Genomic DNA, 70,092 nt, shown 5'->3' on the forward strand with positions numbered 1-70,092 from the left:
TTCATTTTTCTTTTTCTTCTCACTTTGAAAGTTAATCCAAACACACAACTTATTTAGAGTAAAAAATAAATTATATATATAAAAAAAAGGACAAATATGTATATGAACTAAGCCTCTAGGGCTTTACAAATTTGCAGTGAAATTCAAAGAGAAAGAAGATGATCTCAAAACACAGCAATGAAAAAGTCAGAAATTAAAAGCACACAAACACAAACACAAACACATACATATTATATATATAACCATAAAAAAAACATGAACTTATGAATGCACTAAATACTATATTAACTTTAATAGTACTGTAAAATTATGATGAAAATATCTTTAGGGCAACCATTTCAAAAGAAATTAAACATAGTAAACGAAGAAAAAAAAAGAAAGAAAAAAGGAATGTAAATGTATTCATGAGAAAGGTAAGGAGAGAGACCTGAGGAAGGGTTCGAGTTTTGGAATATTCATCAAGTTTTTCAGCACCAGACACTATTGAATAACTTGAACATTCTCCATTTTCTGATGTAAAATACAGTCTTTTCCCACTGTCTTCTTTTTTCTTTTCCATTTTTCTATTTTTTTTTCTTTCTTCTCCTCAATTAAATCCCAATGTTTTTCTCTCAACAAACCCCTTCCCTTTTATAGACATTCCTGGTTGGCCTTTTTTTTCCCTTCATATTTTACAAAGACTATTTATTTATTTGTGTCATTGACATGTGTAAAAGAAAAGCCAAAGATTCAAATTTCTAACGGCTTTTATGTCTTAATCACTTAAGCTATTTTTCTTTTTTCATGTTTGTGATATATACATGGGTTATATTACTCTTAAGTTAATTACTAGTTTAATTGAAAACACTTGCTATATGCTATGCATGTGAACTTAAAACATTTATGATTTAATTTTTTATCTTTAAATTTTATTTTTAAGTAAAACCCTCATTTTCTAATTAACTCATTATTCAAATCTAGGAGATATTTGTTTAATTACTGTTGGATAAAATTACATTAGAAACACATGAAAATGCATAAATATAAATATTACTGTTATAGTGTATGTGTGTATACCCTACTGATCATCCATCTTTTGATTTGTATTATGTTAAAAAGAGTTATATGAATTAAGAGAGGAACTATGAGGCATATAATATTAAGAAATAAACAAAGAAGTCATATTCCAATTGTAAAAAAATTCAAATAACAAAATAAAAGTTAAAATACCATTTTCGCCTTCGTACTTAAATGCTTATTCAATTTTAGTCTCTATACTTTCAATTATTCAACTTTAGTTCTTGTACTTTCAATAGATTTTAAATTTGGTTCCTTCATTGAATAAATAGTAAGGCAATTATGTTCTAATCGATGAAAATGTCGAAAATATTAACAAATATAGCAAAATGACATGAGACATTGTATACATTTATCTTTGTGTATTCGGTGTCTATAAGTAATAAATGATGTAATAGTTTATTAATGTCTATAACGGATAGACAATGACTATAAAGATATATATTTTGGTTCATCTTCAAATGTTGAAAACATCCTTAAAACAAACAATTTTCATGCCAAAAAACAAAATATATGAATATGTTTTGAATAGAGTCTCAAATTTTAGTATGTTTTATAAATATTTTTATTTATTTTGTTATATTTAAAAATACTCATATTTGTAACTTCTTGTCTAAGCAGCAGAATCAAACCTCAAACAACACACTTCAACACTCCTATTCCCAAAAATAATGTTTGATTATTGTTGTGTTTGTTGTTGTTGTTTTTATTAATAATAATAATAATAATAATAATAATAATAATAATAATAATAATAATAATAATAATAATAATAATAATAATAATTATTATTATTATTATTATTATTATTATTATTATTTTCTTGTTGAGGTTGATCAAATTCAATTCAATTTTATTAAAGTTTATGGATTTTCATGGCTCTATTTCGTATGATTTGTATGATTGATTCATTGTGTTCCATTACCCAAAAAGTAGAATCTGTTTTTTTTTTTTTTCAATTTTCTTTCAAAAACTTAATTACTTTTATATATAAAACAAATCATCTCAATGATCACATTTTTAAAATGAAGTTTTGGGGCAAAGAAAAATAAGATTATCTGTATTTTATTTATCGAAAAAATATCCTGTATAATTTCTAAAGAAATATTATATCAGATGAAAAAAAAATTAGAAAAAAACACCATATATAGTACCTCTTTTTTACATATTGCAAATATGATTAGTAATTAGATATACTAAACGACTATCAGAGAAGGGTTATCAGAGAGCTATTCGCTTTTAAACTTGCTACTTTTGTAATTTAGAAAATGTATGACGTGAGTCATATTTTCATAAATTATTTTTTACTAGTTTTGCAAATGTCCTTAACGTTGGTATATTGGTATTATATATCATTCATTTTAAATATATCGCTGAAAAGACCACAAAACTAGCTTAATATTATAGTGTGTGTTGGAGATGAACTTTAAATAAGCTACCAAATAAACTAATAATATACACTCAATTCTTCATTTAATGAAGTATTTAAAGATACTTCGAAGAAAAGCATTCGTGTGCGGTTTCTTCGAAGAATGTTCTACATGTTTTTATACGTTTAAGAACACCGTAGGTATTTCTCGATATTTTTGGGCTTGGGCTTGGGCTTGGACCTGAACAGATCTTTTTACTACGTCGACAAAGAAGAAAAGTAAACGAATAAATAAATACACGCTTTAAGTTGTAAGAGAATTTTGGACAATTTGCTTCGATATATTTATGGGTTGGGCTTGAAGTTTTGCCATTTTTGAAACCGAGAAGAAAATGTAAGGTAAAGATTTAATTATCTTAACTTATTTGGTCCCAAATAGCATAATAAGATTAGTGATGTTGGAACCAACACCAACCACAATCAATTCAAGGATTTATGCTCCTATTGATATTGATATTGATATTGATGATGTTTACTAAATTAAATGTTTAATTTCATTCCGCTCGTAAACCTTCATTAATGTCGATTATTTTCATTTTTTCTTATTTTGTGGGCTGGCCCCAATCACTCTTTCCCTAAAATCACTTTACATTCTTACCTTTTCTCTCGCATAAAAAATATTTGATTATTTTACAATTTTGTTCTATTATTGCACTTAATCCTTTGATCTATTTTTTAATTTGATATTAAATCACCAAAATTTTAATTGGGAAGGAGAAGACCTCCTTGAACCACCTGCTCAGATTAAACTACCAATTTACCCAAAAGTTTAAGCTGCTGGTTGAAGGTAAATTTAATTATGTATCACCAATATTAACAAACCTATTTTCTTACTGATTTTATTTTTATAGTCTTCCCACCACTTTCCCGACCCTTTGATCCTACCTTTATCTTTGGCTCTTGCTTTATGCTTGTCTAAGATTTAAGTAATTCAATGAGATTAAAATCCCATTTATCGACTGAGATCATGTAAGTCGACAACTATCTCCTATGGGTATGATATATGTTAGAGTACTAAAACTAAAAGAAAAATAATGAGAGTTTATGTCCAAAATAAACAATATTTTATCATTATGGATATACATGGAGGGTTGTTGTTCCTAACAAGTGGTACTAAAGCCATGCTTGATTGAATCTTTGGGTCCAAACAGAAATTATTGTGGAAACCTACAAAATTGTCTTGGAGTGATTCGTAGATGAACCATTTTGAATAGGTGAACGTGCGCACTCTCTAGTAAAGGGGAGTTCACCTAAATAAGACCCCTTAAATGAACTTTATTTGAGGGGAAGCTCCACGAACCTTATTGGAGGGAAGGATTAGAGTGATGCATAATTATAGTTTAACTCTATCGTCACAAATAGGTCGATCTTTCACAAGTTCATAATTACAGTTTGGTCATGTCATTGTCCATTTTACCCATATAATTCACTTAGTATCACTGATCTTCTAATAAAAAATATATATTTATGGTTCAATCATGAACCAAGTTCTCTTGAGCTAGTTGTAGGTATCTATTGTTTAAGTTCTAAAATCAACACATAAAAAGAACTTTTACTTAAATGGAAATAAGTGAATTTCATCTTATGACATTATATTCTCAAGTTTATATGGTTTAAGTCTTTAAAATGGTAGGGTTATTGAATCAGTTACATGAGTCATGCTCACTTATGTAAGTCAAAGAACAAGCTCTCACAGGCAAAAATACATAACTCATTCAAAATTGAACGCGAATTTGTGAAGGATACTCTATTCACATATCTTCATATGGACAACTTGTATATTAAATTATTTGTACAACTACAAAGTGAGTCGTATTCAATAGTGCTACTACCTACTAAGATAGTGCAAATGATGAAAACAATTATTCATTAGAAAGAAAATTTAACATTACATATAGTAAGAGACACTAATAGAGTTAGAGAGTTTGTAAAGCACACTTCACTAAACTCCATAACCAAAATCATAAATAATAAAACTCTCGTAGGTCATTTTCGAAACGTTAGATAACAGGTTTAAGGCATGCACTTTAACACTCTTCAAAAACGTCTTTTTTTCTCTAAAAAATATAAAATTACAAAAATGTAGTTGAGTGTTCACTCATCCCAAGTCAAGTTCTCCCTCATTTTTCATGTGACAACACAAACTCTTTTGTACTGAGTTACCAAATTTACTCTCTTCACATGCCTTCATATACTCACTTTTAATTAATCATCTCTCAACTGAAACCATCCTTTTTTTTTTTTTTTTTACTTCATCATCTTCATCATCTTCCCTTTTCATCCACCCATGATTCCCTCTCTTTCCTTGCTGTTTACTTGTCTTTTTCTTCTTAATCCAAACAACTTCCCCTTGATAGCATCTCAAAATCCCAAAATCACATTCTTTCCCACACCTACTCTCTTAATTTGCTTTTTCATGTGAATACTCAATATATCAATAATCACAATGCATTTTATTCAAATAAAGCTAATTAGAATTCTTGATTCATTGATTGGGTTACCAAATCTTGTCTTTCTCTTTCTCCCAAATTTAGGGCTTTTTTTTTTTTTCTTTTCTTTGTAACAATTCAAATATTGTATTAATTCCTTTTTATCTTTGTTGCCAACTCAAAAACCTCACATGCTCACTCACACGTGGTCATCATGCTAACATAGTCTTGCATACCTTTTCATTAAGATATGGGTTCAGTTCAACTTCATTCCTTTGTAACCCCTTTCCTCTCCCTCGAGCGTTACTCGGACGTTACTACAATTAGTTTGTTAGCCGCATTCTCTCAAATATAAACCACAATATATTTATATTTCAAACTATCATACTTTAATTTACACCCATAGATTTCCATCAAATCAATGTCTATATCAATATACTGATAAAAGTCTATCGAAGAGATTTTTCTCAAAAAAAAAAAAAAACGTGTAACTAAGTTGGAAGATATTTTTAATCCTAACAAAATTGAGCAAAATTTTACTTTCTATGTGTGATATATCGTGATAGACTCAGATAAGTATCTATCATTTTAGTAATAGACATCTATCAATGATAGAAAGTAAAATTTTGCTATATTTATATATATTTTCCAGCAGTTTTGTATCATTTCATCATATTAATGTTTTTAAAATAAAACACCAAATTGTGAGCGTATTCAAATAGCTTTTGCATTAGACTAGACTATGTCTTTATTTGATTTTTCTAGAAAAATATGTATGGAATAAGAATGACCATATGTACTGTCTCGATCTCTTGAATAACATGATCAATATATATATATATATATATTATGAAGAGATATATAGGTCATGTTCTTTGAATTATAGAAGTGAAAAGGTTATCAATTTTTGGACTCACCTAAATGGAAAGTTATGTGAGTATTGTATCATCACATATATATAATAATAACCTCAACAATTTTTCTTTTATAAATAGCTTACCATACACAACATTTTCCTTTTTTTTTTTTTTTTTTTTTGGTTGGATTAATTTAATATGGTTTCTAAAATAGCCCCAATTTGTTTCTGTAATTAATTTCTCAAGAGAGATGAGCATTGAACATATCTTTTTCTCCACCATTCATTTTGAAATTACCTTGCCAGCCAATTTGCTATGGAAGATTGTTTATTTTTAGCCCTTACAACTACTCTTTTTTTACATTATATATACATCAAAATTCACCTTCCCTTCCTCCCAAACCCAATTAGCAGCTCTCTTCATAATAACAACTTTTCTTTTCTTCTTTTACTTAGTTGAAACGTAGAAGAAAAAAAGTTAAAAAAAAAAAAAAAAAAGAAGGCAGAGATGGTGAATAGAATAATACAAAGTCGAGTTGAGATGGCACCAATAATGATCGTACCACGTAAAAGGTGTTCAAGTTCTCCAAAATTAGAGACCATTGTTGAAGAAAACCCTAAGGGTTTTGAGGTTTTCCCAAACAAGATTATTTTAGTTTTTCTACCTATTTTTTTCTCTTTTGTAACATGTCTTCTTTTGTATAGACATTATTGATATTTTTTTTGAAAAAGGAAACGGTGGGTTAGTAGGTGCACCCGGGCATCTTCACTAGGTGGACACCCCCTTAGCACCCTCATCACTCCCGATTCATTAAATAATCGACAAGAACAGTACACAGAAGCAGGAAAAAAAATGCAAAGCAAAACAAAAAACACCAAATTACTCTCATTTTTATTAGTTTATGTTTAAAAAGATATATAATTCATTTTTATTATCAAATTACTCTCATTTCTCAATTCACTTTTCTATTTTATTTTATTTTATTTTATGTTTGATTTCTTCTCTGTTAGAGAAAAACAAAAAATAGTAACAATTGATCTAAACCATGACTTTAATGGTTAAATTATTAAAAGAATGCCCCAATATATCTAGCTAGAAGTTTAGAATATTAAAGTTAAAATGTTACAAGATTGACTTTTAAAAAGTTAAAAAATAAAAAGACGTGTGTTTGGCAACCATGGTTATAAGTAATGTTGATGTCAAATTTTCTTGGCTTCCGATACATTTTTTTTATTATTAATGAAGTGGAAGTGACAAAAGTGCTATTGGATATTCAATTAGTGGAGATATCTGGGTGCACCCAACTGATCCCTCGTATCTTTTTCAAAAAAAAAAAAACTATAAACTGAGAGAAAATAATACACATTATGTTTATGTCAACTAACAACAATAAATTTGTAATTTAAGGAAGCAAGTGACATCTATAGAATGACACGGTTTGCACTTAGGTGTGAAACTAGCTAAAGTTCTGTAAATTAAATAAAAAAACAGAGAGAGAGAAGAAAAGGAAAATGCATGGAAGTTATACGAAGGTATGATTAATTTGTGAGGGAAAAATAGTCATTATCGAAAACTTTAAGAGCCAAAAAAATTAAAAGTTCTCTTACTACCTTTTTTAGTACAATAATTATGTAAGATTAAACCTTCAATCTTTAGAAATGGAGGTTGCATCAATATCATTAAGTCAAGTTCACTTTAATTCTTCATATAGTCTCTTTTTATATGGTAGAGATATAAAATTTTGAATTCAATGTTACTTGATTTCTAAATATGAATTACTTAGACATTGTTATAGGCACGTAACAACATAATATAAAATCCTTGAAAACATTTGGTGGTGTTGTGAAAGTGAGGTACAACCGAAATACGCAAATTGAGAAAATATAATATATATAAATAAATAAATAAGAAAGTAAAGAAAGTAAGAAAATTAGAAAATGAGGTCTTGAAAATTTGAAGTTAAAATTGCTACCAAACCAATTAAGTTTTAGGGTTAAAAAAATATTTTGAAAATTTTGAAATCAATTTTTATTTACTACGTCTTTAATATATTATATATAATATTGAGTTTTTCAGGTATTGAAACTCTAAATTTTCAATTTAATATCTTAATTTTAATTATTAGAAGTAATTTAATTACTTTTTTTTCTTTTTATAAAAAACAAACAAACAAAAGGAAGCAGAAAAAGAAAAAGAAGTTAAAAACAATCTATAAAAAGTTGCAAAATGCAATGAGAGGAATAAGCAAAGTTCCAACTTCAAACCAATTTCTATATAATAATTTGCTACAAAAACAACAAACCCAACTAAATTAGTAAAATTAAGGGCAAATTTCAAATTGGTACGGTCTTAAAATTGGACTCTTAAAATTTTTTACCATTGAGTTCTTTTTAATATTTTGCAATGACTTATTTGCCAATCAATTATTTTTAGGACAACTTATTTTTAAATATTAAACATTTGAAAATTTAAACCAAACACACTTTAAATTTAATTAACGTTTTTGTACTTTATCATTTAGGGTTCAAATTCTACGATTATGTTAAGTTAAGGGTCAAATTTTAATATTTATATCAATTCAAAGACTCAATTCTTTTATTAAAAGTTTGACGGTATAATTGCAACTGTCGTAATATTTTTTAGGTGATTTTACGATTTCTATCTAGAAAAAAATAAAAACTAAAGAACCAAAAACAAGTTAATTAAGTTCTTTGGAGTTCTAAAAATGGATTCTCTCAACAACAAAGCTCAAATAATAAAAAGCCTCAAACACAAATTCTAATTCCCCACATTATCATCAATCAAACAGACAACGAGGAAGATCATGGAAGCGGCGCAACGATGGTCGGGAGCGACAAGCGGACAGAGGCCGAGGAGGATGGGGACATTGGAAACGATTAAAGAAGTAAGATCTCGGAGAGAAAGAGTGGTTGAAACAACAAAAATGTGGAAGGAATCAGTGAAGAAATGGTGGAATAATAGAGAGATGAATAAGAGGAAAGGTGGGAGAGTTGCAAAATACAAATTTTATTGTTTGAATTCTTCAAAACTCAAGGTTTCCATTAACAATGGCTTCAAATGGATGAAGATCAACAAAAGTGACAATTCAGTCTCTTCATTTTAAATATCGAACAACCAAAGATTTCTTTTTGATTAATTCGTGTCCACAATTAATTACTTATTTTGTAGATTTATGTAATTAAAACAAAATCAACTAAATGTATATTTTTGTATGTTATATTCTTTACTACTAATTACCATATCAGTACACTCACTTCCATGTGTATCATTCATACATTATTACAATGTTAATATACTCCATAATTTCTTTATAACACCAACAAATGAGAATACACAATAATTGATAAAATGGTTTATTAGCCATAAATCAACAATTTTTTTTTTTTTAAATTACCATATTTGCAAGTGAATTATTTGTGTGCTGTATTGACAAATCTGATAACTCATTTCAAATTAATATCATTCGTATACTATTTTTTTGTTTTATTAATATGATATACCAAGGATAGATTTAATAACGATTGAACATGCAAATGATCAAACATAAAATAAATATCATTGGTATAATATTTCTATATTTATATTCAACCCATCTTTTTAGTACAATAATTTGGGAGATAGGAGATCGAATTTTCTCACCTTTAAGATGGCGAATCAAGCTGAGGTAAGCTCACTTTTGCTATTAATCCTAAAAATTAATCATGCTAGAAATATGACACGAACAATATCAACTTTAAGGTCCGAGGTTGATCCCTCTCCCCTATATATTATTGGAAAAAAAAAAAGAAAAAAAACAAACAACAAGCAAACGTACAAACAATAAAAATAGATAATTACAGGAGTTGTATTATATTGTGTTGGATTTGATATTATATTTGTTCCAAGTTTTGTGAAATAATTTATCCCTTAGCTTAATAATGATCTAATGTCAAGTTTACATATTTTGGAATCAATCATATTAGGTTCAATTGTAATTGAAGCCTCAAACTCAAAAGAAATATATTGATTACCTGTTCCAATACTGATATTGATACTTATTATGGTCTACTGATATGAGTTATTGATACAATACTAGTACCGTTAACCTCCATCCTTAGACGTCAAAGGTTCAATTCCCGAAAAAAAAAAACAAATCAATAATTTTTTTAAAAAGCTGATCTTTTTATCCTATACCTTCCAAATCCACAATTAGTCTCCAAGATCAAAGATTAATAGTAGAAAACTGTTAGTCACTCTCTAAATTAAACTCCTTAAACCCTATATTAAATTTTTTTAAAAAAAAATTGTTGATTTTCATCCCCGTAATCAAGAGAACAAATAAATCCAATCTACTTTGTAATTCCTAGTCTTTACTCCTCATTCTTCCTGTGCCAAAGGCAATGATAAAAGTATGAGAGTATTTAGACAGAAGGTTTCGTGCATATTCCATATTAACATAAGCATGATTTATAATGTACACATTTACTATTTTCATGGAAATCACTGAAGTGCAGTGAAGATCAACATACAATTTTGATTTGAATGAATATGTACAGAAAAGGCACAAGTGTACCCTAAACATCCTAAAATCATTCACATTACAACTTGGTTACAACTTCTGCTTTCTTTTTGCTCCTCTCTTTTTTCTTCTTCAGTTTTGACGAGTTATCCATGTGGGAGACCTACATTATTATGCAAGGAGTTAGAAAGAACGAGCGACAGAAGACAATAGCTAGTCAATTGCTTCAATTCAATTAGGATTCAAAATTTTCATATTTTGTCAACTGGTGTAAGAACAGAGGACTTAGACTTACAATGAAGGATTTCCACTCTAGTCGTGTTTCCCCTTCTGTTGTCGTAGATGGCTGTGATTGATCTCGAACATGCTGGAAAATATGGACGAGTACCACAGCATCCAGCGCGGCATATTCTAGCTGCTCAACAGTCAACAACACTACTGTAGTTTAATAAATGTTTTAACTTTTCTAGTATTTTTGGAAGAGGAATTGAAAGAAAATTTATAATCTACAAGCAAAGACACATAAGAGAAACCCATTTAGTAAGTGGTAAATAACAGGGAGCAAGAAATAATTTCACCTCTACAAAATTCATAGGCATATCTTTACTACAACGTAGAAAGGAAAAAATATGAAAAAAGAAAAAGAGAACAAAAAAAGGAGCATCTTCCATAGTCGGTTCTTTTTTGTATAGAACTAGGAAAATCCTCAATAAATATCCATTTATCAGTGACGTATCTACTAAGTTCAAACTTAAAACAAACTGCAGAATGTTGATTCAAATCTGCTTACCCCATTCTCACCTTTTGTCAATAGCAATGAGTAATGACAAATATCCAAACCACAAAATATTATCCAACTCGAATAAAATGGTCAGTTACGTGCAATATTCAAATGCTTTCTGTTGCTTTTTTTGCTCCCCCCATCTATAGAGAAGTCAAACTGATATAAAAGATTGAGGAAGAAAAACATTGACCTGATTCACCGTTAAGGGCCGCTGTTCCCAGTCACTATTTCGTCGTGTCTTGTTCAATCCAGCTCCCAATACTTTCTAAAACAATTACAACATTAAGGAAAAAATAAGCCAATAAAGCTTCGATTGATAAAGGAGTTATGCAAGGAGTAGGCAATAGTATGGGAAAAAAATCAATTGATTTCAATATCAAATTCAAGGAAGAAGAGAGTTCTGAGTATTGCAGTTATGTTACCTGTGCAAGCCCAGATAGACCTCCACTATGGTCAAATACATTTTGAATGTCTAGTAACATCTCATAATGTTTGAAACACTTCAATGATTCATACGAATGGGACAGTTGCTTCACATTGCATAAAAAATTGTAGCCTACAAAGGCAAGAACATATTTACTCAAAATTAGCAATCCCAGAAAAGAAAAGGGAGTTAGTACATGAACATAGAAAGGTAGCAGTAAACAGGCACGTTTCCAGACATCAAGAAGATACTATCTGGATCGGGCAGCTTTAAATTATGTTTCAGGTTCACATTAAAAATTAAAATAATTTAAAGGACATATCAATCCAATCACTACAAACTAAACTTCGGGATATGAATGGAAAATTCAAGACGTCAAGTGATTTACACGAAGTTGAAACATTCAGATACTACTAACCGAGCTTCAAAATACTAGAAGACTGCAAGATGCGGGTCAGGCAATTGTCTAGAATGTCAGGGACATCATCATATAACTTGATCAAGTCAAAGATGAAAGCCATTTCCTCCAAACCAATTTGCATAATAGATACCTGAACATGAATGTGACGAAACCAAGACAGGTAAAACATTAGAAATAACAGGAAAGGGCTACAGAAATAACATGATCCAATTTTATTTTATTATTATTGTTGTTACTTTTTGTTTTTGAAATCCCTATTGTTCCTTTCAATCCAAAGAACCAAAATAACAGGTCCATTTGCTACTTCAACATTCTTATAAGATTAAAAAATAAAATAAAATACAACCAGCTCAGATACGATATACGAAAGGAATTGGAGGAGAAAAGCACAAACAGAGAGCACAAATAATTTATCGGTGATTACCTTGTTCGGTTTCTTGCCCTTTATATAGTTAGGTTTCCACTCACAATCAATACCAACAACTTTACACTCCTCAATATGGCGTGTTGCATGATGTAAAGCATCAGCATTGTCAACCCATAATATATCTCCAGCAATTAGTTGATTAAGATTCAGATAGTGGTTCGTTAACTTCTGTCCATAACATCCCTCACGTTCTACAGAAAACCAATATGCTGATTAGGTTAACCAATATGAATCAGAACAAGTAAAATTTTCTGCAATGCAAATAAAATTTAACTGCAGTGATTCAAAGCATGCTAATTTTTCATGTAGAAAAAGTTCAAGAACACTGAAGTCATATAATGTGCAGAAACCAAGATTTGTTCCTAATAGTGGAAACCATCCTAGGTTACTCAAAGATAATTTACAACTGAATTGATGACTGCCCAGAAGATTAGGCAGGTCAAAGATAATTTGTGTTCCTAAGTTTTTAATACAATAATGTGTCCATAAGCTAAAAATATACTAAATTAGTTTATGGCTAAATGATATTAATTTTACACTTACACTAATTTTCTCTTTGTCGAGACAGAGGTAAAATTGAGTAGCTCACTAAGGGTGACAAGTACTCTACCTTCCTTCATTGGGTGATCAACGGAGAAGGGAAAGGCCCTTCTTAATGTCCATGGTAAAATTGAGTAGCTCACTAGGTTACATTTTACCTCTTTTGGTCAGCAAGTACCTTCTTTTCCTTATTCTGAACGCAGTTTAACTTTTCTACGAGATGCCTATCCATTCTTATCCAATTAAAAAACAAATAAAGTGGACAAACTTGGGGCAATAAAGTACAAAAGGTAAAAGGGAATGACCAAGGGTAATAGGGAATGGACAAAGGCCAACAAGATAGTTCGTAGAAACACTTCTGAATAATAATAGTCTAACATGAGATATTGATCTTGTTAAAGCTGGAAAAACGGCCCGACATATGCAATGAAGCTTCTAAGTGCAAGAGACTATGGTACAGACGGCATACCTTTGATATTCAGAAAACCCGTAAGGGAGTACCTATTGCAAAGTTCATCAACTTTTTCAAAATAACCAGCTTCCAATGCCAAGTAAACCTTAAAACACATAAAGGTTACGTAAAGATACGAAGACTTGGAGCTTTAAAAACTATTTGTCAAAAACCCAGAACTCAGGTTCAACAGGTAAGACATTTTGCTTGTAATGAAGTATATGTATTGCTTAAAAATCTTCAAAATATGAGTAATGAATGTATGGAGTATACTAACCAGATATTCAAGAAATTGCCTATTGCTGTTTGTTTTTGCCTCAGCAACATCCCAGCATCCTTTTTCGGCTAAATTCTTCAAGGAGCTGAGTAAGAATCATAATTATTCATAGGCTTTTAAGCCAATGGAGACATAGAAAAATATCAAGAGCACATGAAAATTTGAGTTCAAAGAAGAAAAATACAGCATAGGGGTCATCAAAGTACCTCTCTTTACACTTCTGATAGACATCGGGAAATTCCTTCTGCAAATCATTTTTCTTTATAACGCCATATGCACTTTTTAGCTTGTTTCTATTTATCAACTCCTGGACAAGCAGATGTAACATTGGCTTTCCCATAAAAGTGGCCCATTTCTCAGCTGCTTTAAATTCATTGTTCTGCAACATGCTATAGAGAAGAGATTGCCCAGATTGGTGAATAGAGAAATGCTCTAATACATCAACAGCTGTCGTGTAACCCTGAGTTTCTATTAACTCAGAAACATATTGTTCGACAAAGTCTTTGGCTGAGTCAGAGGAACACCTATTTCTTGCCTTAGATTCAAACATAACTTTCTCAACGTCGGTCAACTGAACATCAAATATCTGTATAATCTTCACGACTATCCTGTCATCATGCGCAATGAATCCTCCAACAATATCGATAAATAACTGAGCAGCTAGGTCCTTCGCCTCATCAAGGTCTGCTGGAGTTGTCACAACTTTCAGAAAACGTTGGAGAGCTGAGGTAATCAAGTGGCTGAATCCTTCACTATATAGTCCAAATATAGGCAAAACGTATAGGCAATGAATAACAAAGGTAGCTGGTCCAGGTTGGGGACCATTATGAAGTACTAAATGAACTTGTTGCTGAAGGAATCGAAACTTCTTAGTTGCTTTCACTGTGCCTACATTTGCACTCGGGGACATTAAAAATGTAGAATATAAATAAATAGAATGAAAATGAACCAAAGCAACTCTAATATGGTATGACAAAAAAATGTGTTCATGATAAACTCCGCATTGAAATAACTTCCTTATTATGAAAGGTTCAACAAAAAAAAAACATCGGGTGAATATTTAGGCAAAATCATTTTTTTTTTTATTTGGAAAGGAAACAAAACTTTTCATTGATAAAATGAAAAGAGATTAATGCTCAAAGAAAAGACAAAATCATTTAAAAGCAAGAAAGAGAGCACCAGAATCCATTACTTCAAAGTAAATCTCAATATTATCACCACTAACTCTAAAATACTTGTTCAGCACAAATAAGAAAATTAATGCTAAATCACAATTGACCTAAAAACTTAAACTAATGGGTGAAGTAAATTTAATGTTGTATCATCTCACACCCCCTCACTTGTGAGCTTGAAATATGCAGTGGACTGAGCAAATAGAAATAAATATTAATTGGAGAGAAAATAACATTATAAAGGTTTGGTCACAAGACCACCTGCTTTGCCATGTTAAATCACCGGTTTACCCAAAATCTTAAGTTGATGCTTGATGGGTGAAGTAAAAATGAAATATTATATTATCTAACAATTAATTTTAGATCATGAAGAGCAAGGTTAGACAAATTATATCAATTTCACTTTCAAATCAATTAGAAGACTTCTCTTCCTCGTTTTTACGTTACATTAATCCTTGATTCATTGGAAAAAAAAGGTTCACATATGAATCAAAACAATAAAAGCAAGACAAAGCTTTGCCCTTCACATATGCACTGAGAAAAAGTTCAAATATATACAAAGACACATATGACCAAATAAGTAGTACAGCAAAACAACAGAACTTCTACATATATGATACATCATAAGAAACAGGGGAGACATACCACGAATATAACATTCTTTAAGAAGGTATAAGAATACAACAGGAGATATATAAGAAAGATCAGAAAGGGAGTGCACAGAAATTTTCCATGCTAGATGAGTTTGATCTATAGGGTCGAGTGGTTCAGCAACAGTTTGATCGAATCCCATGCCAATGAGAAAATGATGGTCCTAAAAGGAAAAATAACAGAAAAGAAAAGAAACTTGAATAAATAAAGAAGATGACAACGTTTAAACAATGATAATAATATTATATGCGGTGGTTTCACTTAAACAACCCAACTCTTGAACGAAGACAAGGTAACTGATTGGTGCAATTTAAAAGTCAACTTTAAAATGCTACAAGATAGTCTCGGAAAGCTGTAGCTATCATACAATATTTTAGAAAAGTAACAGAGACAAGGAGATAAGTAAGTCCTAGACATGGTGCAGACTACAGTTATTTAAAACTGAAAATTGTAAGCAAGGCTTACGATAAAGGGCTCGTAAGCAAAATATGTGCCAAATTTGGAATCAAATAAGAATTGTGATTCATGGTCTAATCAATCTAAGTTCTTGTAGTCTAAAACTATCAAAATCGTGAGAATAGTAAGAAAGTGGATCTAGTAATATCATTAAATTCAATGTTAATTACAATCATGGATTGATTCTAAAATTTTCATGAGTGAGGGATGCCTCCAAGGTTTGACTCGATCAGGGACTTCTTCCTCCATCCAATGGCACAAATTGAGTAATCAAATCAGATTTTTTTCTTTTTTTATGTCCTGGTAATCTTTCATTTAGTTTGAATGAAAGTCGTTTCTATCCAAAAAAATAAAAATAAAAATAAAAGAAAAGAAAAGAAAAGCAAATCCTAACACCCACAAATAGAATATTATATGAGTTTTTCAGTCACAAACGAACAATGGTGAATGATGAATGAACTTTTTCTTTATCAGGCAAATATAAGATCTGTCCCTTGCTTTTATCCCTCAAGTCAAGTCAAAAAGGGGACCCCAGTTGACATTTTAATACTGTGAAGGGTATATGAAGATGTACTAAATCGTTTACACTAAGAAAAGCTAAAATGTAATAAAGCTAACAAGAAACAACATTCTAAATTCTAATAATAAGATAACATACATACTCAAGGTTAATACCCATAAATAAACGAAGAACAGTAGAAAATTGCACGTTTAAGAGAAATATATGAAAGCTCCCAAACAATTAAACAAAAGCAGAAGCAAATAGAACGAACCCAGAAACCATCAAGTGAGATTAACAATAACTCAGAGCCAAACAGCCCATAATCGACATTAAACAATCATATTGCCATTGTTACCGAAATGCTCCACCTGACGGTCGAAAAAGTTGGAATTTTTCGTGGCGAAAAAACTTAGAAAGGGAAATCAACATAAAGGAGGAAATAAATTCTTACCGAGATATAGAAGGAATCCGTGCTGGTTTGAGGAAGAAAAGTTATTGTGTGATTACGTGCGATGCGAGTGCGTCAAAAAGTGGGAATTCAAATTTATAATATACTTATACATTTCCATTTTTATCTAGGGCAAATTGCAAAGGATGGTACTCCTAATTTCAAACTTAAAAATTGAGATAATTGAATTTATACGATTCTTACCCTTTGTTGTTCAATTTTTAAAAAGGAAAGTTTAAGAGTATGATTTAGTATTCATTTTTGTTCTTTTTTAATGTTCATCAAAATTAACTTCATGCTTGTATTGATTTAAAGTTTTAATCTTTGTTTCTTATATACTTTCTTTCTTTTTTAAAACAAAAAAAAAAAAAAAAAAAAAAGAGTTCTATAGGTTTGTTGTGGCTTGTTCTCAAAGCTATAGTTTTTGGTGTTTGAAAGTCATTTTGATGAGTTTTAAAGTGTTGGTGGTCTTCAAGAGGGGGGCTTATACTCTTTTGTTTTCTAAATTTTTGGAGCTTTATAGCTTTAATGCTTTGGGTCTTCAAAACTTTCAGAGCTTCAAAACTTCAAACCTTCCATCTTTGGAATCCTTTAGAGCTTGAGAGCTTCATAACTTTGGTGTTGCTTTGGTCTTCTTTCAGTTCTTAGATATCCGAAATGAAACCCCTTCTTATCTATTATATAGAGTTTTAATGAATCTTAAGTTGGGCTTGTGCCTAATTAGTTTTTGGGCCCAACAGTGGGCTTGATCTTAGGACCACCATGAGCTTAAATTTTCTTTTTCTAATTTTATCTTCGCTTTCAAGTGGTCGATTTTTCGTTCCATTCTCGCCTCCAACGACCAATCGTCGTCCTGCGTTCAACAATTTTTAGCCTTCAAAGATTTTCGACGAGTAGCAATTTTCTACAATTTTCCGTTTGCGTCTACTTCGGTAGGTCAATGTTATGGTTTTGATATTAATTTTTTAGTATGTAATCAAATTTTCTTTTAAAATGTGAGATTTGTTTCCCAGTTTTTTCATCCAATTTATGTTCATCATCTCAGTTTGATATTTGTTTTCAGATGTGATTCTTCCCTAAATTTTTCATTCGACGTCATCCAATTTTTACAATTTGATTTAGTTTCATCTTTGTAGGTTGATTTGGTTCAATTCAATTTGATGATTTACTAGTATTTTTATATAAAAAATGTGTTTATTTACTTGTATTGGATTTCATCAGTTTGAGGCTTTGTAGAATTGAACATATTATGAATTTTTCTATCAATTTTACGTTTTAGGTTAAAAGAATACAAGTTATTGATGAATACAAGTTATCACTGTTAGTTAGACTAGGTAGTATGAGCATGGTGATATTAGTCTATCAGCGATAGATTTGTATCCTACATCAATATTAGTCTATCAGTGATAAACTTGTATCCTACATCTAATATTAAACTATCAGTGATAGACTTGTATCCTACATTACTGATATTAATTCTAAGTTATCATTGATACTAGTCTATCAATGATAAACTTGTATCCTAGTCCATCACTGATATTAGTCAGTCAGTGACAGACTTTATCTTTTATTAATGCAATGAGTGTTACACACTAGGATGATAATGGTATATTTTTGTTTTTTGTTTTTTTTTTTTTTTTTGCAAGAATTCAGAATTATGATTATTCAATGTTATGAGTGTAACACTACCTCTAGTTTGCAAGGGTCAAGCAAAAGGACCACGAAAACAAAAAAAAAAAAAAGATTGATTGATGAAAAGAAAAGTCACTCAAAATGTAGTTATTGTTGTCGTGCTGGTCACAACTGTAGAACGTGCACACTTCAATTATTTTTACAATTATGTGACATTATGTTGTTGCGTTTTTTTTTTCTTTTGTTAGAAGGAAATACTTTCTATTTGTTTAACTCAAACCTTTCGATAATAAGCCACTTTTTTTATCAATACATTTCAAGTCTATACATGTTACTTTATTATAAAGTAGTAATGTCATAATGGAGTTTAATTTATAGTTGATAGTTCTATTGCATGTAGACTTTACTATGAAGTTTATCGTTGATAGCTTCTATCAATGATAGACTTCAACATGTATATTAACAAAACTTTTCCTCAATAAAATGCACTCATTAATAATAATTTGCAATTATTCAACATGTATAATTCTAATTTCTCAACGGGAACACAAAGGCACATAACTTACAATGATTATTCCACCTGTGATCCAACATTTTTCTATATTAATATGTAAAATTAATTCTTTCACCGTTATGGTTTATCTGTCTATCATTAATAGATTTTAACATCAATTAAAAAGTCACAACTATTTAAGAATATAAAGGGCATAACTTGCAATGTTCAACTTGTGGTCCAACCTTTTCTATATCAATATAACAAAATCAAATAAAATGTGAAGTCTATCGTTGATCTTTTCTATCATGAAATATTCACAAAACTAATATACAACAATATCCATTTACTCGATGAGAGAGTTGCAATCAAACTAGGGACAAATCAATAGGTCTCTTGCAATTTTCTAGTCTTCTGCAATCACCAACATTCTCTTTGATCGGTTAAGTTGTATCTTCGGCCTAACATTTTTAACATTCTTCGCTATTTCCATAGTTTTCATCTTTTTTTCTTTTCTTGAACAACCTGAAATGATAATATTGAATTAAAGTTTATAAATATATATATCATAATGCAAGCAATCTAAATATCTTCCAAGTCTACTAGTGATAGAAACCTATCACCAATAGACCCTAAGCAACAACACATAAAAAATACATATTAAACTAAAGTATCTACTAGCATCCCGTTGCAAGCAAGCTAAACATCCTCTAAGTCTAAGTGATAGAAATCAATCACCGAAAGACCTTTAAGCAACATCACATAAAAAATGCACATTAAACAAAAGTATCTACTAAACATCCCTAAACATATTCCAAATCTATCAATGATAGAACATATCATTGATAGTTTTTAAGAAACATCGCAGAAATAAATGCACATAAACTATAAAACATTTACTAACACACCTTAGCGCAAACAAACTAAACATCCTCAAAATCTATCAGAAATCTATCAGTAATAGAAACATATCACTGATAGATTCTAAGTAATAACATATAGAAAAATGCACATTTAACTAAAGCATCTACTAACATCCTAATGTAAACATGTTAAACATCTTCCAAATCTATCGGTGATAGAAACATATGAAAACATATGATCGATAGAACCTAAGCAACCTCACATAAAAAATGCACATTAAACTAAAGCCTCTACCAACATCCAAAATCAACAAGTTAAGCATCCTTAAAGTCTATCAAGATAGAAACAAGTTAAACATTCCAGCACAAACAAGTTAAACATCCTCCAAATCTATCATAGAAACATATCACTCATAGACTTTAAGCAACATCACAAAAAAAAAAAAAAGCACATTAAACTAGACTTCTACTAACTTCCCAAGTCAAACAAGCTAAACATCTTCTAAGTCTATCAAGGATTGAAACATATCATTGAACCATATCATTGATAGACCATATCACTAATAGAACATATCATCGATAGACTATATTACTGATAGACCATAAGCAATAACGGATAATAAATGCAGATTAAGCTAAAACATCTAATACCAAACCAACACAAACAAGTTAAACATCCTTTTCAAGTTGATAGAAACATATCACTGATAGAACCTAAACGACAACACATAAAAATTTACATTAAACTAAATTATCTAATAACATTCCAATGCAAACAAACTAAACATCCTTCAAGTCTATCAGTGATATTATATATCACTGATAGACCCTAAACCCTAAGTAACAACACACAAACTAAAAAACAAAGCAGAACCAAACATAAAATGAAGAAATCGATTTCAAATAAATAGAAAAAGAAAAAAAAATCTATTTCAAACAGGTTACGACTAAACGGAAAACAAAGATACCTTATGAAAACAACTTATGATTTCAAAAGAAAAACAAATAGCTTACAATTGAAGTGGAGAATAACGAAAAGCAGAGAAGTCTGTAGATGATGAAGTCGAGAACATGAAGCGAAGCGGAAAACGAAGGCACCGACAAGAGAAAACCAAATCGGAATACGAAGAAAGGAGAAGAAAGTGGAAGATGGAAGGAAAACGTGAAGACTGAAGAAATCGGAATACGAAGCGTACGAAGCGACAGAAGCGTGAAGTGTATCTACTTACAGGGGCATTTTCGTCTTTTACTTGGGATTGTATTTAAAATTTGTCATATTTGCAATTTTTTTTAATTTTTGCTATATCCTTAATTAATTTAAACTCAAATGTTATATCCCAGTCGCCATAACTTCAACAAGTTGAAATAAAAGACGTTTGAGGCGTAGAGTGACTTATAATAGTTGATAATTTTGATATTACAATAGTCTGTGTTTGTGATGTAGACTATAATCTGCTTTTGTCGGCATTACTTTCTTTTGTGATGGCTACTTCTAGGATTTCCATTTCCATTTCAGTATTTTCTTATAAAAGTTATTACACAAGTTTATCTCTCTAAAAAAGTCAACAAGTCCTAATACCTAACAATCTAAATATTCTTGACATAATAAAAAAAATGTCATGATATATATATATATATATATATTCTTTACAAACATCTTATAACCGTCGTTAATATCCAAAATAATACATTATAACTAATCCAATTTGGAGTTAATTAATGCTATTGCTAACCTGTCACAAGTAGATCAATAAACTTGACAATGAAAATTTATGAATGTTGTTAGTAATGTTTCATTATTGCTGACAATTCAAATCACCTATATGTAGGTTGATAAACACATAAATTATAATAATGTTAATATTGGGTTGATGATGTTGAAGTTGACGTTTTAAAATCAAATGAAGTTTTCTTAAGTTTTAATTGAGAATGGAATTAAAACTTATATCACAAAAGAATAAAACTAATATATATAAACTCTACTAGGAGAACTAATATTCCTTTTTCCACCGTAAGGACAAAACCAAATCAAACAAGAAAATATTTTCTTTTAATTGTAATTTAATTTAACTTTTTAACATGTAATAGGCTTTTTTTTTATTATTATTATTTATTTTAATTAAGTACTTAATTTCAATTTACAAGATTTTAAATTAAATCATTTCTTAAACTTTTTTTGAATCCAAGCACAAAGGGGAGACTTTGACATTTTCTATTCGAAGATTCAATGATTTGTCGAAGCTAATGTAATTAATGAAAAAAATAATGATAAATAAGAAAAAACTTATGGATTTCTTTTGAAAACATGCAACAAATTTCAAAAAAGATAGAGTTGTGTATTATATATAGAAATACACAAATTTCAAAAGTCTTTAGGGATGGATTTTGGATATATAGAAAAAGAAAAAAAGAAAAAACAATAGCCAATAATTAATTAACTGAGGAAACTATCAAGAAAAAAAGAATCTTTAGTTACATTATTCTAATTTGAAAATTGAAATTAATAATTACTATAAACATCTTCAGTCACATTTTTCAATTACGGTTATGGTTGTAGTTTTCTATTAAGGTAGCCAAACGACCAAATCAATGGTTTGACTTTGTTCATTTTAAAATGACATTTAAAATACCATTTTTATCCCAATGCGTGTGTCGGTGAGAGTGTATTATAGATTAGGATTAGTTGATAAGATGTAAAGTGCCATAAAATATCATATCTTATCATATTCTTTAGTCTTTGTTTATTTAAAAAAATAAAAAGAAAAGAAAAAAATTACTATAAGTTCTATATTTCATGTTAAATCTAAACGATCGAGATAACAGTTGTAAAAGATTGTTTGCACATCATGTCAAAAGTGATATTTAAACCATCTAGATCTTCTTGAATACGAGAAAGATGAAGTAGCTTCAAAAAATTTTACCGAAAAATGGTAAAGATGATCAAATGTAGATTTTAACCGAAAAATAAATCATTTAAAAATATAAGAAATAAAATCTGGAAGAGAAAATGAACAGTCGCAAAAAAGAAGAAAAAAGAGAAGTGACAAATCGTCCACAATATCAATGACAAATCTTAATTTTATGAAAATATTTTACCAATTTCGTGAGTTCTTTGTTTTTATTACACGAGCAGTAAATATTTTTAGGTTCTGTTATATTTATAAAAATTAAACTATGCACATATATTTACAGAAATACAACGAAATAATTTTAATGAGGGTAAGTATGAAGTACCAATTTTGTTGGAGGGAAACAAAAAAGAAAAAAAAAATAAAATTGAATTTATAACAATATATAAATTAAAATATAAAGATTAATTGATAAATAAATTTAAATATAAAGTGTATAAACACATAAATTATAACGTTAATACTGAATTGAGTTGTTGTTTTACAAAATAGAAGTTTTCTTAAGTTTAGGAATGGAATTAAAACTTATATAGTAAAAGAATAAAATAAATTTTAAAAATGTAGAGTTGTATATTATTGTTCGTAAAGGTGGAGTAAATCATATTTTATTTAAAATAAAAACATTATTATTTAATATGTATAATAATATGACATTTTAAAATTAATATTAAAATATAAAAATCGATAATATGACGACGGCACGTATTCTCGTGGGACAAATATAAAAACTAAAATTGAACTGGGGTAAGAAAATAACGATTCAGCTGTCTATAAAATATACAAATGTTAATAAATAATAATAATAATAATAAAAAGGAACAGAATTTATATTAGAAGTTAAATAAAGAATTTTAGAATATGAAAACTAATATTGAATATAGGTACACATGCAACTCAAATTTAAGGAATGAAATTAATTAGGATCTTTTCCCTAGAAGTCAGCTTTATATAGTTGGGAAATTTCCCTTTAGAATGAGTTCAAATCATCGATCACTGAAATTTCCCTTTAGAATGAGTTCAAATCATCGATCACTATCACATTAATTGGTTTTGGCCGTGACACCCTTATATGGAAGCTAAATTCAAATGGGAAATTTTTTCGTTGCATCGGTGAAGAAAGCTGTTCATGTTTATACAATGATCCTGTAGGACGAAATATGTTTGAACAAAGAATTTACACAAATATGTAGAAATCTAATATTCCTAAAAAGTGCAAGGTTCTTTGTTTGGTCTTCATTAATATATTAATAATACTGCCGATCAACTAGTCAAACATCTGCCAAATCTTTATTCAAAGCCGAAGTGGTATGTTATGTGCAGGTGCGAAGAAAAAAACAGAAACCACCTTTTCATTTCTTGCCCATTTGCAGATTCTATATGGAGGAAATTAAAGACTCTCTTTAACGGAACATACAACTCCAAAGCACCATTGATCTATGCAACTCATTTACGAGTGGAATATGCAAAAATATAATAAAAACGTTATCATCTTCAACACTGTGGCTATCTCCCTTTGGAGTTTATGGCTTGAACGGAACAACAAGATCTTCGACGACAAAGCTAAAACCACACAGGATTTTTAGGAAGATATTAAAGCTCTGATCGACCTTTGGAATAGTAAATCAAAAATTTATCGGGCTACTCGGCTTCTTCTATTGCTTTAAATCTGCATGTTTTTGTATAATTTTCTTGGACTTTTGGGCTTAACTCTAGCCCTTTTTACATCTTCCTTGCTTCTATCGTGGAGATGTTTGGGTACACCTACTGATCCGATGTATCTTTTTAAAATAAAAACCCTAATCATTGTGATCAAAATATGTTTGAATAATGTTTAATTAATTATAGTAAACTTCCTTGAATTTGCCTATACATTAATTAGTTAGAAGTCATTGTCGAACTTGCTTGCTATCCATTTTTTTCTTTAAAAAATGGAAACTCTTCCAAGTAATTTACATAATGTGTAAACATAAATAGATGAAGAAGAGAACAAGGATCTTCATTTTGTGTATTATGACTATTTGTTCGAGAGATATCAAAATATGGATACAGCAGAAAACATTTGGTATCTCAAAGAAATTGAAGATCAAACTCATTTCAGCTCAATTCTCCCATCCTTTCTACCACAGTTCTTTCTCTTTCTCTTAACACATTTTTCCTTTTCTTTTTGGCTTTTAACTTTAATTTATGCTCTTCTTTTATTTCCACCTTGATAGACTAGCTGAGTTACAATTTGGGTTTTCCAGTTACGAAACTCGATCTGTAATTTCATCCGAGGATTTGTCTCCTAAACAAGAGACCATACCCCAAGAAAATGAATTAAAACAGGTTTGACCTCTCTCTTTCTTTTTCATTTATATATGATGATGTTTAGTTCTTAATTATTTCTAATATTTATAAAAGAAATCCCAATTACATATTCATCACTTTTTACCACAGGACGAGGATGTGGTAAAGCTTGAAGTTAATTCTAACCTAAGATCTGTTCTATCAAGGTTTGTCGTTTCTTAAAAATTAAATTCATTTTATGATTCACATTGATTTCCTCATAATTTTTATTCATCATTATCAATCAAATTTTTTTTCTTCCATATGATCCAGAAGCAGCCAATTTAGTAACCAATTTGGAAAAGAAAGAACTGTAACTGGATTTGAAAATTCGAAGCTCAAGCTATGTTTCATTAATCAAACAGCTCCCACCATTTTCACCAACAATGAAATAAAAGCCAAAGATGGGAAACCACTACTAGTTGCAATTTGTGAAAATACTACCAACTCCAATGCTATCATCAAGACAGGTCTTTTGTCGTCGGCCTTGGTTGAGTTCGTCGTCCTTGATGGTGAATTCGGCTTCAATCGACGACGAGAGAAGAATAATTCTTGGAGTAGGGATGATTTTAACAAAAGTATTGTTTCTGAAAGAGTGGGGAAAAGACCCTTAATTGTTGGGAATGATAAGATAATTCGCTTGAATAATGGGTTTGTAGAGTTCAATGGTTTGAGCTTTAGTGACAATTCAAGCTGGACCAAAACTAAGAAGTTTAAATTGGGAGTGAAAGTTTTGGATGAGGAAATCTTAACTCGTTTTCCAAGAATTGACGAAGCTGTCTCCGAACCCCTTAGAGTGATGGATCAGCGTGGTGAAGGTATGCCTCTTTCTGTCTCTCTCTCTCTAATGCAAAGTTTTTTAAGTGTGAAAATATCATATTCTGATCGTTTTTGAGACTTGTTTTATATTTTTATATACATCTTAGTCCCTCCAATCGCCATATATATTTCATTCCGATCCCTTTAGGCCTTATATTATTTTTAAATATATATCTTAATTAAAATGAACTTCATTTAGATAAAAGAGTTGGTCAATATATTCAAACCAATTTTTTTGTTTGTTTATTATGACACATTAGGGTACAAGAAACACCACCCCCCAAGTGGGGAAGATGAAATATACCGATTGGATGGAATTGCCCAAGGTGGTGCATATCACCAACGCTTGTCCTCCAACGGAATAAATAATGTGGGTGATTTTTTGAAGACTTATAAACAAAAGGGTTCTACTTATCTAAAACAGGTATGAAAAAGAAATAGTAATTCGAAGAAGTTGTTAATTTCATATAATCATTTTATACAGTTTGTATATGCAGGTACTTGGTGGGAAAGTCCCTCAAAAGATATGGACAAAGATGATTAGTAATGCTTTAGAATGTGATTCAGTGGAAAATGAAGCTAATTTAAACACCTGGGAAGATGTGGAACTTCATTGTCAAGACTTTCCATCCTTCAATCCAACTCCTACGGTTAGTTTCTCCCACTCATGTAAAGAGCTTCTTTGATTTGTTGATATATATAGCATGATCTTTTTTGTCAAAATTTTATCAAGAGTGTGGTTAATTAAAATTCTCCATCTCCACTGAGTTTTTTTTTAAAACGAAACTAGCAACGCTTGGGGGATAACTATGAAGCAATGGGAGCTGGCAAAGGTTTGAAAGGGAAGGGGGAGCCAGACAAGCATTATTTCATTTTCGATGATGGTAATTTCAACTAATAATCCATTTCTAATTTTTCTCGATTCCTTTGTAAAAATGTATTTGGATGTATATAATCATTTAAAAGTTATCCTAAACTAATCATTCTGATCATCGGCAGATTATCCACCATTGTTGCCACATGGAGAGGCTTCAACCTCATACAACCATAACTATAATGGGCGACCTTGCAATGGGTTGGTGCCTAGACCCAAACAAAGTATTATTACTCCAACATTCAACAGTAAATTTAGAGAGGAAGAGAGAAAAAACAGTGATAAAAGCTAAATATTCACACGATTTTGGCGAGAAACATAGAGTACTGAGAAGCTTTCGGCATTGTTTTTGTTGTGTTTGATTTGAGTTTTAGACATTTATGGCCGAGTGAGTTGACCTACGTTCAGGGTTAAGGACTATTTTGTTTTAGAATAATGTTGAGTGTGATAGAAACATATTTACTTCTTGTTTTGATGCTTAAAATTTTGAGATCAATGTTGTGGGGTTCCAAAAATAATAGTTAAAGTTATTGATGTCTGTTTGTTTGTTGAAAAGGAAACCTAAAGCCTATAATGGGCTTAAGAAGCCCAATCGACAACACATCAAAACTACAAGGGGTTTTCCCTTCGATTTTGACTTGCTTCCAAATTTTGACATTGGTCAAAACAACATTTTATATATATATATATATATATATATATATATATATATATATAATATAGCTCTCATTTTCTTTTATTTATTTATTTGATTAACGTTTAATCTTATTTATTTTTTCTAACCAACGAAAAGATTTGAGTTATTTGGATTCGACCGGATTTTGCTGGAGTTGGTTTTGTGTTTTGTTGTGGGCCTTTATGTGTAGGTGTGGTGTGTGTATAAGCTTTTTGCATAGGGTAATTATAATAGGTAGCAATTTTTAGAATAGTTATTAAGTATGTAGCAATATTTTAAAAAAATTGCAAATATAGCAAAATCTATCAGTGATACACTTCTATCATTGATAGACTCTTATGGTTTATCAGTGATAGACCAACATTTGCTACATAGTCTATCGGTGATAGACTCCTATCATCGATAGATTTTGACAGATTTTGCTATATTTGCAATTTTTTTAAAATGTTGCTATATACTTAATTATTTTGAATATAATTGCTAAATTTGCAACTATCCCTTTTGCATATCGACCTTGAGGGAGTGCTCATTAAAACTTACAGCTGTATCTCAGATCTCGGTGAGTTCATCATGTGGTATCTAACGGTAGCCACTTAAATTTGTCCGACCTTATTTAAAATTAATTCAATTGCTACATTAATCTTTGTCTTAATTTGGTTGTTTTTTTAATTTTGTGATCAACCAACTACTTTTGTAAAAGAAAAAATTGCATGATAAATTGAAATCGATTTAATTTGCTAATTTTTAATTAAGTGAAAATAATTAAATTATCATTTTCTTTTACATATAAATGTACATTTATTTTAAATAGGACAAAATAAATCAATGAAAAAATTGTCATGGTAGATTATGACAATTTGCTATACATTAAAAATATTTTTTAAAAAAATTGATTTCTCTCACTAGAAACAATTTCTTTCTTTCTTTTTTTTTTTTTTTTTTTTTTTTTTTACTTCTATTTCAAAACAAATTTTAATTGAAGGGTTGAATATATATTGCATAAATGGACAAAATAGAATATTGATTTTATAAAAAATGTCCAAAACTATTTTAGCTTTGGAAAAATGACAAAATAATTAGAAACTAAATCCCAACAATATTCTTTTTGATGAAAAAATGAGAACACATTATTTATCATCATCATTATTTATTTATTTTAGAGTTAAATATAGTATAAGATAAGATTGAAAATTATTAATAATTAAGAGGGGTCAAATTTAAAAAAGAAATGGTTAGGTTATGATGGTCAAAAGAAAGAACGAAAGAGAAAAAAAAAAAAAAAAAAAAAAAGAATAGGAAGGTTGGGCAGTCGAAAAAGCTAAGGGGAAGAATAGAGAAAGAAGACCCAGCCATCCCTCAAGTCGTCTCCCTCTTCAATGTCGCGTCCAAACCGTGTCTCTCTCTCTCGTTATTAACTTCTTCACTTCTCTCTCTCTAACCCTTTCTTTTATTACCCCTAAATCCTTTGTTAAATATATATTTTTTATTTTTTATTTTTTATTTACTCCGAGTGAAATTATCTTCAAACTTGAAAGTCTAAATTGAATAATAAGGACTAAAAATGCAACATTTTGAAAAGTTTGGGATTAAATAGAAAACAAAACCCAAAACGTTGGGACGAAAAGAATATTTTTCTTCAAACTTCGCTCTAAGTTAAAATAGTATTTTGCCCTCTATTACAACTTCGAGATTTGTTCGATCCGATTGAGTATAAATTTTTAATAACGAATAGAGATTAGAAGTGTAAGTCTTGAAACTTAGCTTATTATAGAACCAAGCGAAATAGAAAAGAAAGTTAAAAGTTCAAATCAAACTCAAAACTTAAGGATTAAAAGTGTAATATTTTGAAACACTTGTGTGTCTAAATAAAAACTAAATCCAAAAACTTAAAAGATCATATTTTTTTTTCACATAATAAGTATTTTATTTAATTTTGATAAAAATTAACTTCTAGGGACTAACTTTGATATTTATTGAAAATATTTTCGTTCATAAATTCACTTCAATGAAACCCCTAAAATAATAATACTATCTTGCACTCATTTTCTTGCGTCTCCTTAGTGTCATAGGAATGAAAATATAATAGGATTGTTTTTAAACTAAAATGAATTAAACTATTTATAAAATATAACAAAATTATAAATTCTATGGATCATAGACTTCTATTGGTATCTATTATCGATAAAATTTGAAATTTTGTATATTTTAAGTAGTTTTATATGCATTCTAATCTTATCACTCATATTGAAGCGAAATTAATATATTAAGAAAAAGAATCTTTCAACAAGATGTAAAAAAAAAAAAGAAACATAGTTGCGATTAAAAGATGTGCACCTAAGTATACAATATTCGAAATTAAACTAAAATAGACAATTTATAAGTTACATAACACAATAGATGTGAGTACACACAATATAAATTTCCCTAAAAGGTATGGTGTAAAGGGACGTAAACGTCATTGCATTAAAGAAAAAAGAGAAGGAAGAAAGAAATTTCTTTGCAAGTTCTTGGAAGGCGTGATGAAGAAGTGAGAATTAGGGTTCTGGAATTTAGTAGTTGTTTTTCCCTCCCCCACCTACCTGATCTATATATACTCAACATAACTACCCCTTCCTCCCATCCCATATATCTCCCACCGAACCCAAAAAGCACTTCCTTCTATATATACATATTCCATAATCCTAAACCAATCAGGAAATATATCCTAGTTTCTTCCTCTCTATATATCATATAACATTATTATTTCAATTATAAAGAGATCAATCATGGAATTCCCAGATGCAAAAACCTTTTTCTGTCCTCAAAATTATCAGACAACCTCCTCCCACTACTCTTTTCCATCTGGGTATGTATTTCTACTATTTGTTTCATCATAATCATATCCATCCATCTCTATTTTGTTGGGTTATATATATATATATATATATTTCTCAGGTTTGGGGTTGGAGGTAGTCATCTGGTTTTGTCTCCTAAATCTGTGGCTTATGTTGAGAATTACTTTCGCCCCTTGGTATGTTACCCTGTTTTTCAAATTTGATTGGCGTGAAAGCTTAATTAAGCTTATTGATGTGTGATGGTAAATTTGATTTCAGATACGAAAGGAAGTGGAGGCAAAGATTAACGCTCACTTCAACGTCTCTACCGACCAATCATGCTCTAATTCAAGTACTAGTAGGGAAGGAGTACTTGGTGAAGATCGTGCAGTTGTTATTGTTGGTGGAGGCCGATTGAGAAAGGAGAATCAGCAACAACTGAAGTTACGTTTCACGAACAAGGTTCCGTCCACCATCTACACCGTAAATGACGTCGAAGCCGAGAATGGGGAGGAGCTGCGTGTTGAATTATTTGATGTTGTCAATGATCGCATCATTGACGTTACTCATCCTTTGTCGTCGGCGAGGATTGAGGTTGTTGTCCTCGATAGAGAATTCAACGACGGGGAAGCAATAACTCAATCGGATTTCAACAGAAGTGTTGTGCCACAAAGGCTGGGAGAACGACCTTTGTTGGTTGGTGGTCATAAGAGGTTTCGCTTAGAAAATGGAGTTTATTCCATCACCGATTTGTCATTCACTAGAAACTCAAGCAGGTGCAGGACTAAGAAGATTCGTTTGGGACTACGGGTTATAAATGACTCCAACAACAACAACTATCCCACAATCGGACATGCCGTGTCTAATCCTTTTAGAGTGAAGGATCATCGAGGCCAACGTAAGTATCTTGATTCGTCATTCTGCTAGAGCTGAGCTGCATCCATCTTTTCATTTTTATTTACAATATCCTAATTATTTTTTTGTATGTATATCGTCTAACAGTGAACCAGAAACGCCATCCTCCGAAAGGAGAAGATGAAGTATGGAGATTGGAAGGGATCGGACGAAATGGCGAATATCACAAGCGCCTAACTTCCCATGGCATCCTATATGTGGATGACTTTTTGAAGGCTTATCAAAAGGACTCTCGTTCTCTAAGAAAGGTATAATATGTATCTCTACGGTGGTTTAATAATTAGTCAATATTGTAGTAATTAAAACAATATATATAATTAATTTTGGTAATTTTGCATGCAGTGGTTAGGGAATAGAGTTTCGGACAAGAAATGGAAGTCAATGGTAAAGCATGCTCATGAATATGTTCCTATCACCAACACCATCGTCCCCACTTTTGATCCACCCACCAGCTTTCAGGTCTCTTTAGTTCTCATCTATCACATCTACATGTTTAAAGGCCTCCTGTTTTCTTTCTTTTTTAGAAATATTTTTGGAAAGTTCTTACTATATATGTTTCTTTTGATATCTTTATAAGTTGGGGTTTTCAAACTGAGAATTGACAATATCTTATATGGGAAAAAAAAAAAAAAAGCAGCAAAATTTGGTGGAAAATAAAGCCATGGGAGGTGTAGAAGAAGTGAGCAACCAAAACAACATTGGTGATGGGTTCCAAGATCATACATCATTATTGGCTGATGTTATTCAAGATCATTTTCATCGAATATTTCAAGGTTTTGATTTTTCTTCTTCTTCTTCTTCTTCTTCTTCTTCTTCTTCTTCTTCTTTTTTTTTTTAAAAAAAAATCAAATCTCTCTTGATTTTGTTTTTTAATATATTATTGTGAAAAAGATAATCAATATAATATTGTGTGTTTTATGATTAATTTATAGATTTCCCAACACAAACATTGTTGTCACAAGGAGAAGCTTCAACCTCAAATGGCTACTACAATTATGTTGAACATAGTACAAGTACATGCAACCAACACTTTCTAGGAGCTGTCTTGAATAAATTGGGTGCCTAAACCCAAATCATCCAAATTAATGATCTAGCAGCTCTCTAAAAAAAAAAAAGAAAGAAAGAAAAATGACGTATATCAGTTTTTATTTTGAATTTTGAATTAAAGTTGTATCAATTTAAAACTTAAATTCTCATAGTTGTATCAATTTAAATCTTAAATTGTGTTCTAACTAAGAGTGCATCTCAATTAAAATTCTAAACTTTCATGTCGTACAAATTTAAACATTTTATTATCTTTTATTTAAATACACATTGAAAATATATATATTTATGAAAGAAGGTGTAAACATTGATATAACCCAAATTTTAGGTTTTAAATTCATGCGACCAAAAGTTTAAAACAAGTTCTTAAATATCACCAAATCTTTATTATCTTCTATGTTATTTTCTTGTTGTTTTTTCTAAGAATGTCCTCTTTGTACTTTGTGTACTTGTATGTTCTTTTTCTATTTTTAAATTTAAGATATTCAATTGGCATTTTCAAACAGATTTTTTTTAAAAAAAAGATTAATTGCTTTCTCTTCTCCTTTCGAAAGTTTGTGTTTTCGTGACAAATAGGATGGGACGATGGAACCTCTTGCTCCAAAATATTGATAGTATAAACACTATATATGTTAATTAGACTCTATACTGATCATATTCTTTAACAATATTTCTAAAATGAGATGAATTGCAAGTTACATTGAGACATCTCAATTAATTAGGTTGACATCTCTTTAACACGTTTATCACGTCTAAAACCAAAATATTATTATTACTAGAGTAAATTAGACTATGCTCGATTTGGCTTCAACCTTAATTAACTTTTAAAATTGAAACTTTAGTTAGAAAATGCCACCAAACGTCACATTTGAATCATAAACTTTGTGGTATGTATTTATTAATCAACGACAATAATGCTTCCTTTTTTTCTAAAAAAATATTTTTTATTTAAAAAAAAGTTAACACATAATAACTTTTAATTGAATGAAACAATTACAAGAGATGGATACACAACAAACCTAAGTTTTCTTTAATGTCTCATTCAAGGTAACTAATGGTCTACTTTAGGCAATGACTGAATTAATGCTGTATTTATCACCTTTTGAATTTTGACCATTCTCATTGCATATTTGCAATTCATTCCAATCATCTTTAACAAAAACTTCATTCCATGTGAACAAATATATATATATATATATATATATATATATATATACACTTTTAAAGAATATGGAAAATGGTAATTAAAGAAAAAAAATAGAAAAAAGCACTTCAAACAAAAAATGTAGTGTAAAAGATTTTTGTTTCTTTAATAGTTTTCTGTTCTAAGTATAAATAGTTTGTTTATTTTTTTTTTATTTTTAAGAAAATCTCTTTGAATATTATATATACCATAGAATTATATTTATTATAATTGTAAATTTTTTTATAATAGGCCGGATTGTTATATTTATAATTGTTCACGATCAGAACTAAAATATTTACGAATATAGTAAAATTTTAAAAGAATTTTTTTCTTTAAAATAATTTTGAATTTTCTTAATGAGTTAATTAATTGTGTTAGCTTAATTAATTCAACATTTCTAATTTTATAGTCCTTATTTAATAACCCTTTTTAACTTACTTTATAAAGTCTTTTATATAGAGAGAGTGGGTCCTCATTTTTTTTTCTCTCTTAATTGTTGATGAACCAACTAAAATTGTAAATGCAATGGGTGAATTAAATGCTCTAACTTTGTTACAATCCTATTTATTATAACCTTTTGAATTTTGACCATTATTCTCTCTTTGCAATTTCCAACTATCTTCAATGCAAAAAGTTCATTCCATATATTTCACACAAATATATAATTAATTAGCTTACCAACTACATTTATTTATCGTTATTCAATGTCTATATTTAGCAATAATAATGTTCCTTTTTTAAATGAATATTAATAATATTTGTTATATAGTTTATATGAATTTGATGCTAACATCCCAACTTGCAACTACTTTTCCCATTTTCTATAAATATATATCACAATCATCTTCTACACAATTACATTTTTAGCTTCTTTTAACTTCTATATTTCAAAAGTTATAATTTCTTCAAAGTTATTGTAATATATAAGGGCTAAAAAAAACATTTTTAAAAGCAGGACGACCAAAATGATCTAAGAAAAATAGAGAAACAAAAAATATTTAAATTCTTTTTTTTCTATGCTCAAATTTTGAAGTTCTCATTTGTTGCATTTGTTATCGGGACTCTATTTATTTTTCACAATATATAAAGTAAAAAGATCGAACATCTAATATTAAAATTATAGTATAAACACTAATGTTTGATTGAGCTTTATGCTCATTTTGATTCTTTTAAGATTCGATTGATTTGTATGAAAGTAACTACCTTTTTTATCTAAATAAATGCATAAAATAATTGATTGATTGTTGGATTAAAGTTGCAAAGTGTTTTGGGTCGTATCATCAATAATCATCTTAATGGTTAAATGTCAAAGTCAAGTATTGACTTAAAATATGGTTTACAAAGTCAAAATAGGAGAATATTAGGTTGTCATAATAAATATTTTATTTGTCTTGGGAAAAGTTGTTGAATTAGATTATTTGTGACATTTATTGATGTGTCACAGACGTTGTACATATTTGATGATAATTATTTTTTGGTTGATATTACAAGATTGATTCATAATTCATAAAAGACGTAAATGAATATAGTTAGATCTTTAAATCCGTCGTGTCTTTTAAATGACTTTAAAGCTTGAAAGGGTTATAGCTCTCTACCGATAGAAACTTCTTATCTCAAAATTAAAGTAACTATTTGATATTGACTTCTACATACTTTCTTTATGCTAAATACGTGTCTTAATTTTCTAGGTACAACGATCTTTCAATCAAACAAATTAAAATTAAATGCACCTTTTTATATATAAATGATACATTCACAAAATTGATAAGAAGTTAATTGAAAAAGTATAGGTATTACATGGACAAAAAATTGATGGGAAATTAACATCAACATTAAATATTTAAGCTAAAGTACTTAAAGCTAAAGTACCTAAGTGTTCAAATCTATGCCGACAAAATTTCATATGTATCAATCTTAAAAATCAACTATAGAGGAATTTTAGAGTATTGATGACACATATATATATCAATATAGTTGAGTTCATAAACATTCACAACCAAACATTGAAAAATAAAATAATTGGAATAGTGTTCTCCTAAATTTGACCTAGTTTAGAATACTTTGCATATGTAGATTTCTTGATATTTGACCATGATGTTTTATTACTAAAAACATGAAACTATATGTCTTGTACAAATCAACAGAGCAGTCCCAATAACAAATCTTATAATATAGTTTTTTTTCCACTAATAAAGATGCAAGTGGGAAATAGAAAATTTTGGATACGTATATATATAATATATTGAAGAAAATATACATTTTAGAAAAGATTATCATTTATAGATTTTGAGTTAGGTTGAAATTATTTTAAAAGATTTAATTGAAATATTATTTTAGTTCCATGCTAGGTTATATTTAATTAATTTTAGTTTTTATACACTTTCAATCGATCAATCATACTTTTGAATAAGAATCTTAAATTTAGTCCTTGAAAATTAATTTAATATTAACAATAATTTCATAAAAATTACAACATGTGAATATACTTCATAACTTAGAGTAGAAACATAAATTAAAAAGATAAGAACAAACTAATACTAATAATTAAATTTAAAATGGATTGGATAGAGATAAAAATAATATTTTCATTAATAAGGGTTTTAAGATGTATATATTTTCTAACTAAGTAGTTAAAAAAATAGTTGTAAATTAGATGGAATCTTATGTTGATTAATAGTTTAAAACATGGGTTAAAATGGGGAATATTAACCCTTTCATAAATTAAGACAAACATTATATTAAAATAGACATTTTTATGATTCAAAAGGGGGTGAATGTGTGTTCAAAATGATGAGATATGAAGTCTAATGATATCTTTTTCACACACATATATAGAAACATTAATAAAACTAAGTCACTGCCCTTCAAATTTACATTATAAAGCATAATATATAATAAGACTTAAAAGGTAAGGTATATAAGGTGACATTTTGACTCTAAATCACATCAATCCAATTCTTAATTTGTAGGGCCTAAGTTAGAACTTTGTGTAATTCAACGCACATCAAGATTGACTTTTCTTTTCTTCTTCTCTTTTTTCTTTTGAAATATTTCTCTTTCTCTTTTTATTAAACTTTTTTTTTGTAAGGATTAAATTATTTTACAAACGATTAAAAAGAGAGAGGTTTAGTCGTCGTACCATATTTAACTCTTCATAATTTATTTGTCATTAAAATGAGCAAAATTCAACTTGTAATTTATTTTTATTATTGTCAATCTCAAAATAAGAGGTTGATTAAGAATCTATTTTTTTATGAAAATTTTACTTTTCACAATCCATTGATAGAATAAAAATAAGAATTTCATTGTATACATTAATAATGATTTTTCTATTATTATTTTATACATGAATTACACCTATCTATGTGAATGGATGCATGTACTATATAACCACCAACCCTTATAAATTTATATTATATAATATTGTACTTTATTTTTTTATTCTTTTTCAAAAAAGGTGATAAAGGTCAACTATTTATTCTTTTATTTTTCACTATATATTTTTTAGATAAATTAAAATTATTTGGTGAAAAGGAAAGTTTTATTATATATTTTTTTATAAAAAGACAAACTTTTATTGACTAAAATTATTCAACTCTTTTAGAAAATGCAAACTAGAGTAAAATTAGGATAAAATTAGTACAGATTTAATTTTTAAAAACTAAATCATTACCAAACACATAATCTTATATATTTGTGTTAAAAACAATCATGATTTGCTTTTGACCCTAAGGTTAAAATAAAATTCATCATAATTATTTAAAAGATAAACAAGGTTGAATTACACAGAATGTTCCCTAAACTTATAATAATTAATTAAGTTTGGTTATATATATATATATATATATATATATATATATATGCTTTAAAATGCTAATCAGAAATTTATAATATGAAGAATAGTAAAACATACAGGTATGAAAAAAGGGGCAGACCAACACATTCTTGGAACAAAAAATAAGAAATTACACAGAAGATAAATAAACTTTTCTTTTTTTTTTTCTTTTTTAAGGTTCTAAGAAACATAAAGAGATCGGTAGGAACATTAAAATATATCTCAACTAAGTCGACACATCTATAGCACCTTCGTCATATCCCGAACTAAAAGATAACATTATAGACTTCTATCTTACAGTACACTTGCTATGACTCGATTAGAGTTTTTTTTTTTTAAAGAAGATAGCTCCTAGACGATATATATCTTATTGGTCTTTTTTTGAACTAGAAATAGTGGAAGAAGGGATCAGTCGATACACTGAAATATCTCAACTAGGTTGACACAAACGTAACACACACTCATCACATCCCAAAACCAAGATATGATGTTACTGGTCGTATATATCTTAGTTTGATTTTAAGAACATCATTATTATTATTTTGCATCATTTGGGTTTGGGGACCAACTTGTTCCAAGTTCCTTGGAAGTATTGGTTACATGTACTTGTATTTTCGTCATAATTGTTTATGTTTTGGGCATATGAAGTTGAAGCTTCTCCAGGTGACAACAACGTTGGTATTGTGTGATTATAATGATCTACAAAATTAATAAAAAGAAACACAATATTATTTTATGGTTTTCTTTTTTAATAATAATATAGATCACATCAAGTAAATAATTTCAAGACAGTGATTTTTCTTTTCTTTTCTTTTTTTTTTTTTTATGATGATCAATTAAAAGAAGAAGAAGAAGAAAAACCATACCTTCAAATGTGGGATTACAAAAGAAGTGAAAATTGCCCAACAATGTTTGCTCTTGGAACTCATAATTTCCATTAATTGCACCAATGTTTTGGTTGAAAACAGCTTTTTCATTTTGATCCATGGCTTCATTTTGCAGCTCCAGATTTTCCTGCTTTATTTTTTACATTTATCAAAATAATTATCATGAATTTTAAGGAAGAAAGATGAGTTTATTGCATAACAAAAAAAATACCTGTAGGTATGGTCGATCAAAAGTGGGGATGGTGATAGGAACATATTGAAGAGCTTGCTTTACCATTGTCTTCCATGTCTTCTCTGAAAGTCTATTCCCTAACCACTGTGCATCAAAATTACCCAAGTTAATTAATATCACAACTATTCTATCTATATATATTGTTTTACTACAATTAAAACCACATTAGAGATAATATATATGATTATCAATTTCTTATTTTCTTGGCTGTCTATCTATATAAATATGTATATATACTATACCTTTCTTAGAGAACGAGAGTCCTTTTGATAAGCCTTCACAAAGGCTTCCACATTTAGGATACCATGGGAAGTTAGGCGCTTGTGATATTCGCCATTTCGCCCGATCCCTTCCAATCTCCATACTTCATCTTCTCCTCTTGGAGGATGGTGTTTCTTGTTCACTGTTAGATATACATATAAAGAAGTAATTAGGATAATGTAAATAAAAATGAAAAGATGGATGCAGCTCAGCTCTAGCAGAATGACGGTTCAAGATACGTACGTTGGCCTCGCTGATCCTTCACTCTAAAAGGATTAGACACAGCGTATCCGATTGTGGGATAGTTGTTGTTGGAGTCATGTTTAACCCTTAGTCCCAAACGAACATTCTTAGTTCTGCTTCTGCTTGAGTTTCTAGTGAATGACAAATTGGTGATGGAATGAACTCCATTTTCTAAACGAAACCCCTTATCATCACCAACCAACAAAGGTCGTTCTCCCAGCCTTTGTGGCACAATACTTTTGTTGAAATCCGATTGAGTTATTGCTTCCTCGTCGTCGAATTCTCCATCGAGGACAACAACCTCAATCCACGCCGACGACAAAGGATGAGTAACGTCAATGATGCGACCAGTAACAGCATCAAATAATTCAACACGCAGCTCCTCCCCATTCTCGGTTTCGATGTTATTTCCAGTTGAGACGGTGGATGGAATCCTGTTCGTGAAACGTAGCCTCAAATTCTCGTTTGTTCCCCCAGATCCACCACCAACAACTTCTTCTCCTTCTTTGACCCTAAAAAAGTGAGCCTCAACCTTTGCCTCCACCACCTCGCGTATCTGAAATTAAATTTACCATAACACACATCAGCTTAATAACTAACAAAAAGTGTGAAATAGTTAGGCATAACATGCATACCACCCCACGAAATTTTTTTTCAAGATAAGCCAAAGATCGAGGACTTGAAAGCTCAGCTCCAACTCCAGAGCTGTGAAAATACAAGGAGAGAAAACAATGAATTAGGCCTAGATCCATACATTATAGTCCAAAAATGAAATTAAAAGAGAGATCAGACTGTACCCATAAGGAAAAGAGAGGCAGATTCTCTTGGGTGGATTTTGAAGATGATCAAAGGGAGGAGGAGAGTTTGTGTTTTGTACCATATTTTTTGTATTGAAAATTGAATAAGAAATGTGAAAAGAGGAAGGTAAGTGGATGTTTCGATGGAGGTGAAGAACAGCCGCAATAAAAATGAAGGTATTTAATAGAGGAAAAATGTATGGTAAATAACTGAGTAATTTCCATGAAATAAAACAAGAAGAGAACTTGCCATGAACTTTCCTATTTCATTTTATACTAAAGGGCGTGTGGTCTCGTAATCCTACCTTCACCTGACTCATACGCCACCATTCTCATGCTGCCACACGTTAGTTATTTGCGGGGGACGTAAATATATACATGTGTGAGTATGGTATATATGTATAGATTGAGAAAGAGTAGTGGGGTTGAAAATTTGGTGAGAGAGAGAGAGAAGTGAACGTGTTTGATGAGAGAGTAAGAGAGAGAGAAGAGAAAGAGAGTAAGAGATAAAGAATACGTTTTGAAGAACGCGCAAATGGGAAAGACGACCTTTGGGAGGACGCGCAAATGGAAAAGACGACCACACAAAACCGGTCTTCTCTTAATTCTATCACTAATTCCCTAAACCCCACAACTCACCGATACACCAACTTAATTAATTCCTCTTTTTTTTTTAATATTTTTTAATAAACCATCTCTCTTTCTTAACCAAACTTTAATAGAAATGGTCGATAAATTTGTATTCTTGATAGATTCTTATAATCTACCAGTGATAGACAATATTTTTGCTCTATTAGTTATAAACTTCTGATCGATTTTGCTATATTGGCAATTTTTTAAAATTTTACTATATATTTAATTATTTTGAATCTAATTGCTATATTTGTAATTATCTCATAAAACTTTTTCTGACCAATCAATATTTTCGTGGATATATATTTTCATGTTTTTCTATACAATCGATACGGATATGTTAGCATATTCTAGAAAAATCATCAAATGTAACAAATATGTAACAAAATGTCATTGATATATCTAGGTAGATAATTTTATCTCCCTAATTGAGATGTTTCGGGGTGCTTTGATCTCTCTTGCCTCAGCTATAGAATTTAACATAAAACTTTTTTTTTTTTTTTTTGTGTTTTTTTGAGATCCTATCTTTAAAGAACTCATCACTTTTAGATTCCAAATATTTATCTTTTTAAACTTGCACTTGTCACCTCAATCCATCACTTCACTTGGTAGTAAGCACAGAACCTACTCATCATCTTTAGTGTGTGTGTGTGTATATATATATATATTGCTTTTCCACTATTATCTTTCTAAATTAAACATGAATGTCGTATCATGAAGGCTAGCACCGACTCTCATGGGAAACAAACAATAAATGAGAAGATGTTCCCCTAGCAAACAACTCATTTCTTTTAAGTTGATTTTATAAGATTGTTAATGTTTTGTTGGCCGTAAAAGTCTTCTTTTATTTGTTTTCTTGTAGAAAAAAAAAACTTTCTTTGTTACTTTAGTCATAGTATGATTGACTTAATGACCGGTTGATTCTTGTCTTTCCTTGTTGGTGTTGGTCCATTTATTTGGTTGTGTGTTCTCTATAACTTGGTTTTTTACAGAGAAAAAGTTTTAACCTAGCTGAGAGTTGTGTAGCTACATATTTTTTGTGTTCATGATCAAAGCTTATTTGTTTCGAAGATAGTTTGTTATTATTATATTTTATATATGAAAGACTGTTTGTTGTTGACGTGTGTTGTTAATTCAACGTTGACTAAGAAGTTGGATTATTATAGTGTTTAGGGGGAGCCTAATCATACTATAGTATTGGAATTGAATTAATCGCCAGGGAATTCTAAGTTTTTGCAAGGAGAATCAATCAAGTATCAACTACTTAGGTGGAGCCTAATTAGTGATCATCTAGCTTAATCTTGCCGTACTTCAAGATTATCTACTAAAGTCGAGTTCAATACTTGTAATCCATGTATATATATATTTTCTAGTGAATATATCTTCTTAACTTGGCGTAGCCGACCCCTAAATGTAGTTGTACTGTCTATCACCGAATTGGATTACTGAATACTTTGTATTATTTTTTTCTTTACTCTCGCCGGTACCTTTTCGTATATTTTACGTCAGTTATTTTCTTCTGAAAAGAGTTATTTTCATGATGGTACTGCCAAAACCACTTGCTTAAAAGGGCAAAGTTTGTAAGGGTTAGTGCACCGTAAATGTTGGGAGAGGTGCATATGGAGCATTTGATGAGATGGTAATTGGAGTCTTTGTTATTTCCTTTCAGGAGACCGTCCACCATAAAGTTTGTGTCTCTTATAAAATTATTAACAAACTGTCCACTTTCGTGTACTTTTCTATATAAGGTTTCAAATCTTCTTTGCCCAATCAATTCGTCTTTTCTCTTTTCTTCAAAAGTAATAAATAAATAAATACATAAAAAGGAATTTTTATACCTAACATATATATATATATATATATATATATATATATATATATATATATATATATATATATATAATACAGCCAAAACAATTCAAGGGAGTTACAGAAAATCTAAGAATTTGTTATATTTAAAAATGTCCCTAAAGACAAACTATGACAAAGATGAAAATAATTCATTTAGATGTTTTTATTTAAATATTCAAACTACTTTGCTCATTGTTATATATATAGTTTTAGTTGATGTATGGATAATTATAATCAAATGGTTAATTTCAATATAATTTTAGTTGGGTTGATACGATTATACATTTAGTTACTATATTCAATATTGATAAAGATGTTAAAGAAGAAAAAAAAAAAACTCATGATCTAAATATACAAACAAAGGTTGTGCTAATAATATAACATTCCTTAATTTATGATTCTAATTAAAGGTGAGGAAATAGATTCCTTTCACATTATTAATTTAATTATATTACTTTATTTAACAAAATGACACCTTTATATTTTTAGTCCTATCTCTCACGTAAGAAAACAAAAATATATGAATTTTTTCTATATATATATATATATTATTTAATATAGTTTTTTCGGAGTGGCTTTTCAAAAATATAATAAAGTTTCAAAAACGAAAAAAATTCACACACCCATAATAAAAAATACCAAATATAAATCATTTATAGTTGATCGATTAAATTTGGGTAAACAATTTTTTTTTTCACGATTTTGAACCAAATAACAGTTTTGAAAAATAAAGGAAGAGATGAAAGAAAAGAAAAAAAAATCGGATCAAATATTTAATTTTTTATATTTATGAAAAGTTTCCTTTTTATTTTGTTAAATAAATTTTAGTCAATATAAGCTTACTTTTAACTAAATAAGATTATTTTTCTTGTTTCACATTTAAAAGACAAATAGATAATGTGTTTGGTAGATAATGTTTGGGAGTTGTTGAAATACTCTTCCAACCCAAATTAAGATTACATTACGTCTCTATTTCTTTTCTAATATTTTCAAACCTTTGAAAACTTTGAAAAACAATATTTTCTTTTTCCATGTTTTCAATATGAAAACTAAAACAAAAATTAATCATATATAAGTTATTTAAATTGATTTTCAATCTCTAAATTGCACCCCAAGTTATATATGAAAATTGTTGATGCAATTAAAATTTGCTTTAAAGGCTACAAACTACTTTTTAGAAAATTATAATTAAAATGTAAACTTGTTTCATCCATGACATTGGTATTAATTATTTTTTAATGCAAAATATTGCGTTCGTTATCGTGGTTTAATTCGTCCCTTTTTTTTTTTTTATAAAAGATTGGAATTCTTTAGTCAAATTCTAAAAACATATTTTTTTAAAAAAAATATTTCCATTACAAAATCTATCAATTTATTTATAATTTTGTTTATACATTTAAAAGATTTCCCAAGATTATGTATATAGTCATTTAAAATAATTCTATATTTTAAAAACTATTTAAAATATTTTTAGACTATGTGTTTAGTTTTTTGTTTTTTTTTTCAAAAGGGGAGAAAGTTGATTTTTTTTGTAAATTTAAGTTATAATAAACGAAAAATTAAACTCGACTTTTTATTATTACACATGGAGAGCATATATTCATTTTTATTGATTTATGGACACACTCTATTCAAAGACTATAAGCCAAAGTACGATCTTAATGCTTTGACAAGCTTATATGCTTTGTATTAGGACTTAACTCTAGTCTTGACTACAACTTGTAATACTTTCCTATTAATAAAATATCGAGATGACCAAGTGTTATAAGAAAGTCTGCAATGGACTTTTTTTAAACACATGTTATCGCCTTCGCTTCTGTGATAAAATTGATGCTTTGTTGGAATTTTTTAGAAAACACAAAATTTAAAAAAAAATAGTGAAAAACAATATAGCTCGAAAAAAAGAGGTCCACAACTTTAATGTCAAACATTGTTAACCATCGTTATCATTCTTTAATTAGGGGTATAGTAGGGTTCACCAACTTCAAATTTCTTTTTGATTAATTAGCTTTGTTCTTTTCAATGGAAAAGTTTTCTACAAGATTAATATCACTGTCAATGGTCTGTTCATGTCAAAGAATTCGAGAATCAAACAATATCTATATAAATTTCGACATCGTCTCCATGGACAATCATTTTAAAAATTAAACTTAATGATAATAGAAGAGAATTTTGATTATTCATTTATAATGGGATTTTTCAAATCATGCACACATAATAAATTCATAAAATAACAACAACAACAACATTATTATTATTATTATTATTAGTATTTACCACAACAATAATTAAATATATGAAGATGAGGAGATAGAAATTACGATGATATTGAGAATGTAAATATTGTATGTAATTTCTAGAGTAATCATATAAATATTTTTCAAAAAGATGATAGATTTTAAAGATTTAATATTTAAAATATAATGTATCTAAAACTTTATTTATTAATGTTTGAGAGAACAAAGTAGAAAAGAGAAGAAAATTAATTGTAGGCGTCTTTGCTTTTGACCAAAATTAAAATTACTAATCAAACATTAGACTAAGGGTAGACTTTCTTACTCTCCCACTAAAAAATTAAAATCATAAAATTAAAAAAAAAAAAAAAAAAAGTTAATGTGGATGACAATCCCATCTGCAATTTCTTGTTTAATTTCTTTATAGTTTCCTTGTCCTATGGTTTCTAGAGAAATTCCAAGAATTAAAAAAGGTTGGGTTTCAACAAAGGTAGTGTTGGAATATAATAACATAATGTCTAAACTTTTGTATTGATTAATTAATTGATTCTTTATGTTATTAAATTTGTGATGAAGTAAAAGAAGAATTTTCATTAAATTGAGTTGATGGGAGAAACACGTGCACATGGAAATATATTAGTTTGTGAATTAATAATGGGCTAAGAGAGACTTAATTAAAAGCCTAAAGTTGCAATAATCTTAAGACTTATATTCGTTGTTCTAAAGAAAAGTTGTTGAAAGAGAAAATTATCTCCATAATTAAACATTAAAACAATAACTTTTAATTAAGCACGCTTTTTTTTTTTCTTAATGTTTTTATTTACATTCTAACAAAAATAAATATTTTTTGTGAGAGAGAGATTTTGTAACTTTTCTGGTTGAGCTTTAATTTGGACTTAAATGACAATGATTATATTTTAGTTTAATATTTGTTTAGTTGTTAATTAAGTTCAATTAATGTTTTTAGAATTAACTAATTAGTTATATCTTCTCCTCAAGCTATAAATAGCCCAAAGAAGATTGAAAAGTGATTGCAATTCTAAAATGGCTATTTATAGAGTAATACAAGGAATTATAACAAACTAAAAATACTAATTAAACTAAATTAACATCTAAACAAATATTAAACTAAAATATACTAATTATCCTCATCCCTTTCACTTCCCTTGTGTGCTTAATTTAGATTTTTTTTTTTTGTATATTATTATATAATTTTATGAACCATACAATTTAAAGTTTCAATGGTTACGTTATTTGCATGACGACATCATCTAATTGATTTGAATGTTGAAAGTTTGAAGGATATCAAAAATTGATCTAAAATTAGTTGGTGTGAACATCAAGTGTGTTCATGACATAAAATTTCAAATTTAATCAACCTTTAAAAATCAACTATAAAGGAATTTTAGAGCATTGGTGAGCCATCAAATTCATGAACATAATATATACAACCAAACATTGAAAAATAAAAATAATTAGAACTAATAATATTATTCTCCTAAATTTGACCTCCATTCTTGACATTGACTATGATGTTGGTTGGTGATGATATTGATGATGCCAGCTGGCCCCCCACCCACAAAAATTTGGAAGTTGATGAAGATCAGTGTAACAAACAAGTTACAAATTAAATAATATACCATATTTGAAATCAATCCCCAATGATCACAAATCTTATAATACATATTGGGGTTTTCCATATTTGAATAATATGAATCCTTTCACAACTTACTAAATCAAACAATAACAAACATTGTATTGTATATATTATAATTTAAAAAGGGGGGATGAATTTGATGAGATGATGAGATGAATTCTTATATTTTTCACACATAGACCATCCTATTCAGCATAGGCCTTTCAAGTATACATTAAAGTTTAGATGTGACATTTAAAGTTAAAAAAACATAACCATCATCTTTCTCTATCTCTATCACTTTGTTTATTATATATATATATATATATATATATATATATATATATATATATATATATATATATATATATATATATATATATATATATATATATATAAGACTTGTCAAATCTTTGCTCAATTCCACGTATATCTAGAACCTCTTCTCTTTCCTTTTTTAATTTTATTAATACTATCTTTTTTTTCTATGATTAAATGGTAATTTTTGTATAAAATATAACATATTTATATATAGCAAAATAAAAATAAAAGAGGGAAATCGTTAAAAATGAAAACTATTTATACTTTATGGCAAAATTAGGTGTAATGGATTTTTGTTATTTAGTAGTTTTTTTAAACCCCTAAAAGATATTTATCAAATATAGTAAAATTTGATATCTATGACTTATAAAAATGGATAGAAGTTTATTAATATTTATCATCGATAGAATTTGAAATTTTATTATACTATGTAAATATTTTGAACAGTTTTATCATTTATAACCGATCTCCAAAATGGAAAATTCTACCAAGAATAAAAACTATTCGTAAAGTTTTATCAACATATAGAAAGTAAACATTAATTTCCTATCCACGATATCACAAAGCTTCTTATGCTACTATATCACAAATATCTTCATCTAAAAAAAAAATCTACCCACGATAAGGTATCAAATTAAACTCTTATAGTAGATTATTAATTTGCTATTTAAAGTAACAATTGTTTTTGGCCATGAGGTCACCTTATATGTTATTTTATTTTTAACTATAAGTTTAGATAAAAAAAAAAAAAAAAGGGTTGATTGGTGAAAAAATGGGAGATTACTTTTTATTGGTTATTATAGGCAAAGTCTAATAAGAATGGAACAATATAAATACTATTTGATATAAAGTAATGTAAATCATATAATATGCATATACACACACCTACCTATGTGTTTGGGGAAAAAAATAAAAGGAGAATGTGAGAGTATGATCTTAAATAGAATATAATAATTATTTGATCTTCGCAAAAATAAAAAAAATCGACAAAATATTTACACTTATTATAAAAATTAAGTGTTATTTAATTTTATTTTTTTAGAGAAATTTTAATCGGTAGATTAATACAAAACTATTTTAAATATGAAGATTTTTGAAAATAACATAATATTAAAACTATTTACAAAAGGTATATAAATCTATCAAACTTCCTAATAGTCTTTTTTTTTTTTTTTTGTTATATTTTGTAAATATTTTCAATATTTTGCTACTCATAACAATCTCTAAAATATTGGAATTATTATGGAATTTTTATTTAGTCTCCACTAATATTTTAAAAACAAACAAAAATTTAGAGGATTGGCGAGTCATCAAATTCATGAACTTAATGGATTTGAATGTTGGAAATTTAAAGGTTACCAAAAATGAATCTAAATTGGTGTGAACATTTTAAAAACAAACCAAAATTTAAAAGCTAAAAAGATGTTTAATTTTAAAAACTAGTTAAGAATTCAACCTAAGAAAGATACAAACCATTATTATTGTGAAAAGAAAAAAATAGATGCAAACGAAATTGAAAGGAAAAGTATACTTAGTTTTCAAACAAAAAAAACCAAACAATTATAAATATTAAAAATTGTCAATTAAGTTAATTATTTAAAATCCTTAGGTCAACTTATTTACAAATATAGTAAAATGAGAAAAAAAAATTAACTTGTTGAAATGGCTTTTTTTGTTTTAATTATGTATACTTTGAAAGAAAATATTTAATGATTTTGTCACTTAAAATTATCTCTAAATATTTATGTACATGACAGAACAAATGGGAGCAGATTCTTAGAAGTGAACAAATAGTAAGAAAACTATGAAAATGATAATAAACCTTTAGTTTTACTTTCTTTTTTACAAGATATTAAAGTATATGGGAATCCATACTTACATCAAGATATCTCAATTATTCTTAACATTTTCATCGTATCTTAAACTAAAAGTAAACATATATTAGACAACTAGGGTTGACACATACATGAACATTTAGTCTTACAAACATGTCTTGACTCAATTTTGATTATTTGCTCTTTTTCTTTGTAAAAAAATAAAAAAGCATGATCTTAATCGTCACATGTATATTTCAAATTTGATTTTGTGACCATTCTCTCTCTCTCTCTCTCTCTCTCTCTCTCTCTCTCTCTCTCTCTCTTTTTTTTGGCATCATTTAGGTTTGGGAACCAACTTGCTGCATGATCCATTGGAAGTATTGGTTACATGTACTTGTCTATTCAACATGATTGTTTATGTGTTTTGGGCATTTGATGTTGAAGCTTCTCCACGTGACAACAACGTTGGCAATTGTGTAATTATAATGATCTACAAAATTAATAAAAGAACACACACAATTGTTATTGTATGGTTTTCCAATGATGATCAATTTAAAGAGAGAGAGAGAGAGAGAGAGAGAGAGAGAGAGAGAGAAACCATACCTCCAAATAAGGGATTATATAAAGAGAGAGTCTTGAAAATTGTCCAAAACTGTTTGATCTTGGAACTCATAATTTCCATTACTTGCATAAATGTTTTGGTTGAAAACAGCTTCATTTTGATCCATGCCTGCATTTTGCTCCAAATTTTCCTGCTTTATTTTTTACACATAATATTGTCAAAACAATTATCGTGAAATTAATATTCTAAGTAGTTAATGCATATCAGACTGCATCCACCATCTTTTTATAGTTCATTCAATCTAAATAGTAAGAAGAAATACCTGTACGTTTGGTGGATGAAAAGTGGGGATGGTGATAGGAACATACTGAAGAGCTTGCTCTACCATTGTCTTCCATTTCCTGTCTGAAAGTCTATTCCCTAACAACTGTGCATCAAAATAACCCAAATTAATTAATATCTTATATATTGTTTTACTACAATAATTTAACTTATTATTAAACCACATTAGAGACAATATATATGATTATCAATTTCTTATTTTCTTGGCTATTTATCTATACACACACACATATATATGTTATACCTTTCTTAGAGAACGAGAGTCCTTTTGATAAGCCTTCACAAAGGCTTCCACATTTAGGATACCACGGGAAGTTAGGCGCTTCTGATATTTGCCATTTCGCCCGATCCCTTTCAATCTCCATACTTCATCTTCTCCTCTCGGAGTATGATGTTTCTTGTTCACTGTTAGATATACATATAAAAAATAATTAGGATATTATAAATAGAAATGGAAAGATGGATGCAGCTCAGCTCTAGTAGAATGAGGATTCAAGAAGATACGTACGTTGGCTTCGATGATCCATCACTCTAAAAGAGTTAGAAACGGCAGGTCGGATTGTGGGGTAGTTATTGTTGGAGTCATATATAATCCTTAATCCTAAACGAATCTTCTTAGTCCTGCTCCTGAAGGTGTTTCTAGTGAATGACAAATTGGTGATGGAATAAACACCATTTTGTAACCGAAACCTCTTGTCATCACCAACCAACCAAGGTCCTTCTTCCGGCCTTTGAGCTACAACACTTGTGTCGAAATCCAAGTGATTTATTGCTTCGCCGTGGTCGAATAACTCTCCATCGAGGACAACAATCTCAATCCACGCCGACGACAAAGGATGAGTAACGTCAATGATGCGATCATTGACAACATCAAATAATTCAACACGCAGCTCCTCCCCGTTCTCGGCTTCGATGTCATTTGAAGTGTAGATGATGGATGGAATCTTGTTCGTCAAACGTAGCCTCAAATTCTCGTTTGTTCCTCCAGATTCACCACCACCACCACCACCACCAACTTTTTTTCCCTCTTCAACATCAACCGAGTGAGCTTTAAGCTGTGCATCCACCTCCTCACGTACCTGAAATTAACACATCAGCTTTCAACTCTCAGGTTAACAAAAGTTGGATAAATTAGCATATATAACGTGGTCGTACGATGGAGCGAAAAACATTTTCGAAAAAAGCCATAGATTTAGGAGACAAAGATCCAGCTGATCCGACTGCAAACCTGATGAGAAATTACAACACAAAACAATGAATTAGGTGAGAGATCGATACACATCATATCATTAATAAAACAAAACCCTTCAGTATTGTGAACAAGAGAAGAAGAAGAAGAAAACATACCCATATGGAATAGAGTTCGATTTTTGTACCATTTGATCTTCTTAGAGTGTTGGTTAGAAGATTTAAAAAAAAAAGGAAAAAGGAAAAAGATTGAAGAGGAAGATACGTGGGGTGTTTCGGTTAGTTGAGGGTTTGGTAAGAAGAAGAGCCGCAAGAAGTGAGAATATATAAAAACAGTTGAAGGAAAAAACAACAGAATCTCAAAGCAATTTCTGGTTATCAAATCCCAAGAACCTGCCACGAACTTTCCTCATCAGACTCGTCTCTTTTTAATATTAGGGGTAAGAGAGATGAAAAATAGATGAGAGAGAACACGGTTTAGTGGACCCGCAAATGGCTAAGAAGACCACAAAACCGGTCTTCTCTTTCCTTTTTTCATCTCTAACCCTAAAATCAAACCCACCAACGCACCATCTTCCTCATACTTTTTTCTTTTTTTAATTTTAACAAACCATTATTTCTTTCACAATCAAACTTTACTCTCTTTTTTTTTTTCCTTAACTTTAATAGTTCTCCCATTTAGTTTCAATATTGTTACTGATATTTCAAATGTTTCTATAGCATCCATATTGATACAAATGATGAATCCATATTTTTATTATATTGTAAAAAAAATCTATAAACCAGAACAAAATACCATCAACATAGATATAATATATAAAGATAGACATATTAATTTGTTCAATTTATAAAAATGTTTAATCATTAATTTTTTTAATCTTTTATTTTTACAATATCCCATTAACATTTGTAATGTTTTAAAGAAATCAAACAAACATCCCTTGGGAGAAGGATATATATAGAAGATCAGGAGTTCACACTAATCTGTATAAGATACATGAACTACTTTCTTTAATAGTTAATTGTTATATAGTTCTTTTATATCTTATGTGGTAAAGCTAGATACACATCTCCAATCGGAGTGTCACGTCGATATTTGCTTTCAAATATCATTTTCTTTATTAAAAACTTTTTAAAATGCTAGTTAAAATATTGTTTTGTTGTCTAATGTTAATCTATATATCATTAATAAATTTTTAATTAAGTACCAATAATACTAGTCTTGTTGTCGATTAATTATTCAATTTATTTTTCTAAAATATAATAACTATTCATAAAAAAAATCCGTGCGCACGCGATTATATTTAGTTCTAAATTTTTTAAGTCATAAATTTAGTTCTCTAAAATTCATTTAGAATTTTGTAAACTTCCATTGCTTTTGATGACATGAGGTAGCCTTTATATTTAAAAGAGATTATACATCTCTCTTATCATGTTACCTTTTGACAGTATTTGAAAATGTAACATACCCAATAATTTAAAATTATAATAAAGTTTTCATAACTTGATTTACTCCTTTTGGAAAAATTAAACAATCACCCTCTTATTACTGCTTTTAATATGGAGAATAAAAAATCAAACCAGAAAAGTCCTTTTCTTTCTTTCAATCTCTTATAAAATTATTGAGTAAGCTTAAAACTTTTCTATGACGTAGCCTATGACAAAGCCTAAAACTTCTCTATGACGTAGCCTATGACATGTATTAATAATATCCATCCACATCTTTTTCTTAAATATCAAATTTGGATTAGGAAAGGATGATGATCTATTGTTGTCCCACCTATATATAAATTAATTACAAACAAAAAGACAAATTGAATTTAAGGAATTGAAATACCAATGATGAGCAAAATGAGCTAATTAAAAAAAAAAAAAAAACAAAAAACAAAAGAGGAAAGAAAGAAAGAAAGAAAGAAAATTATGACATTGTATCTCATGTCTCTCTGTATAGTTTTTAATTTACTTATGGATAATAACCATTATCAAGTGATAAGATTACGATATTCAACTAATCATATAATTATATGGTTGAATTTACAAATAATAATATTCTCTTAATTAATTTATGATTCTAATTACTACCAATTAAGACTTTAATCACTTGTATTATGTATCTCTTTCTAATAATTGATTGATTTAATTACATTACTTTATTTAATATAATTTTTCTTTTAACTAAATAAGATTAATTTTCTTGTTTCACATTTAAAAGATAAAGAGATAAAGGGTGGGTTTGGATTTGTTTTCGAAGTGTTTAATTTTTAAAATAATTCATTTTAAGATAAATTGAGGTGTTTTAGAATAAATTTTTATTTTATATTTAATGAGAAATCTCTTCCAAATATCTATTTTTCTTCCTTTATTTTTCTATTCCTTTTTCCTATCTATTTTTTACTCCATCGTTCTTTTTTTTTTTTTTTTTTTTTGCATATTTTTAAATACTTTGATTTTTTTTTCAATGTATATGAATACACATTTAAATATAGAGATTAGCAAATGTTTCTCTCTCAGTCAAATCTATTTCGACTTAACATCTGTAAAAGAAATCATGAGGACATAAATGAAGAACATGGTCGTTCGGTTTGTAAAATAAAGATGAATAAAGAACGTGATCGAATTTACTTTTTTTTTTTGTCTAATTGATATTATATTGTCTCGAAAAAATTTATTTATCTTATTTATATTTTGGTGATGGAAATAAATTTTTTTTATGATTATATATTTACATTTCAAGATATTTGTGCTATTAAAATTGAATTTTTCAAAAAAAAATTAATACAAAAAATGAAATTAATGTTTAGGTTCAAGTAACTAAAAAATTAATAATTTCAAGATAACGTACAATTAATTTTAAATTATATTTGTGAAAAAAGGATTCAATAAACCAAAGCAAACACAATTTTATATATAAATATTTATAAAGATGTCATAAACCAAAACATGTGAATATATTTAGATTTTAAACTCATTTTTATAAAAAAAATATTTTTAAAAAATATATTCTTAAGAAAACATTTTTTTGACCCAAAGTGGATGAAGTTGTGGAAACACTTTTCCAAACAATAATGCTTAGATTATGTCTCTATTTGTCTTAAAAAGTGGAGAATGGTTGAATAAAAGAAGTAATGTTTGAAAGTTAAACTATAAATAGCGGAAAGTTAAACTATAAAGAGAGAGAGAGAGAGAGAGAGAGAGAGAGAGAAACAAAAGTGTTGAAGAAAGATTGAATCAATTTAAACACTATTAACCATATCATTATCTTATTCTTAATTTTGTAGGTTCACCAACTTCAAACTTCTTTATCATTACCTCTCTTTTTTTTTCCCCACAAATAAATAAATAAACACAATATCTAAAAAGTCTAACCATCATTATTATTCATTATTATCAGTTCATGTTTATCAATTTGTGTATCAAAAACAATATTCATTTTGAGAATTATAATTATAAATTACTACAAAAACTAAAACTGGTTTTTTTTTTCCCTTAAAACTCAAGTGTTTAGTTATTAGGAAATGGTAAAAAATCATGATAACAAAGTTGTAAAGATCAGAACATACATCAAAATCTTTTGAGAGAACAAAGTAGAAAAGAGAAGCTAATTAATTGTAGGCGTCGTCCTTTGCTTTTGACCAAAATTTAAATTTAATAATCAAACATTAAATTAAGAGTATTTTTTGACTCTCCCACTAAAAAATATTAAAAGAATAAAAAAAGTTATTGTGGATTACAATCCATATGCAGTTTCTTGTTTAATTTCTTTATAATTTCCTAATTATCCTATGGTTTCTAGAAAAATTAATTAAGCTGCCATAAAGCTTGATCTATTAGGAAATTAAAATCCCAACAATTAAACCATGGATGGTTGGTTGAGTATTAAAATTCAAACTATATATTATTTACAATATATAATATAATATCTTAAACTCTTTATTAATTATTTCCTTTTGTTATTAAATTTGTCCATTTTATTGATATGAACTAAAAAGTATTTTCATTAAGTTGAGTTGACGGAGGAAACATGTGTCGGGTGATATTGTCCAAAACTCGATTATCAATTTGCATGTCTTTTATATTGCTCGTTGTACTTGTCTCGTTGAATAATTCTTCGGCTTAACAATTTATTCAAAGCCTTCTTTACATTTATAGTTTCAATTTTGGTCTAAGTTGAATTCCTTCGACAACAAGACCGCCTCTCAAATGTTGACTCTCGATTTCTTTCAAGCACATCTCTACGACGTTGTCTACAGAATCATAAACATAAAACTCCCCCAACTCGATCTCGATCCAACTGTCGTCGTCGTCGTCGTCTTCCTCTACTCCACCAAAGTTATTTTGATTTTTGTACCCCTTTTGCTTGTGCAAATACACTTTTCTTTTAGATGTCACTGTGTTGAGTTGAATTATTGTGGCTTGAGATGGATGAGTGTTTAATCCATAAGCTCTATCTGCAAACTTCACCAAAAGGTATGCAAAGTAAAGTGTTTTTGAGGAAAGCAATTTGGTATTGATTGAGCCTTTTATTTCTAGCCACCATATAGTTCTCAATTCTGCAACTTCTTCAAACCTAAACTTCCAATATAATTTTCAAACAAAAACAAATTAAATTGGAGCATCAAAGAATAAATCATTTTAAGAATAGAAAACAAATTGAAGGTATTCTTCTAGCTATATATATATAAGATGTGAGAGGTTGATCAAGAGAGGAAGTAGAGACCTTGATTTGAGAAAGGGTTGTCTATTCCAAGACCAATATAGAGGATTGTTTGACCATTGAATTTGAAGTTCCCTTGCACCTAAAATATAACATTTCTTACCTGTCTCTTTATCTATATAAAATATCTGCACATATTTTGCAAAACAAAACATTATTCCTCTTCAAAGATTTAAATTTTTACTATGGCTAATTAATTGTTTTTGGTTTAAACTAATTCAAGACTTGTATTGTGGGTGTTTAGGGTTGAGGATAGGATTAAATAATTTCAAAAGTTAAATGCTTTCTACAACCCAAAAAAAAGAAAAAATGGTTGTATTAGGATAGATCAATAAATTTTGAGAATAAGTCAAGCTTTTTTAATAAATTGAGTATATAAAATACAGGTAAATGCTAAAACTGTTAAAGATATTTACAAAAATATAGCAAAATTTTAGATTCTATCAATAATATATAAACACTAATAGACTTATATCAATCTCTCAACATTCGACTGTATTTTATAAATATTTTGATTCAAATTTGAAAAATGCTCTATACTATATATTAGATGCCAACATATAAACATCGGTGAATGACATGCACTATTTTATCGCAAAACTAACCCTATATCGTATGTGGAAGCATTTCAAAGGCCAAATGATGCATCAACAAGCAATGGAACAAACATGAACTTTTTTCATTTAAAATTCATATTTGATCCACCGCCTGTTCATACAAAATTAACCTTTTAAAAATGCTATCTATCTCTTTTTCAAGTTTATTTGGCTAATATATGCAGAGGGATATAAGTTATATATATATATATATCTATATATATTCTTTTTTCTCCCTCTCATATTTCTTCCAATCGATCCATGATTTCATTCCTTCTCAACTAAAACGAGAGAGGGGGCTCTTATTTCTCTCCTACTCATTTCAATTATGAAACGAGGGAAAAAGAATATATCTATGTCATTTAAATATGAAAAATTTTCTTTACGAAACGAGAATGATTTGAAAAATAAAAGATAATTAAAGTTACCATTTAAAAAAAAAAAATAGGATGGGTCAGTTGGGTGTACCGGACATCTCTACTAGGTGGACATCCCTACACTTTCATCACTCCCGCTTCATTAAAATATAGAAAAAAGATAAGGTTACCATCCTATGCATGCAATTTTGATGGATCGACATAAATTCTTCTAAAAGAAAATATAAAATCCATTCAAAGTTTACATGCATCTATCTCCTTAAGCAAAATATATTATGATAGTTAATAAATTATTCAACAAATTTAATATAATAATTCATGTAATATCACAATATATATATAAATATATATATATATATAAATATATAAATGTACCTTCTTGCCCCCATCAATAAGATGGGGACAACATAACTTGAAATACAACTCCTTTTTAGTGTTGTAAACCAGTGGAGAATCTAATCTCAACAAAACTTCCTTACAATCAAATGGAAGAAATTTGTCCCATACAACATCAGAATCAGCCATTGAATGCATCATCTCCGAGACAATCGACAACCGACATGCTTCTCGAGCAGAAGCAAACGAGAGAATGTGTGCAATACAATCTTGAGGTAAAAGACTTAAATTCATTGTTCTGACACCAAAGAAGATCGGGAAGAAGAAAAAGGGAAGAATGAAGATTTAATTTCTATATATGGTTGACGAAGTTTGAATGCAAAGAGTACAAGAATTGATTTAATATTTATAGTTTGTTTGGTTGTGAAAGAAAAAGAAATAATCAAATTGATATTGTTAAGATGACCACATTTTGGTGTCTATGGTTTTGCACAACATGACAACATCAATAGCTTTGGATGATGACATCCAAATGTTAGGGGGTAGAAATGGAATTTAGAGATGAAGATCTCTAACTTATAAAACTTCAATTTTGGATATTTATTTATCTTTTTTGAAGCTAGAAAGGGAGTATAAATCTTAACATTAAAAATATTTAAAGCTAAATTATAACCAAATTAAAACTATATATGAATGAATAATGATCAAGGTTATCACACATCTTTTCAAATTTGAATTTTTCTCTTTTATATATATATATATATATATATTAAATGAATGACAACATTATGTATCATTTTAAATTTAAATGCACATTAAAGTTTTAGAAATCTATTTAATAAATTAGAGGGTAAAAGACACACACACATATATATATATATTTGAGAATCAAAGAAGGGGAGAAACTATCTAGATAAAGTTGTGGTGTATAAAAGAAAGAGCAGAGATGCATTATATTGATGTGGCTTTTAATATAATTGACATATATGAGTATCTTTTTCTTATTAGTTTTCTTTTGTTTTCTCTTTTCCAACGAATATGACCCCATAAAGATAACATATATGCATGGGGCCAAAAGGAATCCAAATATCTATTTGATTTCTAAAACATCCTTTCAATTGGGCTTCAATCAATGATTGACAATTATACACATCTTTATATATCAATTCTTCCTTTTCAAGTTTGGAATAAAATATACAGTGAGGCTTCCTTGATGTTTGTTATTCGACCAGTTTGAATTTTTTCAAAACATCTACTGTGACTCGACTATAACCTCTTAGCTTTCTAAAGAAAAATCAAGAAATGATTAATTAATTGGAAGAGAAAAATTGTAATGCCCCAAAAGTTTGGAATCTATATTCAGTAATTGACAGCCTCATCATTCTCTTGCGATTTGGTTATATCAATCATTGCGATTTTTTAGAGTAAAATTAGTTCTCCACACAAATGGCCAACAAAGGTTATTTTAACATATTTTGTCCTCACTCACATGTATCATAAACTTACGAGTCTACAAAACCTAAAACTTAGTCACCGATACCAATTATCACATATCGCATGTTCACACCTCCATATTGCATAGAAAAAAACAAAATGAAAATAAAAGAACATAGAAAAAACAATGAATAGACGCGATTGTCTTGATCCATATCGCACATGTTCACAGTTCCCTCTTGTCATATGTCGTCGATCTATCTACATCTTTACCTAAAAGATATGAAAATAAAAGTACGAATATTAAAACAATGAATACTTTGTGGTTGGTGGAACTTGCGTATATAATTAATAAAAGAGAAATATATAAAAGGGAAAAAGCTGAGAAATTTTAGAGCCACTTAACAGATTTTTTCATACTACCTTTAGTAATTATTTACCATGATAATAACATTTAAGAACAATCCAAGGTTTCTAAAAATAAATTAATATATCCTTTAACGACACAAGTAATATCGTGTAATTTTAATAAATCTAAATGTATCAATGAATCACAAAGCAGTGATTTGAACGTAGAAATGTTTTAAATAAAATCCCAAAAAATGTTTGGAAAGATTAAAGACAAAAAGAGCTTCAATTATGATATTGTTTATGAAAAACGAGGCAATACAATATCATATTATTCATATGATTCACATCCTTTGCGTAAACTAAACATTTCTCCGATCTCTCTATTTATTTAATGCACAAAAAAAAAAAAAAAAAAACCTTTTCCAAATCCAAGAAATCTGGTGATCCTTTAGGCTTTTTAGGTTCGGTTTTCTTCCTGTTTGTTTCCTGAGAAAATTAAAAAGAAAAAGAGCAAAGAATCGACATGGAATTCCATTGGTTTCAGCCGCTTGTACTTTATGACTCCGCCGTCTTGGGTCGTCGGAATTTGGCCGAAGTTTCATGTTTCCGATCAATGCTTCAGATTACGATGCTCTAGTTTTCTTCATTTTCCTGGAAAATCAAGGTTCTTACTATCTTACACTGCTGTTTTTTTTTTTTCTTTTCTTCTTGATGTGTGTTTTTTTGTTTTTTGTTTCTCTCTTTCCAAATGCTTAGAATGATGGTTTAAATATCCACTTTCATCAAGTAGTTTCACTAAATCTATGCTTTAATCCTAATAGTTTTCTCACTATAGTTTTAAATCTGTGGCATTTGAGTATGTAAAGTTTAGTAACGATTCACATGTCTTAAGACTCTAACTAAGGTCGTTATAGAAATTTTTATTTTAAAATAAGATTGACGACAAAAAAAATAGAATTTTTTTTTTATAAAGATTAATGAATAAGCAGATTCAACTTTTGTTCGGGGTTACCTAAAAAGTAAAAAAAAATAACAATAGAATAAAATAATCCTAACATAAAATAATCTGAACATCATGTATCCTTTGAAGCAATCGCTTAATCTCAAATGACAGTATCAGGATTTCACTTGTCATTGGCCAAGACACTCTTGCCTTACTTGAAAAACATGAAATTTACCTTTTGGGTTTTCAATGATTTTGGGTTTAGTAATTATTTTGATATAATTCTTAAACTAATCTAACTATGTTTATTTTGGTAATTGAATCAATTATACGATAGAAAGGATATCTATTTTAGCCCCAATAGGATTTGGCCACTTTTCTGTCATTTTATTATGTGACCAAGCAAATCTATATGAACCTTAGTTAGATTTCATTAGTGGATTACTGAATCAGCAGATTGATGGAAAAATACATCATTTTTAATCTACCTTTTTATCTAAAATAACCAATTATAACTTAGAACATTGTTAAACTTTTCACTAAAATTAAGAGATATTGCTCATAATTAACTTGATATTAGTCGGCATCAGTTGATGTTTTTCAGAATACAAACTTCGTCCTACCTCGCCTTGGGTTAGAAGTGAGAATGATTCACAATTTAAGAGTAAGGACATTGTATTTCTTCATGTTACGTTCTACAATTCTTTTATTTTAGATAGAATTTATACAAATTTACGTATCAATAGACAATATCATACTTTTAAATGAATATTTGATTTTTTTTTTACATTAGATTCATTGTTTTTGCATTTGGTTATATATTTTTAAAATTTGAGATAGTAAACCTTTTGAGTCAGATTTTGTCTTTTACTAGCCAATAACATTGCTTTTGGTTTTGAGTAGAGAATGTTTGTAAAGAGAGAGTGAGAAGAAACAAATAGAAAAACCAAGCAAAGTAATCAATGAGATGATGAAAAGAATACATTTTTTTAGCAATATTTTGTTTGTTTCTACTTGTATTATCCAAATCCTTTTGTTTAAGTCTATCTGATCTGTTCCAAGTTTTATTCATTAGCTAGGATTAGGACGATACAACGAGTACACGAAACAGATTGATGTTCGAAAAGGCGATGAAGCATTTGTTCTTCAAGTTCAATGAACTAACAAAGTCTATAACTTCTAAGAAATGGAGAAACTCTGAAAATGCTTCTGTTGTAAGTGGAAGAGAAGCTGCAGAAGCAATGGCAAAGTCTGCAAAGAAGAAGGATCTGATCATCCATGGTTCCGGGAGTATAAATATTGATGGTTCGAGCAATTTTGTCTCGAGCTTTTCCAAGAGGGGTGAGAAAGGAATCAATCAGGACTGCTGCATTGTGTGGGAGGTATGCAAATATAGCTGAAGTACAGTAACTTCTTCATGATTGTCGCTTGAAATAAAAGTTTAAAAATGAAATCGTACAAAAAGATGTTAAATATAGTTGCTGTTATGAAATTGAGAATCAAAGAATGTGAGATTTACCTAGTTTGCTAAACCATGTATTAGTTACGTCTACGGGTACAAAGAAGATGAACTTTGTTATTATTACTTACTAGAGAGAAGATACTAGATTCTAATATTAAGATGCCTCTAAGTTAGAGAGAATTTATATATTGTGTGTAGACTACTTTAAACATTAGAGCAAATATTATAAATAATGTAAATATGGATACAACACAGCGAAAATTTGTGTGTGAATGTTAATAGATTTGAGACATATTTCAACAATAGTTTTATAGTGGTGGTCGAATGAACAATAAAAAAGAGATGATCTATTCATATTTTTATTAAAAATTTGATAGAAAAAATGAAGATGTTTTTGTTTTTGGGTTCTTAATCTGTTTGAGTTTGAAATGTTGAAAAACTTGTTCTGGATGATAGGAATTTGGGTGTCAAAAAGATATGATATTTTGTGGGGTTTTTGATGGCCATGGACCATGGGGCCATTTTGTTGCAAAAAAGGTTAGAGAGTCAATGCCGATTGCTCTACTTTGCAATTGGGAAGAAGCACTTGTTCAAACTTCTCTCCACCAAGAGTTGGAACTCAACTCAACTAAAACAAATCTACACTTCAATTTGTGGGAGCGTTCTTATATAGAAGCATGTGCTGTGGTCGATCAAGAACTTGAGCGTCATCGTAAAATCGACACATTTCACAGTGGAACAACAGCCCTTTCCATTGTTCGACAAGTAATGTCATATATATATTGTTTATGTTTTGTCTCTTTATAATTTCTGGTGTTCATTTTTTTTTTTTTTTAACTTGTGTTTATTCAGGGTGATACAATTGTCGTTGCAAACCTTGGCGACTCTCGAGCCGTGTTGGCTACAACTTCTAATGATGGAAATTCAATGTTGTCACCTATTCAGCTCACTATCGATTTCAAGCCAAATCTACCTCGTTCGTTTCTTTCTTTGTATACAAAATGAGGATTGAATTAAATGGAGAGCAAAGCTTTCTAATATTTTTTTTGTTATTTGTTATATTTCAGAAGAGGCTGAGAGGATAACACAATGCAATGGGAGGGTTTTTTGCTTGCAAGATGAACTAGGGACTCAACGTCTTTGGTTGCCGAATGGGAAAACGCCAGGGCTATCAATATCGAGATCGTTTGGCGATTTTTGCGTTAAGCATTTTGGACTTATTTCCATGCCTGATGTAACACAAAGAAGTGTAACCAACAAAGACTTATTTGTTATACTTGCAACTGATGGGGTAAGCCTCTTCACACTTGTTTTTTGTCTCATTCTCAACTCAAAATCAAACTATTTCGTTAGCAAGGTCGTCTATTCTTATACGTTAATAATGATCCTAGTCCCGGTAATAATATCACATGTTTCCATCTATATATTTCTATCAGATATGGGACGTGGTTTCCAATCAAGAAGCTGTGCAGATCGTACATTCGACGGTAGATAGAAAAAAATCTGCTCAACGATTGGTTGATTATGCAACTTGTGCATGGAAGCAGAAGAGGCCTGGAATTGCAGCAGACGACATGTCAGTTATTGTCCTTTACCTCCATTCTTCACCCTTGCATCAACAATCTTTTGGTATATCGTAGCAACATTTTAAAAACCAAATAAGAATATCAACGTTGATGTATGCTCACTCTTTTAGGTTACTTCTTACCACAAAATGTTAACGTAAAAATGACATGCAGTTTTAATCATACCACATTGATGATCATGATTTCAACGAGTTTTGAATCATCCAAATTAGATGTGGAACTTGACATGGCGGTAACATTGGAACTCAAAACATTTTTTAGATGTCTCGAAGTTTAGAAACTACGTGCCATTTCTCCCTAGTCGACTAATGTGTAGGCTTAGGTACAATATATACATTTAGACAAAGGTAAAAATTTAACAAACAACAATCGGCCTCAAGCCAATGGTGAAGGATCGCTCTCAGCTTGGAACCAAATTTGGCAAATGATTAGAAGCACATCAATTTAGTAAATACAACTAGCTAAGATGACAGAATAGTAGTATATGATATTATTTATGTCCAACAAACTTCTAAACCAACATCTTTGACTTAGTTGGACATTGTAACTTGATTATCCTTATGATACAAATTTCAATTTCAAACCGAAATCAACTAGAAATCACCAATCCAATCCAAAACCTTAAGCTATGCATGTGTTATTTTTATAGGTATTTTATCTGTGTTATATTTAAAATTTATTTCTTAAAGTGTGTTGTTTGCTATAATTTTTCTATAAATATTGTTATATTGCAATTTTTTTGTTACATTATGTTATATTTGTTAATATTTTAACGCTATATTTGGAATGATTTTTTCAAAAATATAATAAACCGATAAAACAATTTTGAATATGGAAAAAGCTCACGTACCTACGATGGGAAATATAAAAAATGCACCAGTTAACACGCGATTAATTGGTCACACGCACACATGTAATTCTTCTTATAAACAATCATGATACATGATCATGTAGGAAATGATACACTATCCTGTAATTTTTTTTAACAATGGAAAAAAAATTTCAAATCTAAACGATCGTGTTGACCATGTTAAAGAATCGTATTGACTAGGTAAACGATCGTTTAAATCATATATACACGATCGTGTAGTTCTTTTTAAACGATGCGAAAAGGATTTTAAATCTAAACGTTTTGTGTAGACCATGATAAATGATCGTGTTGTCTAGGTAAGTGATCGTTTAGATTATATCAAAGTGATATTTAAACGATTCTTGAAATTCTGGAAGATGAGCTATAGAAAGAAAGAGAAGATGAAGAAAGAAACAAAGAAAAAGAAGATGGGTAAAATTAGAAGAAAGAAAATCTGAAAGATAAAGCCGAAGAAATCTAGAAGAGAAAATGAATAAATAGCAAAAAAGAAGAAGAAAGAAAAGAGAAGTGATGAATCGTATGCAACATCAATGGCAAATCTAGAATTTATGAAAAAGATTTATCGACTTAATGAGCTTTTTGATTTTATTACGCGGGTGGTAAGTATTTCGGTGTTTTGTTATATTTATGAAAATTAATCTTTTTTTTTTAATGGAAAAATTATTATGGGCTTTATTTTCTCAATGGGCCTCGTATTTTTATTTGAGAAGAACAGTGGGCCTATTTATTCGAAGCCCAAACCCAATGAATACTCCAAAAACCCTAATCTATTGTTCTTTCCCTGAGCTAACAGAACGGCCACTTCTTCACTTTGCTCTCTCAGGTAATCTTCCTTCTCCCTCCTCTCTGCTGTTGGCTGTCTCTTCTTCTTTTCCGGTAGGACTTCATTTTCGTAGGCTTTTGTGTTGCCATGCCTTATATTGTCAGTTTGTAGAAGGATTTTGGAATTATTAGGCTAGCGAGAACGTAAGTTTTCATTATTTAGAGATCGAAAATTGGGAAACTATGGAACTGCTTTACTATTTGTAGCATTATTAGGTCAAAAGTTCTATTTATGAAGGCGGTTTAGATTCTGGAATTCTTGTGTTAATTTTGGATGTATATTCCTTACTGTATGGGTTTTTTTTTTGTGTTAATTTGGATTATTATGATATGCTTATGTGAGTGAAACAAATAAAATGGTTAAGTGAGTAGAATAAAGGGACTCAATTTGATTGTTTTAAATACTGTAATGTAAGTATTTGTCTGAGTTTATTGCCTGATTGGTAACTTTCGATATTATTCAAGTTTTTTCTCCGAAAACGGTGTTTCTAAAGCCATGATTCTGGAATGCAGTTTACAAATTTTAACTATATCTTTATTCATTTGAACTTCAAAACCATAGATGTGGTGAATCTATTGAGACTCTCGCGGACACTCCAAAAGAAAAATAATGATAAAGAACAGAAAATATTTTATGAATTTTTTGTTGGTCTGAAATTCTATGTTGAATTATTCATTCTCTTATATTTTGTTCATTTATTTACATCTTGATGTTGATTCTTCATGGGACAGGTAATTTGTTGCTGACTTGCTGTCGTTGGCCAATTCCTGAATTTTGAAGATGGTAACTGTTTCTTCCTTGAAGTGATTTTGATGTGTTCCTTTTGATAATGTTTATATAATTTAAAGTCGATTTTATCATATTTAAAATTACTTCAAAACACGCCTTTGATCATTCAAAGTTATTTTAATGTTTAATTTTTCTCTTTTAAATGTCATTTTCATATCATGAAAGTTGAGTTTGAATAATTAAAAGCACATTTCAGAATGATTTTGAGAATGACAAAAGTGATCTTAACCATTTTAGAGTCACACATTTGTTGAGTTCTGTTCTGGGAGATTGTTTCTTACAATGTGAGCTTTCTTTTATGTCTGCAGCCGTCTCACAAGACTTTCAGAATCAAGAAGAAGTTGGCCAAGAAGATGAGACAAAACAGGCCTATTCCTCACTGGATTCGGTTGAGGACTGACAACACCATCAGGTCTTTTTAACTCTCCTGTTCTGTCTTCAATCATACTAACATTTTTTTTTAAATTTAACGTCATATTTTGGGATGTATTCTTCAGGTATAATGCTAAGAGAAGGCACTGGCGCCGCACCAAGCTTGGATTTTAAGGTGTTTATCGTGTGGTTCGCTCTTCGTCCTGTTTTGAACCTATTTAAGTTATATGTTGGTTGTGGAGAAGACAAAGGATAGCGAGCTAGATATTTGAATTTTTTGCTCTTAGTTTAAGAACTTATTGAAGAGAAACTTACGGGAATTTTTAGATCTACTTCTGTTCAATTTATATCTGGAGTAATTTTGCATTCTTAAGTTAATATTGGTTTTGGGGCTTATTCTTCTTAGCTCATTATGGAGTTATTTATTATGGTCTTAATTGTTCAAATATTTATGGGGATAAGATGAGGTTAGTGTCACACTTCTGTATAATTGCTTTTCTGATTCATGTATGACTAAATGGATAGGTTTGCATATTTGAACGAATTTTTTTCTAGTATAACCAAAAAGCCCTTTCGGGCGCTACCTCGGTTCAAAGTATAGATCTGGTGCCTTGCCTTGGCTCGCAAAATAAGACATGACTGAAGCATATGCCTTTTGGGAAGCCTCGGGCCTAGAGGCTTTTTCATATTTTCTAAATGGTAGTAAATTAGTTCTTCTTTGGTGATTAAATAGTCGAAGTTACTAAACCTAAATGCAAATTTGTTTATGTTTAATGGTCTTTTCTTCCATATTTTCACTTCAGTTATGCTTTCTTTCTTTTCTAGGTGTAGGACTTTTATGGTTTATGATCTTTTTTCTTGTGGCAGGGTGCTTAAGCCTCAAAAAACTAAGAACTTTGTTTGGGTATTAACTAACGAATGTTTGTTAGATCAATTAAACCATTAACTTAGAACTCTTAAAGTCTAAGATACCCTTTTCAATCTAAACCTTATCTAATATGCACAACAATAAATTCCTTCACGTGTAATCAAGTAATTCAGCACATCAAAAAGACCTAAAATTTGTTCTCTCAATCAAGATTAAAAACCTCACAAACAATTGATTTAAGGTTGCTTCGACAAATCCCATTGCAACCCTCTAGAACTCTATGTAAACCATCATTTAGCTAGTGGAAATTTCCAAAATAAAACCCTTGAAATACTTTGATGGAAACATGTGGTCCTCAGCACCTTACAACGTTGACCCCTATTTCATGTAATTAATGTCCATAGTCTTGCAGCAACATTAGGGTATAACGTCATGATGTTATGTTTTTCGGTATCGACTTCAAAGCATCGAACAACATTGATTTGTCATGACACATTGTGCAATTGTATTGTATCATTATATTTTCCTTTACTAATGGTTTAATTTGATAAACATGGATAAGGTGGGCTTCCTTAAAACATGATAAAAAAAAAGAACTTAACCCAAACCAATACGGTCTGGTTTTAGGTTGTCTTTTTCTAAAAAAGAAAAAACAATTCAAAAAATTTAGATAAGATCTATAAAAATAAACCATATTCAAAGGAATGTATACCAATATTCCAATATAAAGTTTAGCTTAATTGATATTTGTGACCGTTAGAATGAAATATTATTAGTTTTCATTGAAGTTAGAAAACATTTTTAGAAGAAAAAGAAGATAATTATTATATAATTTATAAGATATATTTTAACATTCAAAATTAACAACTTAATTTTGTTTCCCCTAAATAAAATATGAAGCGAAAGCCTAAAACCCTCCTTCTACCCTGATCGAATCGTCGCTTCCATTTCTGCTCTTTCACAATCAACATGAACTCAGTCACAGCGAGACTCCTCAACCGTTTCAGAATTCCTTCTTCAAATTTTCCCACATCTTCATTTGGTAACTCTCTTTCTCTCTGTCTCACTTTGTTAATTAACGTCTATGTTCTTTCTGTTATTACGACTTGCTTTCGGTTCAGAGCTGAAGGAATTTTGTTTACACTTTTTTTTTTTTTGTTTTGAGTGGCCCAACCAAGAATTTGGCTGTTTTGTGTATTGGGTTTGTTTATCTCAGTGCAATATGTGTGCTGGAGTGATGGCTTGAATAATTATTCAACGTTTGGTTGTAGTGGCAAGTACGCAAACAAGCTCGAAGTTTTGGTTATCCACCGGTGCTTCTGAAAGTGACGTCGATATTGAGAAGAACGATGGAGGAGACGATGATTATGATGCATTTTCTAATGAATTACAACCCCAGGGTGTTGATCCCAGTCGAGGTTGGGGATATCGAGGCGTACATAAGGTATCTCCTCTTTGTCTAAGATGTGTTCCATTTTTTAAAGTTGCGATTTGGAATCTTGTATGCTGGGAATTTTACCCAATAAGTGATCTTTCTGTTCTTGTGATGGTACTTTGTGTATTTTTTGTGATAGTTTTACTTTTTTCAGATTCACGAACTATCCAAAATAAACGACGAAACAGCTCATTTTTTTTTTTTTATTTCTTGTTCTTAGAAAATGTGCCTAATCACTTGCCTTCTCTTGTTGATAAGTTTTGAAGGAAATCTGATGTGTAAGAGAAGCCTCGTGCGTACTATGCGTATTTTAGAAATAATAAGAAGCGGGGGTAGCAATTAAGTGAGTAAGTTTTGTGAGCAATGGCAAGAACAGAAAACTTAGGTGGCTAGAGCTTGAACTTTGAAGTCTGATGTAAGAGAGTAGGAATAACGAATATATGTGTTATATATTGTAAAATTTCAGGTGAGCAAGGAGAACGAGTAGTTTCTTAGCTAGGGAAAGTCTTGTGATTGAGACTTAAGAGGAATGATAGGCAACAAGCAGAGTGAGTGTAGGAGAAACTTGCCTCTGGAACTTCAATTGTTCTGGAATCTTCCCCAATAGTGAAAGAGTTATTCTCACATGATAATTGGATTCATAATCTGCTATTTCTAGACAAATTAGACTGATTATTCTGTTTTACAACGTGATCAAATGTTCACAGGCAATAATTTGTGGAAGGGTTGGGCAAGCCCCTGTGCAGAAGATCTTGAGAAATGGGCGGACGATAACAATCTTTACTGTTGGAACAGGAGGGATGTATGACCAACGAATTGTTGATGGAAGAGGTCTGCCGAAGCCTGCTCAGTGGCATCGTATTGCTGTGCATAATGAACTACTTGGTGCTTATGCAGTTCAAAAACTTTGTAAAAAGTATGATTTGAACTGCTCTTAATAACTGATTTGACTGTATAATTTCACTGACTCTCCGTGGACTTTCAGCGCGTCGGTTTATGTTGAGGGTGACATTGAGACCAGAGTCTACAATGACAGCATCAATGGCGAAGTGAAAAATATTCCAGAAATATGTGTTCGACGTGATGGTATTGCAACACATACTATTATCTTTTTATTTCCTTTTCAATTTTCTTTGGAACTAGTTGAACACTTAATTAATATGAAGTCGTCATTTGGTAACTTCTCTGTTTTCTGCATCTACTTCATTATTTCTTAAATGTCATTTTGAGCACATATTAGAGGGTGTTATTTGACCTTCATAATCATAAGGTTAAGTTATCATATTAATTCCTGTCATTTGTACTTTAGACTTTCCTTTTATTTAAAAACGAACTCCATATTTTTAATAAAGTTTAGTTTTATTGTTTAATAAAGAGAGAGAAAGAGAGATGAGATTCCGATCATCGTTGTCCTCCCCTCCCCCGGCTCCTCACAGCTTACGATATTTCCTCTCCTGATCAACAATGATGAATTCAAGACAGCTCTCAACGAAAATTGAGAATAAATTCTTTACTTGTGAGCTCAATAGAAATAGCAAAGGGAGGGTGATCCGCATATCTGAAACTTGTGGAACATTTTGAAATAGCAAAGGGAGGGCCTTTTTGATTTGGGGTGTCTTTAACTCTCAAGTCCTCTAGCTTAGATGGTATGATTGGAGAGTTTTATAAAAAATCGTGGAACATTTTGAGTAAGGGTGTTCCAACATTTTTTTAAAAATGGAATCATTAATAGAAGGTGCAATGAAACTTATGATAGTCTCATTCCCAAAAAGAAAGAGGAGGTTTGTGTTAGTGACTTCAGACCCATGAGCCTCATAACCTCCTTGTATAAAGTCATCTCTAAGGTGCTTGCGACGAGACTTAAAAAGGTCCTTCCTTCAATAATTAGCGATACTCAAATGGCTTTTGTGGAGGGGAGGCAAATTTTCTTGATGCAATTTTAATAGCTTCGGTGGCCATAGATGAATGGTTTTTAAAAGGCATAAAAGGTTTTCTTTTGAAGCTTGACCTTGAGAAAGCCTACGACAAGGTGGATTGGTCCTTTCTCGATATGGCTATGAAGCTTAAAGACTTTGGTAAGAAATGGAGGAGATGGATTTGGGCTGCTTATCAATGACTAATTTCTCGATCATTGTCAACGACAGGCCTAAGGGAAAGGTATTTGCCAAAAGGGGCATTCGTTAGGAAGATCCACTTGCCCCTTTTCTTTTTACGATTGTGGTAGACACCTTTAGTTGTCTTATTCATTACTGTAACGAGAAGGACCATTAAAGGTTTCCATTTCGATAATCTTCCAGGTGATTTAACCCTCCTTCAGTACGTGGACGATACCCTTATCTTTTCCTCATGGGAGGATGGAAATCTGGAGGCTTGGTGGAGGGTGATTATTATCTTTCTCTTGGGAGCTAGTTTGCTCCTACATGGTGCCAAAACGTCATTAATACCTTGACAGTGCCGATCTGGTTCTTTGGGTTGTATGGTCGATACTCTCCCCTTTAATTACTTGAGTTTCTCTTCTGGAGGGGCCCACAATAGGAAAGAGGCTTTAATTTCTCTTGAGGAGCGGTTTAGGTATAAAATTGATAGATGAAGGAATGTCTCTCCAAAGGTGGTAGATTAACTCTTGCGTAGTTAGTATTGAATACTCTTCCTTGTTATCTGATCTCTCTCGTGCAAGCCTCAGTTGGTGTTATCAATCGAATGGAGAAGATGATCAGGGGTTTTGTCTGGACAGGGGACAACTAAATCGGTTGCCCACCTTGTCAAGTGGGATACTACCTCTCGCCCGATTTGTTATGGCGGCCTTGGGATTGGTTCTTTTAGGCAAAAGAATAATGCTCTTCTCACCAAATGGCTGTGGAGATTTAGTAAGGAAGACAATGCTTTATGGAGACGTTTAATTGT

The 70,092-nt window shown here is 29.7% G+C and overlaps 9 protein-coding genes and 1 long non-coding RNA gene across 18 annotated transcripts in view; 6 read left to right on the top strand and 4 right to left on the bottom strand.

Moving 5' to 3' along the window:
• Positions 1-10,191: 10,191 nt before the first annotated feature.
• Positions 10,192-17,476, bottom strand: LOC103492118 (uncharacterized). Of its 3 annotated transcripts, none has more exons than XM_008452330.3 (11): positions 16,847-17,476; positions 15,432-15,600; positions 13,821-14,502; positions 13,615-13,699; positions 13,356-13,443; positions 12,344-12,537; positions 11,917-12,049; positions 11,497-11,630; positions 11,265-11,339; positions 10,586-10,705; positions 10,192-10,453 (listed from the first exon to the last, which is right to left on the bottom strand). In XM_008452330.3, exons 2-11 carry the CDS (start codon positions 15,577-15,579, stop codon positions 10,370-10,372), a joined length of 1,743 nt encoding a protein of 580 aa, XP_008450552.2. In that variant the 5' UTR covers positions 15,580-15,600; positions 16,847-17,476; the 3' UTR covers positions 10,192-10,369. The 3 variants fall into 3 exon arrangements, 2 of the variants coding, with proteins under 2 accessions (XP_008450552.2, XP_008450553.2); XM_008452331.3 differs by lacking the exon at positions 16,847-17,476 and adding an exon at positions 16,667-16,830; XR_001762997.2 differs by lacking the exon at positions 10,192-10,453 and having other exon boundaries at positions 11,265-11,335.
• Positions 17,477-24,983: 7,507 nt separating this feature from the next.
• Positions 24,984-25,570, top strand: LOC127148177 (uncharacterized). The gene is made up of 3 exons (XR_007818926.1): positions 24,984-25,065; positions 25,177-25,232; positions 25,339-25,570. It is a non-coding gene; the product is annotated as an uncharacterized LOC127148177 (long non-coding RNA).
• A 118-nt stretch (positions 25,571-25,688) lies between these two features.
• Positions 25,689-27,292, top strand: LOC103492119 (uncharacterized). The gene is made up of 5 exons (XM_008452333.3): positions 25,689-25,883; positions 26,145-26,308; positions 26,382-26,534; positions 26,675-26,768; positions 26,884-27,292. Exons 1-5 carry the CDS (start codon positions 25,865-25,867, stop codon positions 27,048-27,050), a joined length of 597 nt encoding a protein of 198 aa, XP_008450555.2. The 5' UTR covers positions 25,689-25,864; the 3' UTR covers positions 27,051-27,292.
• A 2,760-nt stretch (positions 27,293-30,052) lies between these two features.
• LOC103492121 (calmodulin-binding protein 60 B-like) lies at positions 30,053-32,442 on the top strand. 2 transcript variants are annotated; one of them, XM_008452336.3, is made up of 7 exons: positions 30,053-30,279; positions 30,369-30,444; positions 30,527-31,145; positions 31,250-31,410; positions 31,505-31,621; positions 31,800-31,935; positions 32,095-32,442. In XM_008452336.3, the coding sequence occupies exons 1-7, from the start codon at positions 30,200-30,202 to the stop codon at positions 32,226-32,228; spliced, it is 1,323 nt and encodes a 440-aa protein (XP_008450558.2). In that variant the 5' UTR covers positions 30,053-30,199; the 3' UTR covers positions 32,229-32,442. The 2 variants fall into 2 exon arrangements, with proteins under 2 accessions (XP_008450558.2, XP_008450557.2); XM_008452335.3 differs by having other exon boundaries at positions 30,070-30,279; positions 31,797-31,935; positions 32,095-32,434.
• A 4,900-nt stretch (positions 32,443-37,342) lies between these two features.
• On the bottom strand, positions 37,343-39,906 carry LOC103492122 (calmodulin-binding protein 60 B-like). 2 transcript variants are annotated; one of them, XM_008452338.3, is made up of 7 exons: positions 39,648-39,906; positions 39,486-39,555; positions 38,851-39,406; positions 38,589-38,749; positions 38,326-38,430; positions 38,094-38,244; positions 37,343-37,926 (listed from the first exon to the last, which is right to left on the bottom strand). In XM_008452338.3, exons 1-7 carry the CDS (start codon positions 39,728-39,730, stop codon positions 37,775-37,777), a joined length of 1,278 nt encoding a protein of 425 aa, XP_008450560.2. In that variant the 5' UTR covers positions 39,731-39,906; the 3' UTR covers positions 37,343-37,774. The 2 variants fall into 2 exon arrangements, with proteins under 2 accessions (XP_008450560.2, XP_008450562.2); XM_008452340.3 differs by having other exon boundaries at positions 38,094-38,241; positions 39,648-39,887.
• An 8,311-nt stretch (positions 39,907-48,217) lies between these two features.
• On the bottom strand, positions 48,218-50,534 carry LOC103492123 (calmodulin-binding protein 60 B-like). Of its 2 annotated transcripts, none has more exons than XM_017045474.2 (7): positions 50,391-50,534; positions 50,199-50,271; positions 49,552-50,122; positions 49,288-49,448; positions 49,024-49,128; positions 48,743-48,894; positions 48,218-48,629 (listed from the first exon to the last, which is right to left on the bottom strand). In XM_017045474.2, the coding sequence occupies exons 1-6, from the start codon at positions 50,420-50,422 to the stop codon at positions 48,757-48,759; spliced, it is 1,080 nt and encodes a 359-aa protein (XP_016900963.1). In that variant the 5' UTR covers positions 50,423-50,534; the 3' UTR covers positions 48,218-48,629; positions 48,743-48,756. The 2 variants fall into 2 exon arrangements, with proteins under 2 accessions (XP_016900963.1, XP_008450564.1); XM_008452342.3 differs by having other exon boundaries at positions 48,743-48,891; positions 50,391-50,512.
• Positions 50,535-54,267: 3,733 nt separating this feature from the next.
• Positions 54,268-56,634, bottom strand: LOC103492124 (putative F-box protein PP2-B12). The gene is made up of 3 exons (XM_008452343.3): positions 56,294-56,634; positions 54,949-55,073; positions 54,268-54,798 (listed from the first exon to the last, which is right to left on the bottom strand). Exons 1-3 carry the CDS (start codon positions 56,546-56,548, stop codon positions 54,375-54,377), a joined length of 804 nt encoding a protein of 267 aa, XP_008450565.2. The 5' UTR covers positions 56,549-56,634; the 3' UTR covers positions 54,268-54,374.
• A 1,772-nt stretch (positions 56,635-58,406) lies between these two features.
• Positions 58,407-62,235, top strand: LOC103492125 (probable protein phosphatase 2C 34). Of its 2 annotated transcripts, none has more exons than XM_008452344.3 (6): positions 58,407-58,703; positions 60,058-60,364; positions 60,901-61,209; positions 61,297-61,420; positions 61,512-61,735; positions 61,881-62,235. In XM_008452344.3, exons 2-6 carry the CDS (start codon positions 60,098-60,100, stop codon positions 62,082-62,084), a joined length of 1,128 nt encoding a protein of 375 aa, XP_008450566.2. In that variant the 5' UTR covers positions 58,407-58,703; positions 60,058-60,097; the 3' UTR covers positions 62,085-62,235. The 2 variants fall into 2 exon arrangements, with proteins under 2 accessions (XP_008450566.2, XP_050937184.1); XM_051081227.1 differs by having other exon boundaries at positions 60,062-60,364; positions 61,881-62,177.
• Positions 62,236-63,634: 1,399 nt separating this feature from the next.
• LOC103492126 (60S ribosomal protein L39) lies at positions 63,635-65,281 on the top strand. 2 transcript variants are annotated; one of them, XM_008452345.3, is made up of 4 exons: positions 63,635-63,724; positions 64,456-64,507; positions 64,822-64,925; positions 65,011-65,281. In XM_008452345.3, exons 2-4 carry the CDS (start codon positions 64,505-64,507, stop codon positions 65,057-65,059), a joined length of 156 nt encoding a protein of 51 aa, XP_008450567.1. In that variant the 5' UTR covers positions 63,635-63,724; positions 64,456-64,504; the 3' UTR covers positions 65,060-65,281. The 2 variants fall into 2 exon arrangements, with proteins under 2 accessions (XP_008450567.1, XP_008450568.1); XM_008452346.3 differs by having other exon boundaries at positions 63,699-63,777.
• Positions 65,282-66,606: 1,325 nt separating this feature from the next.
• Positions 66,607-70,092, top strand: part of LOC103492127 (single-stranded DNA-binding protein, mitochondrial) — a 5,607-nt gene continuing 2,121 nt past the window's right edge. Inside the window, exons 1-4 of one of the 2 annotated variants that reach the window (XM_051081228.1) lie at positions 66,607-66,795; positions 67,025-67,197; positions 67,896-68,104; positions 68,174-70,092. The exon at positions 68,174-70,092 is cut by the window's right edge and continues 1,726 nt beyond it. In XM_051081228.1, the coding sequence (XP_050937185.1) occupies positions 66,723-66,795; positions 67,025-67,197; positions 67,896-68,104; positions 68,174-68,405 (687 nt within the window). In that variant the 5' untranslated portion in view covers positions 66,607-66,722 and the 3' untranslated portion in view covers positions 68,406-70,092. The remainder of the gene's footprint in view (positions 66,796-67,024; positions 67,198-67,895; positions 68,105-68,173) is intronic. The other variant, XM_008452348.3, reaches the window with a different exon arrangement.

Source organism: Cucumis melo, chromosome 2 (assembly GCF_025177605.1).
Source record: "Cucumis melo cultivar AY chromosome 2, USDA_Cmelo_AY_1.0, whole genome shotgun sequence".
Lineage (NCBI taxonomy): Eukaryota > Viridiplantae > Streptophyta > Magnoliopsida > Cucurbitales > Cucurbitaceae > Cucumis > Cucumis melo.

Coding starts and splice junctions, on each gene's coding strand:
- LOC103492124 (XM_008452343.3), bottom strand. CDS start 56,548: ATGAATTTAAGTCTTTTACCTCAAGATTGTATTGCACACATTCTCTCG. Junction 55,074..56,293: donor TTATTGATGGGGGCAAGAAG/GTACATTTATAT, acceptor AAATATGTGCAG/ATATTTTATATAGATAAAGA. Junction 54,799..54,948: donor CAACCCTTTCTCAAATCAAG/GTCTCTACTTCC, acceptor TTGGAAGTTTAG/GTTTGAAGAAGTTGCAGAAT.
- LOC103492121 (XM_008452335.3), top strand. CDS start 30,200: ATGGAATTCCCAGATGCAAAAACCTTTTTCTGTCCTCAAAATTATCAG. Junction 31,411..31,504: donor ACTCTCGTTCTCTAAGAAAG/GTATAATATGTA, acceptor TTTTGCATGCAG/TGGTTAGGGAATAGAGTTTC. Junction 31,622..31,796: donor ATCCACCCACCAGCTTTCAG/GTCTCTTTAGTT, acceptor AAAAAAAAAAAG/CAGCAAAATTTGGTGGAAAA.
- LOC103492119 (XM_008452333.3), top strand. Junction 26,309..26,381: donor GTTCTACTTATCTAAAACAG/GTATGAAAAAGA, acceptor TTGTATATGCAG/GTACTTGGTGGGAAAGTCCC. Junction 26,769..26,883: donor TTATTTCATTTTCGATGATG/GTAATTTCAACT, acceptor GATCATCGGCAG/ATTATCCACCATTGTTGCCA.
- LOC103492123 (XM_017045474.2), bottom strand. CDS start 50,422: ATGGTACAAAAATCGAACTCTATTCCATATGG. Junction 50,123..50,198: donor AAAATGTTTTTCGCTCCATC/GTACGACCACGT, acceptor TGTTAATTTCAG/GTACGTGAGGAGGTGGATGC. Junction 48,895..49,023: donor TTCATCCACCAAACGTACAG/GTATTTCTTCTT, acceptor TAAAAAATAAAG/CAGGAAAATTTGGAGCAAAA.
- LOC103492122 (XM_008452338.3), bottom strand. CDS start 39,730: ATGGTACAAAACACAAACTCTCCTCCTCCCTTTGATCATCTTCAAAAT. Junction 38,245..38,325: donor TTGATCGACCATACCTACAG/GTATTTTTTTTG, acceptor TAAAAAATAAAG/CAGGAAAATCTGGAGCTGCA. Junction 37,927..38,093: donor TTGTAATCCCACATTTGAAG/GTATGGTTTTTC, acceptor TTAATTTTGTAG/ATCATTATAATCACACAATA.
- LOC103492118 (XM_008452330.3), bottom strand. CDS start 15,579: ATGGGATTCGATCAAACTGTTGCTGAACCACTCGACCCTATAGATCAA. Junction 12,538..13,355: donor GGGTTTTCTGAATATCAAAG/GTATGCCGTCTG, acceptor GGTTTTCTGTAG/AACGTGAGGGATGTTATGGA. Junction 11,631..11,916: donor TTCTAGTATTTTGAAGCTCG/GTTAGTAGTATC, acceptor TTGCCTTTGTAG/GCTACAATTTTTTATGCAAT.
- LOC103492125 (XM_008452344.3), top strand. CDS start 60,098: ATGTTCGAAAAGGCGATGAAGCATTTGTTCTTCAAGTTCAATGAACTA. Junction 60,365..60,900: donor ACTGCTGCATTGTGTGGGAG/GTATGCAAATAT, acceptor TCTGGATGATAG/GAATTTGGGTGTCAAAAAGA. Junction 61,421..61,511: donor TTTCAAGCCAAATCTACCTC/GTTCGTTTCTTT, acceptor GTTATATTTCAG/AAGAGGCTGAGAGGATAACA.
- LOC103492126 (XM_008452345.3), top strand. Junction 64,926..65,010: donor AGGACTGACAACACCATCAG/GTCTTTTTAACT, acceptor TGTATTCTTCAG/GTATAATGCTAAGAGAAGGC.